This window comes from Lolium perenne, chromosome 4 (genome assembly GCF_019359855.2).
Source record: "Lolium perenne isolate Kyuss_39 chromosome 4, Kyuss_2.0, whole genome shotgun sequence".
Lineage (NCBI taxonomy): Eukaryota > Viridiplantae > Streptophyta > Magnoliopsida > Poales > Poaceae > Lolium > Lolium perenne.
Genome location: NC_067247.2, coordinates 277,162,513 through 277,234,601, shown reverse-complemented (window position 1 = coordinate 277,234,601; position 72,089 = coordinate 277,162,513). Strand labels below are relative to the sequence as shown.

Here is a 72,089-nt window from a genome sequence, read left to right as displayed (position 1 = left end):
AGAAAGTTATACATGTGCCCCGCCCAAAAAAAAAGTGTATACATGCAAGGAACTGCTATACATTTGTGGGAGATCCGAATGATTTGAGGAAACCTACCAATTTAAGCAACTGTCTTTGCGCTGCAATTTGTTGCCGCTGACCGTGTCGTGGGTTGACGTGCAACTGTGTGAGCCATCAGGGACTGGAAAGGGCCGGCCGGTACCTTCGAGCAATGTCAGTTTGTTTTCGAACCACGCCCAGCCATGTCATCTTGGGGTCTTTCTGCCGAATCCGTCGATCAGTTCACGTACCAAGAGAGGATGAATGATGTTTGGCTGGTGCACGTCGCCTGACAGTGGCACAACGGTAGTCTTTCGGCAAAGATGGCGCGACCGCGCTAGGGAAGCCATGTCATTTTGGTGTCTTCCTTTCTGTTGCATCCATCTATATTGGTTCAGATGTTAAGATAGCAGGAAAGGCGTTGGGCTGGCACATCGCCGTTAATTGGCGACGGCATGCTGGTAAAGATGGTGCGGCATGAGGCAAGTCTCGAACCACGATGCAAGGTGTACATATGAAAGACTTACTGAAAGCACCGATGCATATATGCTGGCGGCAGCGTTTCTTGAGACACACCGGAAGATCAGAATACGGCCGCAGCGGCATAGTGCGTGAATACACTTTTGAACACGGCGGCGGCGGCGTCTCCTGAGACACCGGGGGATCGGAATACCGTCGCAACATACCTGAATACCGTCTTGAAGACGGTGGTAGTAGGCTGCTATCAGACTGAAGAGAAAAAGCTGAATACTTTTTAACTAATAATCTAGAACCAAATTAATCCCAGAAATCTCTAAGAAAGTAGACAGAACGGTTTAAAAAAACCTCATGCATACCTTGGCTTTGGGCTGTTCGTGCGGGCTGGATGCATGAGCCAAATCAAACTACAGGGATCGATCCGTGTTGCTGGCTGCACGGCAGCATGTTATCTATATGAGGCAAAGATTGAAACCTGAAGACGGTAGATGCTTAAGTAGATTCCACGGACTGAGCGCATCACGACAAATATGACACCATAAGATTGGAATACGTACTGTGCCGGCGGCGCTCTGCCATCAAGAACCATAGAATACAAAGCCATGGATTGAAATAGTGTGGTCTATTGTATGCATCTGCCCAGCGAGATCCAAACCTTAGGCCCTGATGTATAATCCATGTGCATGTACTTGGAGGAGATCGGAAAATACGTTGGGCGGCGGCGTGAGCATGAGCTAGGAGGCATGCACTTGGAGGAGATCGGCTGGTTCGGAGACGAAAAGGAATATACGGCGGGCGGCGGCGTGAGCATGCGCTAGGAGAGTCATAGGTTAGGTTTTGTTTTTTGATGGAGTACGTAGCCTATCAAAGAAGTGCAGAAAAAAAACATGAATGGCATTGGTGGGTAATTTTGTGTAAATATTTTTGTAAAAAAAAATTCTAAGATCTATTGGTTGACAGTGGCTGATTACTTATTTTAACGGTCAGATGTTTCTGATTTTTGTGGGATTTTCTAGAGTATTTCCTTTTTTCTGGTGAGCCCGTAATTTACTTTTAATATATAATAGATTGCCCGACTGTAATTTGTTCACCCAACATGCTATTTATCTTATGGGAGAGACACCTCTAGTGAACTGTGGACCCCGGTCCTATTCTTTACATCGCATACAATCTACTGCAATACTTGTTCTTTACTGTTTTCTGCAAACAATCATCTTCCACACAATACGGTTAATCCTTTGTTACAGCAAGCTGGTGAGATTGACAACCTCACTGTTTCATTGGGGCAAAGTACTTTGGTTGTGTTGTGCAGGTTCCACGTTGGCGCCGGAATCCCTGGTGTTGCGCCGCACTACATCCCGCCGCCATCAACCTTCAACGTGCTTCTTGGCTCCTCCTGGTTCGATAAACCTTGGTTTCTTTCTGAGTGAAAACTTGCTACTGTCTGCATCACACCTTCCTCTTGGGGTTCCCAACGGACGTGTGTCAACTGCATGCATCAAGCTAATTTTCTGGCGCCGTTGCCGGGGAGATCAAGACACGCTGCAAGGGGAGTCTCCACAATCCAATCTCTTTACTTTGTTTTTGTCTTGCTTTATTTTATTTACTTTCTTGTTTGCTGCATTATATCAAAACACAAAAAAATTAGTTGCTAGCTTTACTTTATTTACTGTCTTGCTCTCTATATCAAAAACACAAAAAAATTAGTTACTTGCATTTACTTTATTTTACCTTTTGTTTATTTCATCATGTTTCCCCCTAATTACACTCTAAAAGACATACCGGTAGGACGTGGGTCTATCATTGGAAGAGATAATATAGAAGATTTTTTCACTCATATTAGTAAAAATGAAGATTTTGAAGATAGACACTTGGTAGAACTTGCTCCTACTTATGAAATTGCTGCCGCTTCTTTAGTTCGCATGTTGGAAACTAAATTTGTTAATCTCAATCCTATAATCCAACACATGTTTCTCACACTTGGTGATATGGAAGAAGGGGAAAAGAAAGATTTTGTTTTAGAAACCCTTCTCAAAGAATTTGGTGGTGTAGCAAGAGAGGCTAGAAAGGTCTTTATTAAATACAATATGCTTGGTTCTTATACCAATTTTGTTAGTATCCTTGAAAAGATGGACATGGAGAGAGTAAGGTACACTAATAATGTTAATGATGGTGTGGAGATTAAGACAACAATACCTTGTAAGCTCCTAGGAATGAGCGATGCTCTAGAAACTAATCATGGTTGGCTTGTCCCTGAAAATTTGTTTGACGAGGATATCAAACCTAAGAATAATGAAAAGGGAGCCTCTGAAACTCACATAGATAAGATAAAATGCATAGTTGAGAAAACTCCCAACACCTATGTTGATGCTTCATCTCTTGATAACACTTGATTCACACTTTCTGCGCCTAGCTGAAAGGCGTTAAAGAAAAGCGCTTATGGGAGACAACCCATGTTTTTATTACAGTACTTTGTTTTATATTTGAGTCTTGGAAGTTGTTACTACTGTAACAACCTCTCCTTATCTTTATTTTATTGCATTGTTGTGCCAAGTAAAGTCTCTATGGTAAAGTTGATGCTAGATTTGGATTGCTGCACAGAAACAGCATTGCTGTCTGTCACGAATTCGCGCAGAAGTCTCTGTAAAAACAATCAAAAAAATCTGCAAATTTACGTGCGTGATCCTCAGATATGTACGCAACTTTCATTAGTTTTGAGTTTTTCTGTTTGAGCAAGTTAAGTGCCCCTTCCAGGTTCGTCTTTACGGATTGTTCTGTTTTTGACAGATTCTGCCTTTTATTTCGCATTGCCTCTTTTGCTATGTTGGATGAATTTCTTTGATCCATTAATGTCCAGTAGCTTTGTGCAATGTCCAGAAGTGTTAAGAATAATTGTGTCACCTCTGAACATGTGAATGTTTGATTGTTCACTAACCCTCTAATGAGTTTGCTTGAAGTTTGGTGTGAAGGAAGTTTTCAAGGGTCAAGAGAGGAGTATGATATACTATGATCAAGAGGAGTGAAAGCTCTAAGCTTGGGGATGCCCCGGTGGTTCACCCCTGCATATTTTAAGAAGACTCAAGCGTCTAAGCTTGGGCATCCCCTTCTTCATCGACAACATCATCAGGTTCCTCCCCTGAAACTATATTTTTATTCAGTCACATCTTATGTACTTTGCTTGGAGCGTCTGTTTGTTTTTGTTTTTGTTTTTGTTTGAATAAAATGGATCCTAGCATTCACTGTGTGGGAGAGAGACACGCTCTGCTGTTGCATATGGACAAATATGTCCTTAGGCTTTACTCATAGTATTCATGGCGAAGGGTGAATCTTCTTCGTTAAATTGTTATATGGTTGGAATCCGGAAATGCTACATGTAGTAATTCTAAAATGTCTTGAATAATTTGATACTTGGCAATTGTTGTGCTCATGTTTAAGCTCTTGCATCATATACTTTGCACCCATTAATGAAGAAATACATAGAGCTTGCTAAAATTTGGTTTGCATATTTGGTCTCTCTAAAGTCTAGATAATTTCTAGTATTGAGTTTTGAACAACAAGGAAGACGGTGTAGAGTCTTATAATGTTTACAATATGTCTTTTATGTGAGTTTTGCTGCACCGGTTCATCCTTGTGTTTGTTTCAAATAAACCTTGCTAGCCTAAACCTTGTATCGAGAGGGAATACTTCTCATGCATCCAAAATCCTTGAGCCAACCACTATGCCATTTGTGTCCACCATACCTACCTACTACATGGTATTTCTCCGCCATTCCAAAGTAAATTGCTTGAGTGCTACCTTTAAAATTCCATCATTCGCCTTTGCAATATATAGCTCATGGGACAAAATAGCCTTAAAAACTATTGTGGTATTGAATATGTACTTATGCACTTTATCTCTTATTAAGTTGTTTGTTGTGCGATAACCATGTTCCTGGGGACGCCATCAACTCTTTGTTGAATATCATGTGAGTTGCTATGCATGTTCGTCTTGTCTGAAGTAAGGGCGGTTTTCACAATCAAATGGTTTGAGTATGCATACTGTTAGAGAAGAACATTGGGCCGCTAACTAAAGCCATGAATCATGGTGGAAGTTTCAATTTGGACATAAAACCTCAATCTCTTATGAGAATATTAACTGTTGTTGAATGCTTAAGCATTAAAAGAGGAGTCCATTATCTGTTGTCTATGTTGTCCCGGTATGGGTGTCTAAGTTGAAGAATGATCAAAAGCGAGAAATCCAATGCGAACTTTCTCCTTAGACCCTTGTACAGGCGGCATAGAGGTACCCTTTTGTGACACTTGGTTGAAACATATGTTATGCAATGATGATCAGTGTTAACCCAAGCTAATTAGAACAAGGTGCAGGCACTATTAGTACACTATGCATGAGGCTTGCAACTTGTAAGATATAATTTACATGATACATATGCTTTATTACTACCGTTGACAAAATTGTTTAATGTTTTCAAACCCAAAGCTCTAGCACAAATATAGCAATCGATGCTTTCCTCTTTGAAGGACCTTTCTTTTACTTTTATGTTGAGTCAGTTCACCTATCTCTCTCCACCTCAAGAAGCAAACACTTGTGTGAACTGTGCATTGATTCCTACATACTTGCATATTGCACTTGTTATATTACTCTATGTTGACAATTATCCATGAGATATACATGTTACAAGTTGAAAGCAACCGCTGAAACTTAATCTTCCTTTGTGTTGCTTTAATACCTTTACTTTGATTTATTGCTTTATGAGTTAACTCTTATGCAAGACTTATTGATGCTTGTCTTGAAGTACTATTCATGAAAAGTCTTTGCTTTATGATTCATTTGTTTACTCATGTCATTACCATTGTTTTGATTGCTGCATTCATTACATATGCTTACAATAGTATGATCAAGGTTATGATGGCATGTCACTTAAGAAATTATTATTGTTATCGTTTACCTACTCGAGGGCGAGTAGGAACTAAGCTTGGGGATGCTTGATACGTCTCAAACGTATCTATAATTTCTTATGTTCCATGCCACATTATTGATGATATCTACATGTTTTATACACATTATATGTCGTATTTATGCATTTTCTGGCACTAACCTATTAACAAGATGCCGAAGAGCCAGTTGCTGTTTTCTGCTGTTTTTGGTTTCAGAAATCCTAGTAAGGAAATATTCTTGGAATTGGACGAAATCAACGCCCAGGGTCCTATTTTTGCACGAAGCTTCCAGAAGACCGGAGGGGAGACGAAGTGGGGCCACGGGGCGCCGCCACACTAGGGCGGCGCGGCCTAGAGGGGGCCCGCGCGGCCCTAGCGTGTGGGGCCCCCGTGACTCTCCCGACTCCGCCCTTCCGCCTACTTAAAGCCTTCGTCGCGAAACCCTCTGTACCGAGAGCCACGATACGGAAAACCTTACTGAGGCGCCGCCGCCGCCAATCCCATCTCGGGGGATTCAGGAGATCGCCTCCGGCACCCCGCCGGAGAGGGGAATCATCTCCCGGAGGACTCTTCATCGCCATGATCGCCTCCGGAGTGATGAGTGAGTAGTTCACCCCTGGACTATGGGTCCATAGCAGTAGCTAGATGGTCGTCTTCTCCTTATGTGCTTCATTGTTGGATCTTGTGAGCTGCCTAACATGATCAAGATCATCTATCTGTAATTCTATATGTTGTGTTTGTCGGGATCCGATGGATAGAGAATACTATGTTATGGTGATTATCAATCTATTACCTATGTGTTGTTTATGATCTTGCATGCTCTCCGTTATTAGTAGAGGCTCTGGCCAAGTTTTTGCTCTTAACTCCAAGAGGGAGTATTTATGCTCGATAGTGGGTTCATGCCTCCATTAAATGCAGGACAGTGTGAGAAAGTTCTAAGGTTGTGGATGTGCTGTTGCCACTAGGGATAAAACATTGATGCTATGTCCAAGGATGTAGTTTTTGATTACATTACGCACCATACTTAATGCAATTGTCTGTTGTTTGCAACTTAATACCGGAAGGGGTTCGGATGATAACCTGAAGGTGGACTTTTTAGGCATAGATGCATGCTGGATAGCGGTCTATGTACTTTGTTGTAATGCCCAATTAAATCTCACAATACTTATCATATCATGTATGTGCATTGTCATGTCCTCTTTATTTGTCAATTGCCCGACTGTAATTTGTTCACCCAACATGATATTTATCTTATGGGAGAGACACCTCTAGTGAACTGTGGACCCCGGTCCTATTCTTTACATCGCATACAGTCTACTGCAATACTTGTTCTTTACTGTTTTCTGCAAACAATCATCTTCCACACAATACGGTTAATTCTTTGTTACAGCAAGCCGGTGAGATTGACAACCTCACTGTTTCGTTGGGGCAAAGTACTTTTGTTGTGTTGTGCAGGTTCCACGTTGGCGCCGGAATCCCTGGTGTTGCGCCGCACTACATCCCGCCGCCATCAACCTTCAACGTGCTTCTTGGCTCCTCCTGGTTCGATAAACCTTGGTTTCTTTCTGAGGGAAAACTTGCTACTGTCTGCATCACACCTTCCTCTTGGGGTTCCCAACGGACGTGTGTCAACTGCACGCATCACCTGGCGGCGAAGACCAATGTCAGATCGAGCTCCTGGCCGAGGCGCGTCCTCCTAGTGATCCTGGTCGGGATGTGCCACGCGGAGGCGGCCAAGCGGAGCTGGAGGAGAGTGGCGCTGCTGCTGCAGGAGTCGAAAGTGCGGATGGTTGGTTGCCAGCATGGGGTTGAGTTGAGCTAGGTTGAAATCGAGGGCTCGTGGGCTGCCGCTAGTTCCAACATTTTTGAGCGGGCTCTAACGGCATAACATTACAATAAATAGCGAGCTTAGCACCGCTAATAGCGAGATTAGCCCCATAGCGAGCAAATTATGCATAGCGAAGCGTTCACCTTCGTAATACGCTATAACGCCGCTAAAACATCAAAAGAGCGTGCTATTTTTTCCATAGTTGTAGCCCGGTTTCCCCTCTAATCAAGTGAGTCCCTCATTTCCGGCTGGTTTACGATTTTCTTAAAGGAAGTTTTGCTTTTTCTAAGGAAGTGTCACTTGTTTTTGTAGAAGGAAATGCCGATTGTGTTTTCATATCATGGATTGGTGTGAGCATCGTTCATTCAGTAAAACCTTTGTTTTACCCAAATTCTATTCCTCGCCTGGGCACGCTCTAGTCTTAGGCGGTGCTCCCATCTCTCCTACGTCAGATCCCGATCTAGCGGTCTCGAGAAAGCGTACCAATCCAACCTGCACGTGGCTCTCCTCATCCACGCAACCCTTATCCCCGCGACCTTGCCCCACCCACACACACCTCCACGAATTGCCAGAGACCCCGACCGCCCTCGCCGTCACTCCCTTCCCGGCGACCTCATCTTCGTCCAGCCCCTGCGCCACCCCGCCGGAAATGCCTGCTCGCGGCGGTCTTGCTCTCCGCCTTCTTCCGCAAACTCTCCACTTTCCTTCCCCAACCTCCCGCGAGTTTTGTCCCTGAATCGCGCAATGGCGCCATGGCCGCCCATATGTCGTTGACCTCCGCCCCAGCGAGCTGCCTATAGCTGTTGCGGAAGAGTAGGAAAACAACGGCGGGGAGGAGGAAGAGTTCAAGCTCGATCTCGAACTCCGCGTCGAGATCTGACATCCCGGCATCCCGCCGTGCTCAACCCCGTCTGCCCCTGCCACTGGAGCGCCATCCTGTTCTTCCACATCTCGGCAGCAAGCTGGAGCTCCTCGATATGGGGGAGGATGCGGCGCTGCTTGGAGGATTCGCCTTGGATCTTCATGCATGCAAGGGCCGCAACGCCGCGCCACCCTTTATTTTTCCCAGCGCGCGCCATGGCGGCCATTGCCCCCGCCTTGCGCCTCCTGATCGAGAACAACAGCGCTACAGCCATTCCCGTGCACGCAAGCAGGCCAGCAGGCTACCTTTTCCTCTCCATGTGGGCAGACACAACTGTTTCTTTCTATTTTAAGGTGGGGCACCGCCTAAGAGCATGTCTAACAGGTCCCGTATTTTTTCGCCCCTTAAAACGCGAGTAGAGGGCCCTGTATTCACTTTTCGCCGGCCAAAAATTCAGACGAGCTAGCAGAACCCGTATCCCTAAACTGTAAAAAGGCATATTCCTAGAATATGCCAAATCAACTTTTTTTTCTTTTTTTTCCTCTTCTTCCTCCTCCAGCCACTGCCCCTGCCCCTACCCCTGCCCGCCGCCCCCGCCCGCCCCGGCCCCCTGCACCAGGCCCTGCCCCACTCCGGCCGGCCGCCGCCCCTGCACGCTGCCCCACCGGCGAGGTCGGCTATTGAATCCCGCTTTATTATACACAAATCTGGGCTAGAGGGAGATGATTCCAATACGCCACGCCAGTTCGAAATCAACAATCATGTATGATGTATCTGCTCAATTTAACGGCTGGCCCATTTGGCAGCTGGGGACAAGGCAGGCAACAGCTGAGCAAAGTTCCTCAAGCGAGTGATTGGCGCGTACGCACATAGGTCAGGGGAAAGCTTCACGCCGGCTACTCGCTGCGGGCGTGGCTGCTCTCCGGCCGGCCGACGCGCAAGCACGAGCGAAGGCCCAGCTCGCCCAGACGAATGCGGACACGGAGAGGCCCAGCTCGCCCAGACGGCAAGCGCGGCTGCTCTCCGGCCGGCCGACGCGCGAGCACGCGCACGAGGCCGAGCTCGCCAACGCGGACGCGCTGCGGGAGTGGCTGCTCTCCGGCCGGCCGACGCGCGAGCACGAGCGAACGCCCAGCTCCCCCATACGAACGCCCGGAGAGGGCCAAGGCGGCGGCGCGCGCTGGTTGGGCGGGAGCTTCATCCGGCGAGTCTGGTACGAGTTGTGTTTTTCTGAAAGTTCAGCGCGCCACGAGTGAGGGGTTGGCCCTCTATCCCCGCTTCCGCCCCATACAAGTAGGGGGCGAAGACCCGCCCCGTAATCGAAAACAGCAAAAATTGGACCGCGGGCCGTTTTTACGGGGTCTGCTAGTGCGCCTATACATCTGACAAGTGTATTAGGTGTGTTGGGGACACAAGAGACTTCTTGTATCTTAATTGCAGGGTTGCTTGAGAGGGATATCTTTGTCCTCTACCTCCCTGAGTTCGATAAACCTTGGGTGATTCACTTAAGGGAAACTTGCTGCTGTTCTACAAACCTCTGCTTTTGGAGGCCCAACACTGTCTAGTTCGGCGAAGAGATATTAAAACGCAGATGATATAGATGGTGGTAGATGGTAATTGCGATATGAAGTAAATATTGCAGCAAGTAAACATGCAGTAGAACAGTAAGTAAGCGGTGTTTGCAGTATTGGAAACAAGGCCTAGGGATCCTACTTTCACTAGTGGACACTCTCAACATTGATCACATAATAAATAACTTCTCCTCACTTGTGCTACATATACTCTTGTTTGATAACAAACACCATTCATTGTGTAGGGCTACAAGAGCTCCCTCAAGCCGGAGTTAACAAGCGCCACAACATTCGGTGTTCATATTTAAGTAACCTTTAGAGCATAATAGATCATTGCAATTTAGACCAAGAACTAACATAGCATACACACCGTCACCAATAGCTATGAAAGGGGGAATAGATCACATCAATACTATCATAGTAATAGTTAACTCCATAATCTACAAGAGATTACAATCATAACCTACGCCAAGAACTACATGATGCACACACCGTCACCTTTACATCATGAAGGAGGAATAGACTACTTTAATAACATCACTAGAGTAGCACATAGATTAATAGTGATACAAAGCTCATCATATGGATCTCAATTATGCAAGGCAATTCATGAGATCATTGTATTGGGGTACATGAGAGAGAGATTAACCACATAGCTACCGGTAGATCCCTCAGCCTCGAGGGAGAACTACTCCCTCCTCATCATGGGAGACAGCAGCGGCGATGAAGATGGCGGTGGTGTCGATGGAGATGCCTTCCGGGGGCACTTCCCCGTCCCGGCGGCGTGCCGGAACAGAGACTTCTGTCCCCCGAATCTTGGCTTCGTGATGGCGGCGGCTCTGGAACTTTTCTCGTATCGTGGCTTATTTCTTTAGGGTTTTCGCGACGGAGGCTTTATATAGGCGGAAGGGCAGCCTCGGAGGAGTCCTGGTGGAGCCACACCATAGGGGGGCGCCCCCCCCCCTTGGCCGCGCCGCCTTGTGAGGTGGGGCCCCCTGGCTCCCCTCTGGCCCCTCTTCGGTGCTCTGGAAGCTTCCGGGAAAAATAAGATACTGGGCGCTGATTTCGTCCAATTCCGAGAATATTTCCTTTGTAGAATTTCTGAAACCAAAAACAGCACAAAACAGGAACTGGCACTTTGGCATCTCGTTAATAGGTTAGTTCCGAAAAATGCATCAAAACGATATAAAGTGTGAACAAAACATGTAGGTATTGTCATAAAACTAGCATGGAACATAAGAAATTATAGATACGTTGGAGAAGTATCAAGCATCCCCAAGGTTAGTTCCTGCTCGCCCTCGAGTAGGTAAACGATAAAAAGAATAATTTCTAAAGTGACATGCTACTTACATAATCTTGATCATACTATTGTAAAGCATATGAGATGAATGCAGTGACTCAAGGCAATGATCTATAGTTTGCTAACAAATAGATAACATATAGCAAAACTTTTCATGAATAGTACTTTCAAGACAAGCATCAAAAAGTCTTGCATAAGAGTTAACTCATAAAGCAATAGATTCAAAGTAGAAGGCATTGAAGCAACACAAAGGATGATTAAGTTTCAGCAGTTGCTTTCAACTTGTAACATGTATATCTCATGGATAGTTGTCAACATAAAGCAATATAACAAGTGCAATAAGTAAACATGTAAGAATCAATGCACACAGTTGACACAAGTGTTTGCTTCTAAGATAGAAAGAAGTAGGTAAACTGACTCAACATAAAGTAAAAGAAAGGCCCTTCGCAGAGGGAAGCATGGATTACTATTTTTGTGCTAGAGCTTTTATTTTGAAAACATAGAAACAATTTTGTCAACGGTAGTAATAATTCATATGCGTTATGTATAAGACATCCTATAAGTTTCAAGCCTCATGCATAGAATACCAATAGTGCTCGCACCTTGTCCTAATTAGCTTGGATTTACATGGATTATCATTGCATAACATATGTTTCAACCAAGTGTCACAAAGGGGTACCTCTATGCCGTCTGTACAAAGGTCTAAGGAGAAAGTTCGCATTGGATTTCTCGCTTTTGATTATTCTCAACTTAGACATCCATACCGGGACAACATAGACAACAGATAATGGACTCCTCTTTAATGCATAAGCATTTCAACAACAGATAATATTCTCATAAGAGATTGAGGATTAGTGTCCAAACTGAAACTTCCACCATGATTCATGGTTTTAGTTAGCGGCCCAATGTTCTTCTCTAACAATATGCATACTCAAACCATTTGATCATGAAAATCGCCCTTACTTCAGACAAGACGAACATGCATAGCAACTCACATGATATTCAACAAAGGTGTAAAAGTTGATGGCGTCCCCAGAAACATGGTTACCGCTCAACAAGCAACTTATAAGAAATAAGATACATAGCAACATATTCAATACCACAATAGTTTTTAAGCTATTTTCCCATGAGCTATATATTGCAAAGACAAAGAATGAAATTTTAAAGGTAGCACTCAAGTAATTTACTTTGGAATGGCAGAGAAATACCACATAGTAGGTAGGTATAGTGGACACAAATGGCATAGTTTTTGGCTCAAGGATTTGGATGCACGAGAAGTAATCCCTCTCAATACAAGGCTTTGGCTAGCAAGGTTGTTTGAAGCAAACACAAGTATGAACCGGTACAACAAAACTTACATAAGAACATATTGCAAGCATTATAAGACTCTACATTGTCTTCCTTGTTGTTCAAACACCTTAACCAGAAAATATCTAGACTTAGAGAGACCAATCATGCAAACCAAATTTTAACAAGCTCTATGTAGTTCTTCATTAATAGGTGCAAAGTACATGATGCAAGAGCTTAAACATGATCTATTTGAGCACAACAATTGCCAAGTATCAAATTATTCAACACCATATACCAATTACCACATGAAGCATTTTCTGTTTCCAACCATATAACAATTAACGAAGCGGGTTTCAACTCCGCCATGAACATTAAAAGTAAAAGCGAGGAACACTAGTGTTCATATGAAAAAGCGGAGCGTGTCTCTCTCCCACACAAGCATGAATTTATTTCGAGAATGAAAATAACAAAACTAAAATAAAAGCACACAGAGGCTCCAAGTAAAGTACATAAGATGTGACTGAATAAAAATATAGTTTCACTAGAGGTGACCTGATAAGTTGTCGATGAAGAAGGGGATGCCTTGGGCATCCCCAAGCTTAGATGCTTGAGTCTTCTTGAAATATGCAGGGATGAACCAAGGGGGCATCCCCAAGCTTAGACTTTTCACTCTTCTTGATCATAGTATATCATCCTCCTCTCTTGACCCTTGAAAACTTCCTCCACACCAAACTCAAAACAAACTCATTAGAGGGTTAGTGCATAATTGAAAATTCATATATTCAGAGGTGACATAATCATTCTTAACACTTCTGGACATTGCACAAAGCTACTGAAAGTTAATGGAACAAAGAAATCCATCAAACATAGCAAAAGAGGCAATGCGAAATAAAAGGCAGAATCTGTCAAAACAGAACAGTCCGTAAAGACGAATTTTTCTGGGGCACTTAACTTTCTCAGATGAAAAAGCTCAAATTGAATGAAAGTTGCGTACATATCTGAGGATCACGTACGTAAATTGGCAGAATTTTATGAGTTATATACAGACGGGGTTACTCAATTTCGTGACAGTAAGAAATCTGTTTCTGCGCAGTAATCCAAATCTAGTATCAACATTACTATCAAAGACTTTACTTGGCACAACAATGCAATAAAATAAAGATAAGGAGAGGTTTCTACAGTAGTAACAACTTCCAAGACACAACAAAACAGTAGCAAAATAAAAACATGGGTTATCTCCCAAGAAGTGCTTTCTTTATAGCCATTAAGATAGGCTCAGTGATTTTAATGATGCTCGCGCAAGAAATAAGAGTTGAAGCAAAAGAGAGCATCAAGAAGCAAATTCAAAATGCATTTAAGCCTAACCCACTTCCTATGAAAAGGAATCTTGTACACAAATAAATTCATGAGGAGCAAAGTGACAAGCATAGGAAGATTAAACACGAGTAACTTCAAGATTCTCAACACAAAGAGGGGAAACTTAATATTATTAAGATGCATATAACCATGTTTCCCTCTCTCATAATAACTTTCAGTGGCATCATGAACAAACTCAACAATATAAGTATCACATAAAGCATTCTTATTCACATGCATAAAAGTATCATTACTCTCCACATAAGCATAATCAATTTTATTAGTAATAGTGGGAGTAAAACTACCATAACCATCATTGTAATCATCATAAATTGTAGGCATGGTATAATCATAATAACCTTTATCCTCCATAGTAGGTGGCACCAAAATACCACTATCATTATAATCATCATAAATAGGAGGTAAAGTATCATCAAAGAAAATTTTCTCCTCAAAACTTGGGGGACTAAAAATATCATGCTCATCAAAACCAGCTTCCCCAAGCTTAGAATTTTCCATAGCATTAGCAACAATTGTGTTCAAAGCATTCATACTAATAACATTCCCATTAGCATGCATATAAAGTTCCATGGGTTTTTTAATTCTCTCTTCAAACACATCATGTCCTAATTCAAGATAAAGTTCATAAAGATCTCTTATTTTGTTGTTGTTTTCCATTAAGCCTAACTAGTGAAAACAAGAAACAAAAAGATATAATTGCAGGATCTAAAGGAAATATCTTCGAGCACTCACACACCGGCAACAGTGCTAGGAAATAGCTTAATAGTCGGAGGATGTGAATACCTTTTACCTTACCTCCCCGGCAACGGCGCCAGAAAATAGCTTGATGTCTACGCACGCTTCTATTCCTGTAGACAGTGTTGGGCCTCCAAGAGCAGAGGTTTGTAGAACAGCAGCAAGTTTCCCTTAAGTGAATCACCCAAGGTTCATCGAACTCAGGGAGGTAGAGGACAAAGATATCCCTCTCAAGCAACCCTGCAATTAAGATACAAGAAGTCTCTTGTGTTCCCAACACACCTAATACACTTGTCAGATGTATAGGCGCACTAGTTCGGCGAAGAGATATTAAAACGCAGATGATATAGATGGTGGTAGATGGTAATTGCGATATGAAGTAAATATTGCAGCAAGTAAACATGCAGTAGAACAGTAAGTAAGCGGTGTTTGCAGTATTGGAAACAAGGCCTAGGGATCCTACTTTCACTAGTGGACACTCTCAACATTGATCACATAATAGATAACTTCTCCTCACTTGTGCTACATATACTCTTGTTTGATAACAAACACCATTCATTGTGTAGGGCTACAAGAGCTCCCTCAAGCCGGAGTTAACAAGCGCCACAACATTCGGTGTTCATATTTAAGTAACCTTTAGAGCATAATAGATCATTGCAATTTAGACCGAGAACTAACATAGCATACACACCGTCACCAATAGCTATGAAAGGGGGAATAGATCACATCAATACTATCATAGTAATAGTTAACTCCATAATCTACAAGAGATTACAATCATAACCTACGCCAAGAACTACATGATGCACACACCGTCACCTTTACATCATGAAGGAGGAATAGACTACTTTAATAACATCACTAGAGTAGCACATAGATTAATAGTGATACAAAGCTCATCATATGGATCTCAATTATGCAAGGCAATTCATGAGATCATTGTATTGGGGTACATGAGAGAGAGATTAACCACATAGCTACCGGTAGAGCCCTCGGCCTCGAGGGAGAACTACTCCCTCCTCATCATGGGATACAGCAGCGGCGATGAAGATGGCGGTGGTGTCGATGGAGATGCCTTCCGGGGGCACTTCCCCGTCCCGGCGGCGTGCCGGAACAGAGACTTCTGTCCCCCGAATCTTGGCTTCGCGATGGCGGCGGCTCTGGAACTTTTCTCGTATCGTGGCTTATTTCTTTAGGGTTTTCTCGACGGAGGCTTTATATAGGCGGAAGGGCAGCCTCGGAGGAGTCCTGGTGGAGCCACACCATAGGGCCCCCCCCCCCTTGGCCGCGCCGCCTTGTGGGTTGGGGCCCCCCTGGCTCCCCTCTGGCCCCTCTTCGGTGCTCTGGAAGCTTCCAGGAAAAATAAGATACTGGGCGTTGATTTCGTCCAATTCCGAGAATATTTCCTTTGTAGGATTTCTGAAACCAAAAACAACACAAAACAGGAACTGGTACTTCGGCATCTCGTTAATAGGTTAGTTCCGGAAAATGCATCAAAACGATATAAAGTGTGAACAAAACATGTAGGTATTGTCATAAAACTAGCATGGAACATAAGAAATTATAGATACGTTGGAGACGTATCAGGTTGCGTCCACTTATGCCGACAACAACCACAAAAGGACACCCACCACACGAACACAACCAAAGTTGACCCGCTCAACCAAACTAGTCAAACTCGCCCCACTTGCAATGGCGTTGGAGTGTGTGGACTTGCCCGTTTGCGGGATCAATCTGAGCCAAGCACGGCATATCCCTATATTATTCATATGTTTGGGGAGCGCGGATTCAGGCAATCGTGACCTCGTCACCGCGCTACTGGCCCCTGTCGGCTCCGCCACCACGGTCGCGGCCTCGTCCTCCGCCTTGACCTCTTTGCTGGAAAGTCATGTCGACCATGTCGTATCCGCCACTCTTTTGGTCATCTGGGGCTTCTTCCGTTTGTTATTGTCGTTATTGTTTTTCTTTTGCTTGTGCAGGGGTATAGCTATTGCCGGCAAGTCTCCGCCTGTGTCATCATCCGCTGCTGAGTGGATACTGGCGATGGAGATCATCTCATTGAGGTTTAGCCTTCGCGCTTGTGTTCGCACGTTAGCTTGTGCCGAAGCAAGCTTCCCCTCTGCAATCCTCCTATGAAGGCTAGCATAGCCGTTGTTTCGTTAACGTTCTCACATGAGTTTCGTCAACGGTATCATCTGCCATCGGTGATCTCAAATAATCTCCACCAAACACCGCTATGACGGCTCGGCAAAACCTGTAGATAGTCTTGGAGCATGTCGATTCCTCCAAGCGTAGGTAGTCATCAGCTGCTTCAATCTGGGGGAGCTCTGTATACAAGACAACACAATGCAGCAGTGCACTTATGGATTGAGAAGAAGCCCCACAAACCGGTGCAATCTTTCTTGCACATGAAGTATTCGATGTACTCTCTGATGCCGAAGATAATCATCATGAAAATATTCTTGTTCATCTAAAAGCAGCGCCGAAAATCCTTCCGCAAGTGAGTCGCATCATTGGCGAAGTAGTCAGAGTCAAGAAGCAAGACGCCGGCTTGACGATGACGCTCCTTGTTCCTCGTCTTGCCAACCCTTGAAACGCCACGCCGAGGCACAGCCAAGGCTAGAATGGGTTGGCAGAGGCAGAGGAGGCTCGCCATCATCAGTTGTTGCTGGTGCCGCCAGACGGCAGCAGTGTTCTCCTCCTCCATAAACAACTGCGCCAGCATCTCGTCATCGCTTTCCATCGCGACAATCCATCGAACACCTTGCGGGCGGGACGGATGGATGACCGTGGCGACATCCTCCTACAGCCAGCGAGTCGCCCAGGCACCGGTGGTGTCGATGGCCGGTGTCTTCTAAACAGGCGGGGTGAAGGCGAGCACGGGGGAGGCGACGGTGGCGATGGCGATCCGGAAGGGTTTGGAGGCAGATCGGGCAGGGCTGGAATGTGGGTGAAACACGCGCGTGTGGCTGGCAGAAGGGCCCCGCGGGCATTTTCCTACGTGGACATCTGCCAGCACCCCCCCCCCCCCCCGATTCACACCCCGCGCGAAGGAGGCAACACGGGGTTGCTGGCGATTCTATTCAGCTAGGAACCACGCCGACGCTTTATTGGGCGCGCCGATGTGAGCCCAATTTTAACACCAACCCCCATATGACTATCAGGAGCGCTATTGGGCTTGCTGGTGGAGATGCTCTGAGTGTCTTGAGGCTTTGCCGCGTAGAGCATTTTTTTAACTAAAAATATTGCTCTAAACGGGATTAAAAATTCTCTAGACCGTCAGAATGTTTTTTTGACGGAAAGGTAGCACGGTTGCTTTCATTACGTGAAGATAAGGGAAGTACAATGGAAGTAGAACTTCCAGAAGTACAGGAAAAAGAAAAGGAAAACCCTAACTAGGCTAAAAGGAGAGAGAAAGGAGAAAGAAAGGGTGTGAGCTTTGCTCGACACTCGGCCAAACAACAGACGCCTCAAACTGGCTCCAGAGGTCTGTGTACCAAAACCTGCATGGTGCGTCTTCCAGCTTGTACCCAGTCTCTACCTTCGGCGATGAGTTTATGAAATACGGCGTCCGGCGTGAGCTGGCAGTGTCTGAAAATACGGTCGTTGCGCTCGATCCATATGCTCCACCACACCAGCGGTATGATGGCTCTCCATATCTTGACCCTAGTTTTGTCGACCCATTGCATAGAGGAGCAAATCCAGTCCTGCAGGTGAGTGTCGGTTGGCGGCATGAGGCTGAGCGGTAGCGCCGCTGCCCCCAAGACTTTGGCCCAGATATCTTGCGCAAAGGGGAAACCCGTCAGTAGATGGGAGGCTGTTTCCGGGCTCGAGCGGCATAGTGGACAGAGAGGATCATGCGGGCATCCCCGCTTGGCCAATACATCGGCCGTGAGGCACTTCCCTTGTACCGCAAGCCAGACGAAGAATCTGCACTTTGGTGGGATGTCTGCCCTCCAGATAATTGGCGCGAAAGCAGGTCTGATGGTGCCGATAGGCTGAATTGCGTATGTTGAGCTCGCGGAATAGCCACCGTCCGCCGTCCATCTCTAGGTTAAACTATCAGGGGTCCCTGGCGTGAGTGTGACACCTCGCAGCAAATTCCACAGGTCAGTGAATTGGCGAATCGCCGCCGCTGAAAGAGTAGCCTTGAAGTGCTTGATCCATTTATTGTTCTCCATCGCTCGCTTGATGGAAATTCGCCGCAGCGTGTACTGATTGAACAGGTCAGGGAATAGGGCGCATAGCTTGCCTTCCACACGCCAGCGATCTTTCCAGAACTGGGTGTTCTCGCCGTCTCCAATGAGGATAATAGTAGAGGCGTCAAAGATGGCCCTGACTTTGATGTCAATGGGAAATGTAAGCCCGACCCAGGGTTTTTTTGGGCACATCCAACTTTGCGAAAGCCAGCGGCACCGTAAGGCGATGCTCCGACCGGCAAGGTCTGGTATGCCCAGTCCGCCGTAGATCTTTGGCTTGCATGCCTGTTTCCAGTTGACCAGGCACCTTGCCCCCGGCGCCGACTCCTTGTTCGCCCAAAGGAAGCCTCTAGCCGCTTTGTTGATCCGCTTGATGAACCATGTCGGTGGGTGCACAGTTAGAATCTGGAAAATTGGCATGGCATAGACGACCGATAGCAACAAGGTAAGTCTGCCCGCCGTGGAGCTGATCGTTTTCCAGGCCATCTTGTTTAAGATCTTGTCAATGGCTGGCTGGAGATGTGCGCGAGTCAATCTTTTGAAAGATAAGGGAAGCCCGAGGTATGTGCATGGCAGCTCGGCTATTTGGCAATTGGTTTTCACCACCAGGGGCTGCAGAGGGGTATCTTGGCATCGAATTGAGGAGATGGTGCTTTTGGCGAAGTTGGTTTTTAAGCCGCTGGCCTCCCCAAAAGCGTCCAGTATACGGCGTGTCGCGGCTACTTCGTCTTGGGAGGGATTTATGAACATGATCACGTCATCTACATATAGGGAGGCTCGGAAGCGAGGAAGATGTGGTCCGATTGGCCTCGGGACCCCTTCTCTGTCTGCGGCATCGAGCAACGCCGGTAGCACGTCCATGACGAGGACAAACAACAGAGGGGAAGGGGATCCCCTGCCGCAGCCCACGTCTATGCCAAATCTTGTCGGTGAGCTCGCCATTGACGACGACGTGTGTGGAGGCCGTGGCCAGGATGGCTGAGATCCAATTTCTCCACTTCTGTCCGAACCCCTTGGCCTCCAAAACATCTAACAGGAAATCCCACGAGACGGTGTCGAAAGCCTTTTCGATATTGAACTTAAGCAGGAGAGCCGGTGTTTTCCTCACAACTCGGCGGTCTGCAGGTGTACGAAAGCCTGGACAGCTGCAAGCATCTTCGGTTTGACTGTGTTCCAGCAGTTTTGGAAGAATCGTCCAGTAAAACCATCTAGGCCGGGGGCCTTGTCCCCGTTGATTTCATGTATGGCCACTTTGACTTCATGTATGGCCACTTTGACTTCGGTTTCTGTGAAATCAGCTTCAAGATCATGTTGATCGGAAGGGATGATGCCGAGCTCATGTAGCCGCAGGGAGTGATGTCTTTGTCGGTGTGTGCCAATGAGATCCATGAAGAAATTGTGTATGAGTTCAAGCTTGCCTTCCTGGCTCGTAAGGATCTGCTCATCTTGCATAAGGGAAAGGATCATCTTTTTTCTCCTTCTTGCAGAGGCTTTTGAGTGGAAGAAACTTGTGTTCGCATCGCCGTCCTTGAGCCAGGCCAGTCGTGCTCTCTGCCGCCAATGGGAGTGCTGTAGAGCAGCGATACCGAGCAAATTTAGCTTGAGCATGTTTCTGAATTGCCTTTCCTGTGCTGTCAACAATCTGATGTCCATTGCTCTGTCCAAACATCCAATGAGTTCACTAGTCACCGCTCCTCTTATCTTGAGGTCACCTATTGTTTTGCTGCTCCATTTGGTCAGGTCTCGAGTGAGCCTTGTGAGCTTGCAGTGCAGGATAAGGAAAGGGTCATGACACAGCGTCGGCCGAGCCCAGGAGCCTGCCACGGTGTCCTGGAAGTCCTCGAAACCCGGCCAATAGTTTTCGAACCGAAAGTGTCGTGGAGGGTTGCACATGGCGTCCGTCAAAAGCAGCAACGTACAATGATCGGATAGGTCTGAAGATAGGGCTTGTAGGGTGCAGTTTGGGTGCTCATTGCTCCATCTTTCATTCATCAGTAACCTGTCAAGCTTTACCTTGTTTGCATCGGCTTGCTCATTGGACCAAGTATATCGATGACCATGGAAATATAGATCTTCCAGCTCGACTTCTAAACGCAGCCATGGTTCTTCTGTTGTAGTTGTTTGTGCTCTTATCTAACGCTTGTAGGATCAGGTTGAAATCCCCCAACACCAATGAGGGGTTGTCCGTCGGGCAATGAGGTTTTAGATCCTCAAGGAACTGCAATTTCTCAGGGACCATTTGAGGCCCATATACCACAGCCAGGTTGAATCGCACCTCTGAGGTTCTCCAACAGCAGCTTGCAGCTAGGAAGGTTGGAGAGATCGTCGGCTGCCCTACATCAATTGCCTCAGGGTTCCAAGCAAGGAGTATACCACCTCTTGTACCGACCACCGGCAAGTACCAAAACACCGTGAACGATGGCCCACAACATTCTCTAACAAGAGCTTGATCAACAATAGCAACTTTTGATTCTTGAAAGCAAACTACAACAGGGCGATACAATTGAACTACTCCTCGGATGACAGTGGGTCGTGCCGGACTATTTAGGCCACGAACGTTCCTGACTAAGATGTTGTAGCTAATCATGGAAACTGGGTCGACATATCCGAGGAAGTAGGCCTAAGCCACACGTCCGGAGTGGCGGCTCTTCTAGGCGTGCCCCGCCTTGGCCAGGGTCGATAGTGCCTCAATCTTGTCATTGTTGAGAGGGGTGTCAAACACGGTTGCATACTCCTCCAGAGCTTCCTCCTCTACTTCGTCTCCGGGCTCAGCGATCGCAAGTCCCTTCTTGCTGATGATGAGACGGCGAGCGAGCCTCATGGTGTTGCTCCCGCTGCCCGTCATCGACTTCTTGGCGCACTTGGACTGGACGCGGTGGCTGCGTCGGGTGGCTGTAGCAGGGAGCGGCACCTTCTTGGCCGTCGTGGCGGTGCCGGGGCTGGAGCAGCTAGCAGAGGCGGCGAAATTGGCCCGCAAACTCGGCCCAGGAGCGAGTCGAGGGGTGTGGTCGCAGCATCGGCCGCCACAGGCCCAACTAGGTTGGGCCCTTTTCTTTCTCCATTGGCCGTCGTGGGGAGCACGACTGCAATAGTGGGTGTGGTCCCTGCTATCGCAGCAATAGGATCCGCGTGTCCCACCATCAGCAGGTCAGCATTGTGCAGGAAGGCATGAGCAGGGAGCAGACCGTCGTCCTCTTCCGCTGCCACCTGCAGCGCCTGCAGCATCTGCGACCCTGGGCCCCGTGGATCCGGAACGGCAAGGGTGGACAGGCCCTTGACCGTGGTGCCCGCGTCTCAGGAGGGCAGCACCTTCCCATTCGGGAAGCCATCGTGGGAGGGAGCAACTCCGTTGACCCGGCCGCTATTGGCCGGGGGTGCGGTCCCCTTGACAGCGTTGTCTGTCCTCGTGATGTCGTCGTTGTCATTGCACGTAGCCTTGTCGACGGAGGTGGCCCCGGGTCCGGAGATGGGCCCCATGGTCACCGAAGCGGTCGTCTCGCCACCCGCGTCGCCGCCAGTGGTGCCCCCTTGTCGGAGAGGCCGGCCGGAAGTAGGCCACGCCTACAGCCGCCCGAGCCTCACCGGCCCGAGGGACGGTGCTGGCCTGCCGCCACTCTAGAGGACGCCGCCTCGAGAGTGCGGTGCCACGCATCATCGGGGATTCCATGCATCCAGGAGTGGATGGACTCCTCTGTCCTGGTAACATCATCGTCGTCGTCGTAGAAGTCATCGCCGTCCCTGCTCGTCCACCTCCTGCGCAACTCCGGGGCCGGCCTGATGAATAGAGAGGAGTCGAGGTGGACCAAGGCGGTGGTGCTGAGCACCCTTGGCGGCACCGTCGTCACGTACTCCTGGTGGCAGCTTGTGTAGGGCGTACCCGCGCCGGGGACTGGCGGGTCCGGCGAGGAGAACCCCGGTGGCAGCAGCACATGGGCCAGCGGGTCGATGCATAGGCGCGGCTCGTGGATGTCGATCGTCACCTCTGTTGGCACGTCCTCAAGCATGTCCACCCACGCGTCCATGACGTAGTAGGACAAGTCCGCCTTGGCCAGCGTCTCCTACGCAATGGTGTGGATGAGGCAGGAGGACAGGGCGCGCTGCACCATGGTGAGGGACCATGCCTGCGGGGTGAGGCGCTCGATGAAGAGATGAACACTGAACCAGTACTTACCGAAACTGGCGAAGGTGAGGCGGTTCCATCTATGGATGAGGACCGGTGTGCCGTTGCAGTGGAACACGGGTTGGGCGGCGACGAGCTGGAACCACTGCGGCTCGGAGAAGCGCGCGAAGTATGTGCCGGGATGCATCAGCGAGACCTGGAAGGAGCCCAGCAGCAGCTCGGGGAAGTCCTGCAGCAGGACGTCGCTGAGTGCCCCCAGCATGAGTCGAGGGCAGGAGCCAGAGACCGTGAACACCAGGGCCGACTCGCGCAGCCTCGCTTCCTCCTCAGTCATCTCCTGCGAGTGGTCGAGCACCACCTTGGTGCGCAGCGGTTGCCTGATGAAGCTGTTGTAGGCCTCCATGGATGGTGATGGGGATGGTGACGCGGAAACCGTCGGAGAAGAGGCCACCGGCTAGAGGCGGGTGTGGACTGGCTGGCGCCGCGAGTTGTGGTGGTCCGGTGGGAAGATCAGCCTGCTGTGGACTGGCGGCTTGGGAGTGTTGTGGCGCGCGTCCGGCAGGGGCGGCAAGGGAACCCGGGGAAGGTCGCTAGTTGGGCAGCCCTTGGCGAGGTGGCCGGCGTCGAGGTAGTGGATGCACCTAGCTTGGTTCTTGCAGTGGCGGACGTGGTTTTTGTGGTCGAAGCAGTGAAAGCGGCGGTCACGAAGCTCCTCTTTAAAGGCGGCGACGGTGAAGGAGCGATGGGTGGGTGGTTGGCTCGCAGTTACTCCGGCTTCCGAAGGAGGCAAGGATGAATGGCGCCCTCCACGCCTGGAACGGACTTCTTGCCATTCCGATGAAACCTGCGGCGCAGGGAGGCGTGTCTCCTCCGGCACGACAATGATGCTACGGACGGAGGGCGCAGGCCTAGGTGTTGTAGGAGCATGGGGAGGCGAGGCCGGCGCAGAGATAGCAGGAGGTCTTGATGGTGAAGGCGACGCCGGTCTAGGCTAGCGAGCAGTGATGGAGGCATAGGTATGGGAGGTGGGTGAAGCACTGAGATCGGAAGACGCAACCGAAACTCAGGAAAAGCAAAGACGCTCCTCCCGGAGAGGCGATGGCCCAACATGCGGAGAGTGGCAAGAGGGGCTGCGGGACGCGGAACGCCGAGCGACCGTCATGGCCCGGAAGCGAGGAGGTCCCGAGCAAGAGCGTTGCGGCGGCGCCGTGGCCGAGATGGCCACCGGCGGCGGGAGGGAGGGTGGGAGCCCTAGCTAGCTAGTTTATAGCTTTATTGAATCATGTTTATATTTCATGTTAACTTATTTGATCATGTTGACCATGTAGAATGGAGCTAGAGGCAGATCATATTTGAATCCTACTGCTAAGTGCCGCTGGTTTTGATCCACATATAGCCCCTTCACTCTATATATGAAAAGCTAGGGAAGATTGACCGTCAGAATGTGGTTACAGACATAACTAAGGCGTCCATGGCAAAATATAACTCGATCTTGAAGGACATTACGGCACGGTCTATGACTCCCAGAAGTGTTCTATAGTGCATGAAGGTAGAATTTCAAATTTTGAAGCCCACAAGTTAGCTAGGCAGTCTTTATCGCATGAAGTTGGACGCCATCCCTTATCGATCACTGTGACCTGTAAACATTGTCTTGAATCGATAAAATGCTTACCAGGTTGTACTCAACAAATAAAAATAAAAAAAGCACGTTGCCAATATTTCTGGTAGGAAACACAAACCGATACCGATCCCGAGTACGTCGAATTATTTTCCCCGTAACTTCCAAAAACAACTTTAACAACGATTGATGCTTTTTGGGCGGGAAGAATCACAGTTCACCCTTCACAACAGATGGTGAACCGGGCCGATTTCGATCCCGAGTCGAATTCTACTTCCGTTACCTTCCGAAAATAACCTACAATATCCATACACGCCTGGGCGCGCGGCAAGAATCACAATTCAGACGAGATCAGTAGTCGGACTCGGTGGATGGCCATCCATATATACATCCTCCAGCGCAGGGGGCTCTCCTATGCATTAGTCTTGGATTTCCCTCGCTTGATCTAGCAATATAGCAAAGGCTCGATCGATCGGAACAGCACGCAGAGCGATGGAAAAGCGTCTCCCCGGCGGCGGCCCGGCGGTTCGTCTCTCCAACCGTCTTCAGCTCGCCGCCTTCTTCCCGCCGTCCGGCCAACGTGGCCGGCGCGGCTCGGCACTTCCGCCTACGTTGATGGTGGATGTCAGGGTGATCATCCGCCGACACTTTCCCATCGGCCGAGGCAGGATCGTACAGAAGGTGGCCAAGGACATCATGGTTAGGAGGCAGCAGGCGCGGAAGCTTCGCCTCCCGGAGTGCGTGGAACGGGCTCTCGCCGAGGACGTGCTCCCCCTCGTGGAGCACCCGTTCGACCACGGCGCGGTGGTGGCGGCAAGGGAGAAGATGTGCGAATACGTGGCGGGGGCTTGCGCCGACCCACGCCTCGCCAAGGGAGGCGCGCAGGTGCTCGTGTTGCTGGATACGTTCGCGTGTCCAGTGTTCCTACGCCCTCCGCCCCACAAGCCAATGATGATGATCAGCACCAGTCCAACTAAGCACGCCAGTGTCTCGATGAGGACTAACCCATGCACGAAGACCGAGCCTGCGATCTGCGCCGCAGTGCCCGCGGAGAAGGTGCGACCGCCTATCGGCGTCATCGGAGACGGACGGCCGAAGCAGGTTGACGAGAGGTCCAAGGCTGGTGAGGTTGAGGAGAGGTGGATGGGTTGGGTGCCGTGGTAGAACAGGATCTTTAGCGTTCTACGGATCGATCCATGCATGACATTGACATAAGGTTTCCGTATTCTTCCGAGTATAGGATTCAACGGTGAAACAAAGTTAGTAGTACCTTTTGTTCTTGAATCTTAACATTTCGGTATGAATTCAGAGTTGTATCGAGTGCAGCGAACATTTCTGTGCTCATTAGTTTAGTTCGTTTTTCGTCCAGAGAGGAATTCCTTCTCGATACTACTATGATGGATTTCTTCACTGAATTTTTGAGAGTTGAAAATCGGGGCGGTATTCTTCTTCAAACTGAAAAAAAAGAGTGCCAGTTCTGTTGTAGAAGAATTAACTACGACCTAAGAATTTTCGACAGTAATAATATGGACAGTCCGATCATATCCATCTTTCGGAACCATTTATGCAAACTAGATATAGCTGTAACTTGCTGCTTTCTTATTTCTATCGAGCAGTAAGTTTTTGTCTTGCTTGTGCTTACTGTCAGTGGATGCCAATGCAGAGCAACAAGCAAAACGATCGAAAATTATAATAACACTTGCATCATTCCAGAATACATACTCCAAGTCAAAGAGTTAATTAGCACATCACATTCTTAATAAGGACTTTACTGTCCTGCAAAAAACACCAAGAAAACAAATGCTTTACTGAATGAATGACGGCCACACCACCCCTGAGATGGAAACGCAATCAGCAATTCAGCATTATTGTCTAAGAAAAAAAAACCACGCTTTCAAGAAAAGAAAAGAAACACTTCCATTAAAAAACCTCAACCAGCGGGAACTGAGGGATCCATGTGTTTATCAACCAAGAGGCAGCGGAAAAGCCACAAAACCCATCTAGGGTTCTGTCCTTCTCGTCGGTGATACCGCTGGTCCGCTCCGCTTTCGATGGCCTTGGGACCTTGGAGGTGTGGCGGACCACGGTCCCTCGCCGGTGGGTAGTTTATGTTCTTAATTTTTTTTTTTCTTTTTTTTAGGGTGGTGAGGCGGCGGCTACATCCTGAAGTCAGAATAAGGTCCTCCCCGCTCTATCCTCGCTCCAGTAGTACATCTAACGCTGACGGAGGGCGCGTAGAGTTGTGTGCCCGTCGGATCTCCTGTGATCCGGTCGGTTTTCGTGTTCGGTGATGTAGTTTCATGTCAGTCTCTTCCGATCTACGGTTGTCATCATTGGCGATGGCTGCTGCTCTGGTGTGGTGGTCCTTTGGGACCTTAGCACGACGACTTCTCGTCTGTCTACTACAACAAGCTCTACTACGACAACCTTTGCCTGACTCCGGCGACGGAGGGGCGAGGACAGCGGCGCGCCTTCGGCTCGTGCTAGTGCATGTAGTCATCGCTAGGTGGTCCGAGTACCAATTTGTAATTTTCTTTACTTTTTGGGCTATTTGTACTACTGTTGATAATAACTAATAGATCGATGGATTTCTTGCAAAAAAAACTTTAGGAAATTTATGTTGAGAAATTTTGAAATTTTTAGTCCCACGGATGAGATGTATCGGGAGTTGTCGGATCTTCAAACGTACGGTGGTTGGCGGTTGGCCTTTTTAAAATAAAAATAACTGCGGCGTGGCGAATTGCCAGTCTCTGGATCGCTTGTAATTCGGCCGCACGTGGACCAAACACGCACATTGGCACGCTATATTGGCGGGCACTTTCGCGCGAAACCATGAAATTGCAAAGCCTTAACATAAGAAAAAATAAATAAAGGTGTGAAACGAATCATGGTACATTGCTGCTTTTTTATAATCTCATTGTACCTTGCTTTCGTGAAAAGAAAAAAAAACTTCCATTAAAAACCGCAAGCAGCCGTAAAAGAGGGATCCACGTGTTTATCAAGCAGCTAAGCACTATAACTTAAGAAAAATTATGTTGAGCAAATTTGAATTTTTTAATCCCACGGATCGAATGTATCGGGAGCCGTCTGATCTTTAAGCATACGGTGGTTGGCATTTTAAGAAAAAACTCCAGCGTGGCAAATTGCTAGGGACACGCCCTTTTTTCCCTGGCAACTGGCGGGCACTTCCACGAGAAACCAAGAAATTGCAGAGCCTTAACAGATATACCGAAAAATAAATATAAGTGTGAAAGCTGCTTTTTTATAATCTCGAAAAGGTCAGGGCGCAGTAAACAAGGAGAAGTTCTCGGTTGCAAAGCAGGGTGGAGGTGGTCTCATACGTTGGCTTCGACACCGGATCAAGCTCTATCATCTTCGAATCATGCCTGCCTCAAAGGTAAAGCTGCGGATGTTCGTGTTAGCTTAGCCTGTGATGAGGTTAGATGGGGCTTTTCCCCTAACGGGATTTTTACTTCTAAATTCTTGTATCAACACCTGGATAAGAACCTATCAGGCTCACATAAAAAAATGGATTTGTAAATCAAAACTTCCTCTTAAAGTAAAGATATTTTGATCAAAGTTTCATATGTTGCTTATATCCGCTATTTGTTGGGGTATCTGGAATGTGAGAAACATAATTACTTTTGATCACCTGGTTGTCCGTTCCTCCTTGGTAACCATTGCTTCGATTTGCGCTTTCCTTAAATTTTGGAAAGGTTTGTACGGTACTGAGAACGGCGACAGGATCAGGCTCAGCGCTGAACAACTTCTTCATCGGGCGTCTGTGCTGAATGCTAGAGTGGCAGGTTCTTCCTCAGGGCCGAATCAGGCGGTGGCTAGCCTGCTGGCGATCATAGATTTTTTTTTTTTAAAGGTGAAACAGTGGGAAAATCACACTGCAATTTTTATATAATAATAATAATAAGGTACAGAGTATAGATACAGCAAGAGAAAAAAAAAGAGACAACCAAAGGAAAGCCTCAGCTCTCCTAGAACTAAACAACTACTAAACAGCAGCGAAAGATGGATGATCGCTGCATCTAAGACTTCTTCCGTTCTCTGGTTGCTCAGGATGGATAATTGTGGTTGGTGTGTTTTGGGATTTTAGTTGTGGCACTGGTGGTTGTGACTGTTGCCTCTAGATCGTTCTATGTAGTATAGGGGTAGGATTTTTTGCCCCGTGGTACGGTTGACGATGCCGTGGTCATGCAGCGGGTTTTCCTACCCAAAAAAGTAGACCATTTCTTCTGCTTTGCTCTCTTTCCTAGTTTCCTTAATTGATGTTGTTCAAAAGACGTTGTACTTCCGTTAAGCAATTAATGGAAAGGGGCATTCCCAAGTTGGAAAAAAACATTGTTGCTGGACTTGCTGGTGTGGTTGTGAAAACATCACGAGATTGGGGTGTGTGTGTGACGGCCCATACAGTGAGTTCAATGTTTTTGAATAGTTTCAGTCACCGAGTCATATCAATGTAGTGCAACCTAGCCTATTTTAGGAAGATGCCTAGGGAGGTTCGGTGGATGGATCGAGTAACACGAGACTATTATGAGCCACCTCTAAATTTTTTTCTTCCTCGACATCGACCGAGTCATGTGAGACTTGCCAGATTCTATCCTAGACTTCCAAGTGAATCTTGGGGGTGTAGTGTCCTCCCTTAGCTTCATTTTAATTGAGAGTGAATGGAGTATATGTGTTAGGATATTCTAAACTTAATCATATTTGTGGCCAAAACGACACCGGAGCTATAGTAGGAATAACGTTACCTATAAAGTTTGTACTCAGGTTTACGCCCGCTGATGGATGTTGGCCGTAGACCCTCCAATTTCAAAAAGGAAAAGTGTTGCTCGTTATATTTTATATTTCGTTGACATAAGAGAGGCGACCTCGATCAGCTTGGTGGAGATGATCTACAAGGCCTTAAACACATCCTACCACCAAAAATCCCATTATATATAGAGGGACAAAGCCCACTTGAAATAGGGAAAAGGGGCTATTTCAAGAACTCCGGAGGCTCCGGTTCCTAGCCATGTCTAGCCGGTGCTAGTTTGTGCTGCTCAGCTCACGGTTACTAGCTCTGTCTGGTCGGATGCATCGGTTCCTAGCCCTGTTCAGTCGATTTTGGTCGGTGCTGCTCAGCTCGCGACTCGTGCCCATCGTCAACCCAGAGTTCCACCTGCTAGAGCTAACCGAGGATGAGGCCATCGAGTGGGCCATGGCCCAGAGCAAGCTCAATGAGCTCTAGCCATGGGAGCCGCCAATAGTCATTGACCTCGGCGACGACGAATAGGCGGCCATGGAGCAAACCCTAATTAGCTAAGGTATTATCTTGGTCAGAGTTTACTTTGCTTATTGCAAATAAAAGTTTTTTATGGAGCTTTTTTCCTTAGGGTCCATGGTCACTTTTTTTTAATAATAAAGCATTTGTGTCAGGCCGCCAGGCAGCCCACGTCCCAAACTGACAAGCACTCTTTTTTATCCTCGTTCCGATCTAAATAGATCGAAATGGTTAGAGCATCTCCACTCGCCCTCCCAATAGCCCCAATACGAAAATAGGGGCGCCGGCGCCAAATTACTCCCCCAGCCGTGCACCTCATAATTGTTTTCGCGTCAGCGCGGCGCGTATTTTCATCCGGCGCCCCCAGGCCGAACCCAATCCGGTATGTGGCCATCTAGGGCGCCGGATGGCGCTAAAAGCAAGCGTGGGCCAGCTCTGTCAGCGAGTCAGTGTTAGTTTCCCCTAAAATCATTAACTTTCCCGCCATCCTTGGCGTCATACCACACCGTTCCCCTTCTCTCTTGGCCAGTTCCCGCCATGGAGAGGCAGGACATCAAGCTCGATCATGGAGAGGCAAGACATCAAGCTCGGCCTGATCAAGGCCAACATCATCGCCAAGAAGAGGAAGGAGGATCTGGCGATCCTGCTCGTCGACACCAGCGGCATGGAGGACGACGTCAAGGCGTGATGCCCACCATGTTCCCCGATTCCCCGGTTGAGGAAATTGCTTGATTCCCGCGTTGCCAGCCGGCATGCGTGCCCTTTGGTTCGTTAGACATTTCTATGTCGCGATTTGTGACGATGTGTTCGTCGAGACTTACCATTTTGCGACGATGAGTTTCGTCGAGACAATGATCCTATGGGCGCGAAATCTGATCGGCCTATGTTTTTAAGTTTCGAATTTGGGGGCAGGCGGGGGTGCGGCTGGACGTCGGTGCCCCCCTATTTAGGGGTTACGCGCTGGCACCCTCCCATACGGTGAGACGTCGAACGTCGTATGGGGACGAGTGGAGATACTCTTACTTTGGACAGCTGGAGATGCCCATCTACGCCCACAGTAAAAAAAAAAATGAAGGCGGGATTCTATTTTAGATCCCTTACACATGGCCTTTGCGAATCAGTATATTTCCAAGGTCGTCGAGGAAAGCGGCAAAAGGGCAGCGAGAGCAAAAGGGTGGAAGTGTGTGCGTCCTTGCGTGGATCTGGAAAGAAAGAAAGAAGAAGCCGTTCCCCGTCGACTCCCCCCAGATCCGACCCCCTCGATCGCCTAGCCCCACGCACCCGAGGCACCACACCGCGGCCGCCCACGTATCCCCACTCCCTCAGATCCGAGCGCCATGGCCGCCCACCCCCACCACGCCGCCCCGCATTGCCACGCCCACCGCTAGCGCCGCCATGGCCGCCTCCGCCTCCTACCGGAGCCCGCTCCTCTGCTTCTTCTCCCTCGCCGCCGCGCTCTTCTTCGCCTCCTGGTACCTTCTCCTCGACTCCGCCGCCGCGCCCTCCACCCACCGCCACCCGCCGCTCCGCTCCCCCACCCCCGCCACCAAATGCGACCCAGCCAAGGCCCTCCTCCGGGTCTACATGTACGACCTGCCCCCCGAGTTCCACTTCGGCCTGCTCAACCCCACCACCACCACCGCCACCACCACCACCACCACCGCCCCATGGCCCTCCCTCCTCACGCCCCACGGCGTGCCCAACTACCCCGGCGGGCTCAACCTGCAGCACAGCATCGAGTACTGGCTCACGCTCGACCTGCTCGCCTCCGAGCAGGGCGCGCCCACGCCGTGCACCGCCGCGCGGGTGCGCGACCCCGCCAAAGCCGACGTCGTCCTCGTGCCCTTCTTCGCCTCCCTCAGCTTCAACCGCCACGCCAGCGAGGACCGCGCGCTGCAGCGGCGGCTCCTCGACTTCCTCGCCGCGCGCCCCGAGTGGCGCAGGTCCGGCGGCAGGGACCACGTCGTGCTCGCGCACCACCCCAACGGGATGCTCCACGCGCGCTACAGGCTCTGGCCCTGCGTATTCGTGCTCTGCGACTTCGGGAGGTACCCGCACAGCGTCGCCAACGTCCACAAGGACGTCGTCGCGCCGTACCTGCACATGGTCGACAACTTCTTCAATGACACCGCCGGATACAACGACCGACCGACGCTGCTCTACTTTCAAGGCGCCATCTACAGGAAGGATGTGAGTACCCCCTACCCTCTCATTGGAGTAACTCGCTTGCTGTAGCCGATGCAGAAATACTATCAAAGTCGTGGTGGGATTACTCAACTTCTAATTAAATAACGTGACCATAGTTAAATAATTCATTTGCATGTCTTCTTCCCCTATATAGATTTGAGAATGTTTGACGTCTACTTCACTACTCATTTAACAACTCAGTCCTATGCTTGCACGATCTTCCTCTGGACACCATCCGTGGCACTTGCTTTGAACTGCATTGGAATGTCGTTGTTGCATAATCAATGCCATTGGCTTTTCCTCGTTCCCTAATCCAGCTCACTTTGGTCAATTGCTTTGTTCGTTCAATTTGGTAGGTAATCATTTCTTCCATTAGTGTTATCTGTGTATTTATAAGCCCAGTTATGAGTACTTAAGTAGTTCTTCAATCCATAAGGTTAACAATCATATTCGTATCTGTAATCATGTCGCCCTCACACATTTGGGGTGGCAGCAGGCAGTGTACAGTAGTTCTACAATCCATAAGGTTAACAATCATATTCGTATCTGTAATCATGTCGCCCTCACACATTAATGTGGTCGCTTAGTAAGCAATAGTATCTAGTAATTATTGACCGTCTGAAAATTGAGGTCCTCAGAATGGATGAATTATGTCAAATATGGATGGTTTACATGGTTGATAATCTTCTGACTATTCAATGTTGCAGGGTGGTTTCATCCGGCAGGAACTGTATTACCTTCTCAAAGATGAGAAAGACGTGCATTTCTCATTTGGGAGTGTGGCCGGAAATGGGATCGAGCAATCGACACGGGGGATGCGGGCGTCCAAATTCTGCCTCAACATTGCAGGGGACACACCGTCCTCAAACCGCCTGTTCGATTCCATAGTCAGCCACTGTGTGCCCATCATCATCAGTGATGAGATTGAGCTACCGTTTGAAGATGTCATTGACTACTCCAAGTTCTGCATCATAGTGCGCGGCGCAGATGCAGTCAAGAAGGACTTTCTGATAAACCTGATTAAAGGAATAAGTCAAGAGGAGTGGACAAGCATGTGGAACAAACTCAAGGAGGTCGAACGGCACTTTGAATACCAGTACCCATCTCAGCCTGACGATGCTGTCCAGATGATCTGGAAGACCATAGCTCGAAAGGTTCCCTCAATTCGGTTGAAGATTAACAGATTACGAAGATTTTCTCGATTTGATGCTAACAAAACAAATGAATCACCAGCAAGATCTTCATGGCTACAAAACCAAGCTCGTTGATTTTAGAGCAACAAACTTTTCCCAGCAGGTAGTTCTGATAATGAAGGCTGAGACTGAACCACAAGCCGGGAGCAACAGCTACAAGGGATAAATGGAGTAAAGTACAGCTGATACGGTTTATGACCATCACAATATTATAGATCCGAGGGCCTTCATTTTGTTCTCCGCTTTTCTGCGGAAATGTGATCAACTGTCTAGATTAGGGTTAGGAACAATAACATTTTGTATCAGATTAGGAGCAGTGGCGTGATTACTGATCACTTCCACTGAAGTCTTATACTTACTTTACAGGTAACTCAGCATTCTGAGAGCAAAATTTTGTGGTTCCTTGCTAGATTCTACCAATGTGGTCCATGGGGAGCAGTCATTGCTAGATTCTACAAAGGCAAATACCGTCCTCCCACTCAAGGGAGCAGTCATTGCTGCAGATGTAAGGGTAAGTGGCTAGGTGCAGTCAAGTTGAGTTGCCTCTTGTCTTTAGGGGAGCAGCAAGCAGGAGTACTACTGACTGGCCTTTCAGCTGACACTGACGGGCGTGTGTTTAGAATTAGGACAATTTGGTCGATATCAAGATGCCTTGAATGAGGTTGTTGATATCAAGATGCCTCTAATGCTGGCAGGAAGAAGTATTTAGAAGTGATATCGAGATGCCTCTGCGTCTCTAACTCAGGGTTGACCTTTTTTTTAACAAGATAGTGGATCATATATTAACGGAACACGTGGCATGTACAATTTTCATATAGGCCGTTTACATCTCTTGTCTAAAAAACCTAGAATTTGAAGATAATGCCTGCACATTTGCAAGAAACACCCTAGCAACAAATCTGAAAAAGCAATCGAGTCCCTAGGTTTCTCTGCCACAAGATGTCGGTGTCCTCAAGGTGTTGCTGCCGAGGAGCAGGGCGAGAGCGCTCGAGCGCCGCTTTTCGGCAAAACACCATCGTTGCTAGTCACCTTGAAGCCCTCGGGGATGAACCACTTGGCGGCATCGAGGCGTCGAGCTCCAGACGGAGCGAGGCCTTCGAGTTGGAGGTTGCAGATTTTTGGCCACCATGACGGCCAAGGATAGCCGAAGCAAAGTTGCCTCCAGTTGGATGCGCTTGTCGAAGAAGATCCACCGTCGGGGAAGGAGCCACTTGAAGAAGGACGGAGCTGCACCACTTTGTTTCCCCTCACCGCCACGACAAGACAGAAACAGAAGTAAGGTGGAGCTTCCCATCCCCAAATCACCCCCTCTAGAAACTTCGGCTTTATTTAAGGAAGCAATGCTCGCCATTGTCGCTTCCAACTCCGACCACTGAAGACGAAGAACGAAGAAGACGAACCCTAGAACACACCCAATCTGGCTGAACAGATCGAGCAAACCGCTCCATTCTAATGGCATAGCGCCATACTCTACATGGGTAGACAACCTAATCCTACAGCTATACAGTAGAGAGGGCTGGCCTCTCCTCCCCCATCCACTCCAGCCGGTGGCACCGCCAGAGGAAAGGGGGAGGAGAGCCGGGAAGAAAAAGGGGTCTCTCAACGAGGGCGGTGGGGAGAGAGAGAGGGGGAGGGGGAAAGTAACTCAGGGTTGACCTTGTGACTTCATATAAGAATGAGCAAATGAAACCTTTGTCACTGTCAGTGTCACCCTTGTATCTGTTAAGCGGAGCTTCCCTCACCTTGATATGACCTTGTAGTTCTTTATTTCCAAACTAGAATAACACATTGACACACAAGCCAGAGAGCGCACAAAAAGTTGCATGAGATACAGGCAAAATGCATGAAGCAGCAGCAGCATACACCTTTTCGTACCAGTTGACCTTGTGGTTCTTATTTCCAAACTAGAATAACACATTGACACAAAAGCCAGAGAGCTCACGCAAAGTTGCATGAGATACAGGCAAAATGAATGAAGCAGCAGCAGCATACATCTTAAGCAAAAAAGCAAAGTTTTTTCCGTACGAGTATGAAAGATACAACTAATATGGAACGGAGAGAGTATAATAGTCGGCAATGATCAGCAGAAGCAATGTGAATGACAAGTTACGGGCAAGATTCCACACATGCAAATAGTAAATGACAGGCGAAGTCAATGATGGTTCTGCGAGTAACCTTGTATTCAAATGCTAACAAAAACAAGGTCATAATCCCGAAAAGATGCTTGTCTAATTAGAAATAGCAGCATCACCCTCTGTGGTTCAGTTTATTGCATGGAAGGACCAGAAGCGCTTCTATGCTTGTCTGCAGATCGCAAAAGTCAGACCCGGACACCGTATTCAGATATTTGGTTCACCCTTTCTTCCAGGACATATCTCTGCTTTTTCAAATCAGACGCCATGGAAGCCACCTGGAAGTTGGAAAAACACATTCTAAGTTGAAAGACTTTTGATAATAGACGGAGACAAAGTTTTAACACATAGAGCTATTTCACTAACCTCTGCTCGCAATTCAAGAGACTGTCTGGTAGGAATGGTTCTTAGTCGATCCATCAAACCTAGGGCCACAAGAAAAAATATTGAAAGAATTATATAACTAAGCGATCAAAGGATGTATGTGGCCTGTGGCCCCCTATCTGCAGAGACCATGCTTCAAATTATACATAAAAAAACACCAGCCTTTGAAAAAGTATTCGATACCTGCAGCTGTGGATTCTGCTTTGTAAATGGAACCTATAACGGATTGGATTTGCTTACCAGTAGATCTGCAAAGTTCATGAGCATAAAACTTACATAAGGATTATTCTTGAGAATGGTGTTTTTAATGAAATGGCAGTAGATCATTAGAAACGACTGCATGCATACTACCTCAAATCAGTTCGTCCACGCTGCAGATCACTTTCACCAATCACTACTTTGTCGAGGGTGTACTTGGAATTCTTTCTCAAGTTCTGAATAGATGTTTTATATTCGATCATACTTTCTTCAACATCATTCAGTAAATCCTGTAAAAAAATGGGAGAACATGATACATACATTTATGAAGGAAAAGAATGTTTGTCTGCCATGGTTTTCATGCTTATGACCAAGTTGGACAAGGTAGGCTATAGAAGAATCGGAACTCAGTCATAACTAAAACCACAAAGCATTTACCAGCATGAGTACTTGAAGCAATCATAGTTACATGATTCTATCTTCGTTAAATATATGGATATTCAGAAGTTCTGAACATACAAAATCTAATATGTTCCAGATGTTTGATAAATTTTTCATTAGCATAACCAAAGTTGCAAGCACTATACCTTCTCAGTTTTAAAACGACCAATGGTATTGCGGTATAAGAATCTCCGAGGGCCTGATAAGACAACATATATTAGCATTTAGGCACAAAAAAAAGCGTTATTTCATCAAAATGAACAAATAAAATCAGCCAATATAGGGAGAGGGCATTCGCAAAAAAAAAAAAAAGGAGAGGGAGAGGGCCACTTTTGAGCTATTCCATGTATGTATTGGTTGCCATGTGCATAACATGAATATGTGATCGCACAATCCTAATTAACTTAACACACCATCCACACAATTAAGCCCAGGCACTATCCCACTTGCTATTCTACATAACATTCACATACCCTTTCTCCGCTTTGTTTTTTCCTGGTATTGCTTGATAACTGGCAAGGGTACCGTACTTTATGCGGCGATACAGATAAGGTGATGTGACATTTTACAAAAAATGGTTCATATGCGGATATGTGTAACTCTTTGTTTCAATTGAATAATAAATTATGTAGCATAGTTCAAACATTTTTACTGCCCGTTTGCTCAGGGTTAGAGGGTTAGATCTGCATTAGCAGGAGCGGAGCCAGGATTTCTCTATTGGGGGGTGTTTGGGAGGGGGGGGGGGGAGGGTATAGTACCAACATTATGCATCATGAGGGACACTGGGTGAGTCCTGGCAGAGGTGTCTACTGTATAGGAGTCACTGCCGTCGAGACATAGGGGCAACAGAATCGGGACAAAGGAGGTCATGCGGCATGGGGAGAATTGAGATACACCTTACTCGACTGGGCTGTGTCCACCTGTATCCAATTTTTCTTTCTTTAATGTAAATTCTTCCATACTTACCGGATACATATCAGGTATGTCTCCGGCACATATCGTATCAAATACATACCCAATACAAATACCCAAGGCTTTGCAAGCATCAACATGTCATAGACATAGACTACTTCAATGGATCATTGCCAAATACAGTAGTATCTCACATGCAACTTATGCACAAAGCTTTGTCAAAAGTTGCCTTTAAAAGTAAAATGCCCATTAGTAACCGATGCTAACAAGATAAATGACATGTTTAAAATGGATCTCCAGCTGTCTATTAATTTATTTAGTAATTTCTCATGAAAGTTTCGCCCAGAGTAAGTTCACTTTCTCTCCTGAGTACCACTTTCCAGGTTTGTATCTCAATAACGAATTAGTAAACCAAGAAAGGAAAAAAAAATCACTGCTAGGAGATAAAACCTCAATTTGGGATGAATACTGTATTAGCTCCAATAAATAAGATAATATATTGAAATAATGGAGCTTTTTCCTACTTAAGTGCTACAACAGACTCTGAAACCTCCACTATATTCAAGAGGGCATCAAGACAAAGAATTTGTGCAATTGCAACTGAAATGAATCTTCTATAATACTAATTATTAGTCCAGACTACTAATACAAGGAGACATATGAGTGACAAAGCATCAAATTCACAGGTTTTCCATCATTCGTCTAAAAGTAAACACATCAGACGATTTTCCTTGTTAGCTCGTGATTAGTATGTCCATGCGGCATCTAGCTTTTGTTGCTTTCTCAGGGTTAAAATCAGTTCGTACATTTGTAAACAGGTAAGTATAGGAACAATCTGGCATCCTGTGGATGGACCATAGTTCTCTGGTTTCAGGATTTATAAAACCAAAGTGTTTCTCTTCAGTTTCTAATTCCAATCAATGAGGGCCCATGTTTTTGTCCACGTAAATATCAATGGCATAGCCTAGTCGCATCTTAATGTAACATTTCAAAAGTACCTTTATAATGTACAGCATGGTTTAATCAGATAAATATATCTGAAACATGTCTTCAATGCACATACAACATTAATATCCTTGGACCATTACTTGTCCACAACATGGCCCACAGAAGTACAAGAAACAAGTAGCAGTATGCTTTCAGAACACCAGAGATATACCTTTCAAAAAGATGAACCCTGCGACAGTGGCACATCCAACTGCCTCCGCTTGATGGTCGCTTGCAAGAACCAGCGCATCCGAAATGGTAACTGCAATGAAAATGAAACCAAGCATTGATTGCGGAACCATCCTAGTGAGACAAATGCACCCAACGAAGGAACATGAAAAGATAGCTCTTGCCTTTAGCGCTCTCCACAAACACGTCCTCGTAGGCTTTGCATTGTGACCACAGCCCTGGAGCAAAGCTCTACATATGCAAGCATAAAGCAGGTCAGAGTGAATCAAAATAAGAAAAATATCAACTCCGTTAAGCCAACAAAAATGTGTAGCCGGTGCAAGTGCAGCTTTAAAAGCATCGTGTGCAGAGCAAATGGCAGTAAAATCTAGGATCGTTCAGAGAAATTTTGAGCATGCATCAGTGCACAGGTTTTCTTTCCCCAAAAATGGAATAGGAATACCTAGTAATTTTTGCAATCGAATCCCAACAGACGAAAAGTACTAATTCAAGATAACCATGTTACATACGGATTCGATTGTGTTACACGCCTGATTCCTTACGGCCATGTAACACATCTATGGTAAACAAGGGCGCTCAGAAACATGATTCAATCCAAGATTTGTCGATGACATTGCAACTTTCTATTTAAGATTACGGGGGGTAGGGGGCGAGACCTGGAGCTTGCGGAGAGGCCAAGGGGAGGCGGATGCGGCTTCCGCGCCTTGCGCCGGCGTGCGGCCGCTGTCCGGTGACGCCATCGTCTGGGCTCCGGCTGTTTCTCCGGCGACCTATGGGTGCGGTGGCGGATCTCTCGGGCCCTCTCTCCCCTCTTCGCCTCCTATGACTGATCTGTTCCAGAATGGCCTTCTTTTCCCCTCACTGGATCGTGCTATTTTGGGCCCGTTCTACCGTAGGCCGAAGGGAGGTTGAGATGTAGTAGCACTGAAAGCCCATTCCACGAAAATCTTCGGACTTCCTCAAGTGATAATAAAAAAGAAACCTTTCATTTTCACCAATCATCTAAAGTCAATGGCTAGGTTAAAAAAAAAAACAGAACGGTTAGTAAAAAAAACAGAATGGTTTATCTCCAAAAAATCTAGAGTTAATGGGTATATTCCAATAAAATCTAGAGTCAATAGTAAATTGTTTTAGAATTTAAAATCAGTTCAAAGGAGAGGAGGTAAGAGAGACTGACTATTGATATCATCAGCAAAACGAACTTCAGTTCAAAGCTTCCGTTGAAGTTATGTGTTCTTAATGCATGAGCCTATGTTGAATTTTTCTTTTTCTGAATAAATGAACTTTGTCTACTAGTTTTTTTTATATCCTCTTGTGTAGGTAACTTTTGTTGAAATAATGGGTCATTTTATTTTCTTTGGGCAATATAGTATTTCAAATTTTGACTAAATATCAAAGCCCACATATGTGGCAGCCTATGTGAGTTTAAGCCAATGTTATTGGCAGCTCAGGGGAGTGACAAAAGGTGGACACCCTTAAAAAAAGGTGGGAGTGCAAAGTTTAGTTCGATATGAAAAGTTAGGAGGAAGTTAGATCACCTAACAAGGTGGGTTGTTCCATCCTTTGCAAATAAGCAAAAAGAGAAGTGGTACATGCGTGCTCCTCCTCCTCCTCCTCCTTGCTCGTCTCGACTCGTCACAACATGCGATTGCTCCTCCTTGCAAATATCAATGTCGCGCTCGTGTTGAGTGGATTGAGCCTCGACCCAAATCGTGGGCTACTGTAACCGACTCGAAACGTGCAACGTGGGTGTGGCCCACATTTCCTAGGGTTTCGTGAGCCTGTATAATCTCTTGCTCGGATTGCGCAGAAACACATCTTACACACGAGTAAGGGTTTTTGCCACTACTGCATGCGCCGCCACCATAGCCTACTCCATCCCACCCGCCGGCGTGCACCGACGAACAGGCGAGCAGGTATCCGGAACCATTCGTGTTTGCAATCTTGTACGGGAGTGCGTGAATTAGGTTTTTGGGAAACGCTCTACACGAATGCTCAAGGTCTTCATCACGGGTTGTCTACCGGACATGTCAGTCGGTGTCGCGTACCGCTGTCTCCATCACCTTCTGCTTCGACCTGTCTTCAGCAACGTTGTCGTCAACAATGTTATCTGCATCGATGACTACTACACCTACACCCGATCGGTACGTGTTATGTGATCCAGTGCTTGTTTTAGTCATGGATGTTGCACTATTTGCAGTAATATTCTTCATGTTGATTAGTGCATTGATGTCTACGCCCCCTCCTTTTCCTGTAGACAGTGTTGGGCCTCCAAGAGCAGAGGTTTGTAGAACAGCAGCAAGTTTCCCTTAAGTGGATCACCCAAGGTTTATCGAACTCAGGGAGGAAGAGGTCAAAGATATCCCTCTCATGCAACCCTGCAACCACAAAGCAAGAAGTCTCTTGTGTCCCCAACACACCTAATATGTGCACTAGTTCGGCGAAGAGATAGTGAAATACAGGTGGTATAAATAAGTATGAGCAGTAGCAACGGCACCAGAAAAGTGCTTTGCCCAGGACAGTAAACAAGCAGTAGTAACGCAGTAGAACAGTAAACAAGCAGCGATAGCAGTATTTAGGAACAAGGCCTAGGGATCATACTTTCACTAGTGGACACTCTCAACATTGATCACATAACAGAATAGATAAATGCATACTCTACACTCTCTTGTTGGATGACGAACACCATTGCGTAGGATTACACGAACCCTCAATGCCGGAGTTAACAAGCTCCACAATTCAATGTTCATATTTAAATAACCTTAGAGTGCATGAAAGATCAACACGACTAAACCAAGTACTAACATAGCATGCACACTGTCACCTTCACGCTATGAAAGGAGGCATAGATCACATCAATACCATCATAGCAATAGTTAACTTCATAATCTACAAGAGATCACAATCATAGCCTACACCAAGTACTAACACGGATGCACACACTGTCACCATTACACCGTGCAGGAGGAATAAAACTACTTTAATAACATCACTAGAGTAGCACATAGATGAATTGTGATACAAAACACATTGCAATCATAAAGAGATATAAATAAGCACTTCACTATGCCATTCATAACAGTGAATAAGTATTCTGTGAAATATAGCCTAAGAGACCCACACGGTGCACACACTGTCACCTTTACACACGTGGGACAAGGAGTCTCCGGAGATCACATAAGTAAAATTCACTTGACTAGCATAACGACATCTAGATTACAAGCATCATCATATGAATCTCAATCATGTAAGGCAGCTCATGAGATTATTGTATTGAAGTACATAGGAGAGAGATGAACCACATAGCTACCGGTACAGCCCCGAGCCTCGATGGAGAACTACTCCCTCCTCATGGGAGACAGCAGCGTTGATGAAGATGGCGGTGGTGTCGATGGAGAAGCCTTCCGGGGGCACTTCCCCGTCCCGGCGGCGTGCCGGAACAAAGACTCCTGTCCCCCAGATCTTGGCTTCGCGATGGCGGCGGCTCTGGATGGTTTCTCGTACCGTGGCTTTTCCGTATCGAGGTTTTAGGTCGAGGGGGCTTAAATAGGCGAAGAGGCGGCGTCAGAAGATCGAAGGGGCGACGACACTATAGGGGGGCGCGGGCCCCCCTTGGCCGCGCCGGCCTAGGGTTTGGTGGGCCTGTGCCCCCTCTCTGGCGGTTCTCGTGTGTTCTGGATGCTTCCGGGCAAAATAGGAACCTGGGCGTTGATTTCGTCCAATTCCGAGAATATTTCTTTACTAGGATTTCTGAAACCAAAAACAGCAGAAAACAGAATCGGCACTTCGGCATCTTGTTAATAGGTTAGTTCCAGAAAATGCACGAATATGACATAAAGTGTGCATAAAACATGTAGATATCATCAATAATGTGGCATGGAACATAAGAAATTATCGATACGTCGGAGAAGTATCAGCATCCCCAAGCTTAGTTTCTGCTCGTCCCGAGCAGGTAAACGATAACAAAGATAATTTCTGGAGTGACATGCCATCATAACCTTGATCATACTATTGTAAACACATGTAATGAATGCAGCGATCAAAACAATGTAAATGACATGAGTAAACAAATGAATCATATAGCAGAGACTTTTCATGAATAGTACTTCAAGACAAGCATCAATAAGTCTTGCATAAGAGTTAACTCATAAAGCAATAATTCAAAGTAGAGGCATTGAAGCAACACAAAGGAAGATGAAGTTTCAGCGGTTGCTTTCAACTTATAACATGTATATCTCATGGATAGTTGTCAATGCAAAGTAATATAACAAGTGCAATATGCAAGTATGTAGGAATCAATGCACAGTTCACACAAGTGTTTGCTTCTTGAGGTGGAGAGAAATAGGTGAACTGACTCAACAATAAAAGTAAAAGAAAGGTCCTTCAAAGAGGAAAGCATCGATTGCTATATTTGTGCTAGAGCTTTGATTTTGAAAACAAGAAACAATTTTGTCAACGGTAGTAATAAAGCATATGTATCATGTAAATTATATCCTACAAGTTGCAAGCCTCATGCATAGTATACTAATAGTGCCCGCACCTTGTCCTAATTAGCTTGGATTACCGGGATTATCGCAATGCACATGTTTTAACCAAGTGTCACAAAGGGGTACCTCTATGCCGCCTGTACAAAGGTCTAAGGAGAAAGCTCGCATTCGATTTCTCGCTATTGATTATTCTCAACTTAGACATCCATACCGGGACAACATAGACAACAGATAATGGACTCCTCTTTTATGCATAAGCATGTAGCAACAATTAATTTTCTCATATGAGATTGAGGATGTATGTCCAAAACTGAAACTTCCACCATGATTCATGGCTTTAGTTAGCGGCCCAATGTTCTTCTCTAACAAAATGCACGCTCTAACCATTAAAGGTGGTAAATCTCCCTTACTTCAGACAAGATGGACATGCATAGCAACTCACATGATATTCAACAAAGGGTAATTGATGGCGTCCCCAGGAACATGGTTATCGCACAACAAGCAACTTATAAGAAATAAAATGCATAAGTACATATTCAATACCACAATAGTTTTTAGGCTATTTGTCCCATGAGCTATATATTGTAAAGGTGGAGGAATGGAAATTTAAAGGTAGCACTCAAGCAATTTACTTTGGAATGGCGGAGAAATACCATGTAGTAGGTAGGTATGGTGGACATGGTTGGCTCAAGTATTTGGATGCATGAGAAGTATTCCCTCTCGATACAAGGTTTAGGCTAGCAAGGCTATTTGAAACAAACACAAAGATGAACCGGTGCAGCAAAACTCACATAAAAGACATATTGAAAACATTATAAGACTCTACACCGTCTTCCTTGTTGTTCAAACTCAATACTAGAAATTATCTAGACCTTAGAGAGACCAAATATGCAAACCAAATTTTAGCATGCTCTATGTATTTCTTCATTAATAGGTGCAAAGTATATGATGCAAGAGCTTAAACATGAGCACAACAATTGCCAAGTATCACATTATCCAAGACATTATAGCAATTACTACATGTAGCATTTCCCGTTTCCAACCATATAACAATTAACGAAGCAGTTTCAACCTTCGCCATGAATATTAAAAGCTAAGAACACATGTGTTCATATGAACCAGCGGAGCGTGTCTCTCTCCCACACAATGAATGCTAGGATCCATTTTATTCAAACAAAACAAAAACAAAAACAAACCGACGCTCCAAGCAAAGCACATAAGATGTGACGGAATAAAAATATAGTTTCAGGGGAGGAACCTGATAATGTTGTCGATGAAGAAGGGGATGCCTTGGGCATCCCCAAGCTTAGATGCTTGAGTCTTCTTGAAATATGCAGGGATGAACCACCGGGGCATCCCCAAGCTTAGACTTTTCACTCTTCTTGATCATAGTATATCATCCTCCTCTCTTGACCCTTGAAAACTTCCTCCACACCAAACTTAGAACAACTCATTAGAGGGTTAGTGCACAATCAAAATATACATGTTCAGAGGTGACACAATCATTCTTAACACTTCTGGACATTGCCCAAAGCTACTGGAGTTTAATGGAACAAAGAAATCCATCCCACATAGCAAAAGAAGCAATGCGAAATAAAAGGCAGAATCTGTCAAAACAGAACAGTCCGTAAAGACGAATTTTATTGAGGCACCAGACTTGCTCAAATGAAAATGCTCAAATTTAATGAAAGTTGCGTACATATCTGAGGATCACTCACGTAAATTGGCATAATTTTCTGAGTTACCTACAGAGAATTTTGCCCAGATTCGTGACAGCAAAGAAATCTGTTTCTGTGCAGTAATCCAAATCTAGTATGAACTTTTCTATCAACGACTTTACTTGGCACAACAAAACACTAAACTAAGATAAGGAGAGGTTGCTACAGTAGTAAACAACTTCCAAGACACAAAATAAAAACAAAATACTGTAGCAAAATAACACATGGGTTATCTCCTAAGAAGTTCTTTCTTTATAGCCATTAAGATGGGCTCAGCAGTTTTAATGATGCACTCGCAAGAAATAGTATTTGAAGCAAAAGAGAGCATCAAGAGGCAAATACAAAACACATTTAAGTCTAACATGCTTCCTATGAAAAGGAATCTTGTAAATAAACAAGTTCAAGAAGCATAATGCAACAAGCATAGAAAGATAAAACAAGTGTAGCTTCAAAAATTTCAGCACATAGAGAGGTGTTTTAGTAACATGAAAATTTCTACAACCATATTTTCCTCTCTCATAATAACTTTCAGTAGTGTCATGAGCAAACTCAACAATATAACTATCACATAAAGCATTCTTATCATGAGTCTCATACATAAAATTATTACTCTCCACATGAGCATAGTCAATTTTATTAGTTGTAGTGGGAGCAAATTCAACAAAGTAGCTATCATTATTATTCTCATCATCAAATATAGGAGGCATATTGTAATCATAATCAAATTTATCCTCCATAACAGGTGGTAACAAAAGACTACTATCATTATAATCATCATAAATGGGAGGCAAAGTATCATCAAAGTAAATTTCCTCCTCAATGCTTGGGGGACTAAAAAGATCATGCTCATCAAAACCAGCTTCCCCAAGCTTAGAATTTTCCATAGCATTAGCAACAATAGTGTTCAAAGCATTCATATTAATAACATTCCCATTAGCATGCATATAAAGTTCCATGGGTTTTTTAATTCTCTCTTCAAACACATCATGTCCTAATTCAAGATAAAGTTCATAAAGATCTCTCATATTTTTGTTGTTTTCAATTATGCCTAACTAGTGTAAACAAGAAACAAAAAGTTGCAATTGCAGGATCTAAAGGAAATAGCTTCGAGTACTTACAATGGCGGAAAATAGCTTAGTAGCCGAGATCCGGAGTGTGAGTACCTTTTACCTTTCCTCCCCGGCAACGGCGCCAGAAAATAGCTTGATGTCTACGCCCCCTCCTTTTCCTGTAGACAGTGTTGGGCCTCCAAGAGCAGAGGTTTGTAGAACAGCAGCAAGTTTCCCTTAAGTGGATCACCCAAGGTTTATCGAACTCAGGGAGGAAGAGGTCAAAGATATCCCTCTCATGCAACCCTGCAACCACAAAGCAAGAAGTCTCTTGTGTCCCCAACACACCTAATATGTGCACTAGTTCGGCGAAGAGATAGTGAAATACAGGTGGTATAAATAAGTATGAGCAGTAGCAATGGCACCAGAAAAGTGCTTTGCCCAGGACAGTAAACAAGCAGTAGTAACGCAGCAGTAGTAACGCAGTAGAACAGTAAACAAGCAGCGATAGCAGTATTTAGGAACAAGGCCTAGGGATCATACTTTCACTAGTGGACACTCTCAACATTGATCACATAACAGAATAGATAAATGCATACTCTACACTCTCTTGTTGGATGACGAACACCATTGCGTAGGATTACACGAACCCTCAATGCCGGAGTTAACAAGCTCCACAATTCAATGTTCATATTTAAATAACCTTAGAGTGCATGAAAGATCAACACGACTAAACCAAGTACTAACATAGCATGCACACTATCACCTTCACGCTATGAAAGGAGGCATAGATCACATCAATACCATCATAGCAATAGTTAACTTCATAATCTACAAGAGATCACAATCATAGCCTACGCCAAGTACTAACACGGATGCACACACTGTCACCATTACACCGTGCAGGAGGAATAAAACTACTTTAATAACATCACTAGAGTAGCACATAGATGAATTGTGATACAAAACACATTGCAATCATAAAGAGATATAAATAAGCACTTCACTATGCCATTCATAACAGTGAATAAGTATTCTGTGAAATATAGCCTAAGAGACCCACACGGTGCACACACTGTCACCTTTTAACACACGTGGGACAAGGAGTCTCCGGAGATCACATAAGTAAAATTCACTTGACTAGCATAACGACATCTAGATTACAAGCATCATCATATGAATCTCAATCATGTAAGGCAGCTCATGAGATTATTGTATTGAAGTACATAGGAGAGAGATGAACCACATAGCTACCGGTATAGCCCCGAGCCTCGATGGAGAACTACTCCCTCCTCATGGGAGACAGCAGCGTTGATGAAGATGGCGGTGGTGTCGATGGAGAAGCCTTCCGGGGGCACTTCCCCGTCCCGGCGGCGTGCCGGAACAGAGACTCCTGTCCCCCAGATCTTGGCTTCGCGATGGCGGCGGCTCTGGATGGTTTCTCGTACCGTGGCTTTTCCGTATCGAGGTTTTAGGTCGAGGGGGCTTAAATAGGCGAAGAGGCGGCGTCAGAAGATCGAAGGGGCGACGACACTATAGGGGGGCGCGGGCCCCCCCTTGGCCGCGCCGGCCTAGGGTTTGGTGGGCCTGTGCCCCCTCTCTGGCGGTTCTCGTGTGTTCTGGATGCTTCCGGGCAAAATAGGAACCTGGGCGTTGATTTCGTCCAATTCCGAGAATATTTCTTTACTAGGATTTCTGAAACCAAAAACAGCAGAAAGAAGCGGCACTTCGGCATCTTGTTAATAGGTTAGTTCCAGAAAATGCACGAATATGACATAAAGTGTGCATAAAACATGTAGATATCATCAATAATGTGGCATGGAACATAAGAAATTATCGATACGTCAGAGACGTATCATGCATCTAGTATGTTTGAGTTTCACATGATAATATTTGATGTCATCATGTTTAATATTCTGGAATTAATCATCAAAATATTTCCTAATGATCCAACATTTTAAAAACCTAATTGTAGGAAATTTACTTAGTTAATTATGGCTAGTTTTGATGATGTGTTGTGACCGGATAAGCTTACCGGTGTGCACTTTAAGAGATGGAAAGTGAAGGCCATGCTTAGGCTTACTGGTGTGAAAGTATTCACGATTAGGAATGGTGAACCCGAAGGATCTATTTCTAACGAAGATCAGAAAAAGTTCGAGGAAGACAATACTCTCTTCGTTGGATATGTTCTAATTGTTTTTGTTGATTGTCTGTGTGATGTGTGCATCCACGTAATAGACATAAAAGAGCTATGTGATGCACTGAATGCGAAATTTTGTGCAACCGATCCAGGCAGTGAATTGTAAATCACACAGAGCTTCCATGACTTTAGGATGGTGAACAACCGTTCTGTAGTTGAACAATCTCATGAGATACAATTCATTCCAAAATAGATCGAACTCCTTACGTGTCTCACCTAAAAAGTTTGTGGCAAGATGCATTATTGCAAAGGTGCCCCTTCAACTTTGCCACAACTCTCCAACACAAGAAATAGGAGATATCGGTAAAAAAAACCTGGTAGTGTATCTTAATGTTGAGGATAAAGCTCGGGCTAAGGACATTACTGAGAAAGGAGAGAGTCAATCTATCACCAACATGGTGCAGAAGAAACCATGTGGCAAGAACAAAGGGAACAACAAGCCCTCTTTCAGCAAGCATGCAAAGACTACTAACTTCAAGGAAGAATATAAAAGGTTGATTTAAACTGATTCACTTGTAGAGAGGTTGGCCATTTTTCTAAGGACTGGCCAGAGCAGGAAGACCGCAAAGGGAAAATAGCAAAGAATGTCAACGTCTGGGGTAAGGTAATCTCTTTATGATTATTTTAGTATTAGTATTCCAATCTCCATGTTGGCGGATTGATACGGGTGCTAATGTTTATGTGTGTGATGACATCTCTATGTTCACTTCTTATTAGGTCGCTCGGGATTCTTCCGTCTTGATGGGGAATGAGTCACATGCTTCTGTTCATGGTGTTGGCACAGTACATCTGAAGTTCACTTCAGGGGAAGATCGTGCAGCTGAGGAACATCCATCATGTCCCTACTATAAGCGAGAATCTCGTTAGTGGCTCCCTTATATGAAGAGATAGGTTTAAGGTTGTGCTAGAGTCTAATAAAGTGGATGCTTCCAAGTTTAAACAATTTATTGTTAAGGGCTATGAGTGCGGAGGCTTGTTCCGCTTTTCGCTTTCAGATTTCATCAATAAGTTTGTGAACCATATTTGTTGTGATGTTAGGGATGATACCTGTGTTTGGCACTCTCGTCTATGTCACATTAGCTTTGGTTTGATGTCTCCGCTATGCAATATGAGTTTAGTTCCGAATTTCAATATTGCCAAAGGTTCTAAGTGACATAGTTATGTGCAAGCAAAGCAACCTCGGAAGCTTCATAAGCCGGTCGAGGAAAGAAACTTGGCACCTCTAGAACTCATACATTATGATCAATGCGATATGAATGGTGTGTTAAAATAAGATGGGAACAAATATTTCATGATATTGATTGATGATGTGATTAGATACTTCTATGTTTATTTTTTGCAAACTAAAGATGAAGCTTTAGACTACTTAAAATATTTATAAGGCCGAAGTTGAAAATCAAGTGGAGAAAAACATCAAGCATCTTAGATCGAATCATGGTGGTTAATTCTTTCCTAAAATCTTTGACGAATTCTGTGAACAAAATGGTAGCATTCATGGGATGATGCATCTCTACTCGCCCCAATAGAGGAAAAACTGCACGGTGACTGACTACGTGAATTCCATGTTAGCCACCATGGGTTTACCAAAGGCATGGTGGGAGAGGCTTTGTTTACTGCATGTCATGTCCTGAATAGAGTTCCTAACAACAAAAAAGAGAAAAACCCTTACGAGGAGTGGGTTGGAAGAAATGATCACTTTCTTATTTGCGCGCATGGGGATGCTTGAAGAAAGCCAATATTCCAGTTCCAAACAACCGCAAACTCGGACCCAAGACCGTGGATCGTATATTTCTAGGTTTGAGCGTAGGCTACATATATTTTAGCAGTTGAATATGAGGTACCTGATATGCATGTTGATACTGTAATGGAATCTCGCAACACAACATTTTTTAGAATATGTTGATACGCTGCAAACGTATCTATAATTTTTGATGCTCCATGCTTGTTTTACCTCAATTTATATATGTTTTGCTCACTCTTCGTTGCACTTTTATACATTTTCCGGCACTAAACTATTAACAAGATATCACAGTACAAGTTTCCTGTTTTCTGTTGTTTTGTATTTTAGGAAAGTTGTACAGGAAATATTCTCGGAATTAGACGAAACAAAATCCGAAGTCAATATTTTACCGTAACGAAGACAAAATCCAGAGGGGGGTCAAAGAGGCACCACAGGGCGGTCAGACCACCCCATGGCGCGGCCAAGGGTGGGCCCATGCCAAGGGGTGGTGTGGGCCCCCACGCGGGAAAAACCTAAACACCCGAGCCTCCATCCATGAAAAGTTCTATCGTGGCGCCATCGCAGGCCCTAGCCCGGGAGGGTTCTGAAGCTCTTTCCGGCACTTTGCCGGAGGGGGAGATCATCACCAGAGGCCTCTACATAACCATGCCCGCCTCTGAAGTGATGTTGAGTAGTTTGTCCCTGGACTATGGGTCCATAGCAGTAGCTAGATGCTTGTCTTCTCCAATTTTGTGAGCTGCCTATCATGATCAAGATCATCTTTATGTAATGCTACATACTGTGTTTGCTGGGATCCGATGAATATTGAATACTATGTTGAGACCGATTATATATACTTGTCATATGTTATTTGTGATCTTGCATGCTCTCCGTTTCTACTAGATACTCTGGCCAAGTAAATGCTTATGACTCCAAGAGGGAGTATTTATGTTCGATAGTAGGTTCATGCATGCCTCTAGTTTTCTGGAAGAGTGACAATAACTTCTAAGATTGTAGATGTGTTGTTGCTACTAGGGAGAAAACAACAATGTTTTATCCAAGGGTAATTCTATTGTCTACTTTATAAACATTGCTAAATGCGAGAATCTGTTGATTGCAACTTAATACCGGAAGGGGTTCAGATGATAACCGGAAGGTGTATTATTAGTCATAGACGCGGTTGGATTACAGTCTATGTATTATGTTGGAATGCCCAAACGAATCTAATAGTAATCATCTTGTCATGTATGGTCTTTATTCTGTCAATTGCACAGCTGTAATTTGTTCACCCAGCATGTTATTTATCTTTATGGAGAGACACCTCTAGTGAACTGTGGACCCCGGTTCTTTATTTTACACTGATAAATTCATCTATTGCAATCATGTTTTGTTTACTTTCTGCAAGCACTGTTCTCTTTAATTCCACTACAAATATCTCTTTTCACTCGATACATTTAATCCTTTGTGTTTAGCAAAACCGGTGAGATTGACAACCTCGCTGTAAGTTGGGGCAAAGTATTTTGGTTGTGTTGTGTGCAGGTTTCACGTTGTTGCTGACGTCGGTAGTGCGCCCTCCCACAAGTCAGCTAGCAACACCTTCAGAAGTCACGCCTTTCTCCTACTGGTCGATTAAACCTTGGTTTCTTACTAAGGGAAAACTTGCTATTGTGCTCATCATACCTTCCACTTTGGGTTCCCCAACGGTGTGAAATCTACGCTACGTCAAGCACCATCATATGTTTCCCATGAAAAATATGCATAGCACTGCTAAAATTTCTACTGAGACAATTCCTGAATCTAGTGCATCTAATGAATATTTTGAACAACTACATGAGGATGTTATTGAGAAGGATGACAATGAATATCCTACATGGAGCAAGAGACACAGGGTTGCAAAAATCCTTTCGTGATGATTTCAGTGTGTACCTCATGGATCATACTCCCATGTCCATTCCATAGGCATACCCACCTCAAGATGCAGATGATTGGAAACAAATTTTCCATAATGAGATGGACTCAATTATTTCTAATGGAATACGGGAGCTATCAGAACACCTACACCCGATCGGCATGATCCAATCCTCGTTTTAGTCATTTATGATGCATTGTTTGCAGTGATGTTCTTCATGTTTATTAGCATATCTAGTATGTTTGGTTTTCACATGACAATAGTTGTTGTCGTCATGCTTAGTATTCTGGAATTAATCATGGAAATATTTCCTAACTATCCAACAACTTTCACATTTCAAATGGTCTCGAAGACAACACCTTCTATAAACTTGTGACAAAACTTAAACAAACCACATGTAATAACATCTCCAGCATGCCATCAAACAATTTTAAAACATAATGTCCATGTACAAGGGGCTTCTCCTAGCTCTTTCTTTGTAGGACAAGGGCGGGAGGAAATTTTCACCTCCCCGCCACCACACCCTCTCACGTACGACTCGTGTCTCCATATCGCTAGTGACCAATGACTAGCGTCTTGCTCCTCCTCCTTGCGTCTCGTAGGCCCACCAACTCTTGGGCCTTTGTCATGTCCCCTTCTTTGTCCATCATCTCACATGCATAACCATTGTTGATGCCTCCTCTCTTCTGCGTGACTGATACGTTGCAAACATATCTATAAATTTTGATGCTCCATGCTTGTTTTACACCAATTTCTATATGTTTTGTTTACACTTCGTGGCACTTTTATGCAATTTCTAGAACTAACCTATTAACAAGATACCACAGTGCCACTTCCCTGTTTTCTGCTGTTTTTGTACTTCAGAAAGGTTGTACAAGAAATATTCTCGGAATTGGACAAAACAAAATCCGAAGTTCCTATTTTACTGTAACGAAGCCGGAGTTCAGAGGGCAGACGAAGAAGTGTCAGGAGGCAGCCACGCCATGCCTAGGCATGGGCCACCCCCTGGCCACGCCTAGGGGTGGTGTGGGCCCCTCGGGCGCCCACCGACCTTGCCCTTCGGCCTATAAATACATCTGATCAGGAAAAACCTAAACACCCGAGCCTCCATCCACGAAAAGTTCCGTCACGATCAGTGGCGGAGCCAGGATTGAAGCAAGCCCCGGGCCAAAAACTAAGCGCAAAAGTAACTAGTAAAAAAAGTCTTGTAATACCACATAAAAATTGGTACGGTAGCAAGAATGAATATATATTTTTAGATCCATTGTTAGTTCTCCAAGAACATGCATAAGAAATAACTAAAAAACTTAAAATAGTTTAATGGGATACAAAATATGGTACCAGATCACTAGTTCTGTGCGTCCGTGCCTCCCATGGCTTCATCAACAACCTCATCAACACTAGAAGAGGAACCAATACCTTCAAGAAGGCAAGAATATTTCTTATGGAAAAGCGCAAACATGAAGTGCAATAGAAAATCATTCATACAAATATGAAAACTTACCGAAACGACGAGGTAAAATTCCTCTCCGTGAGCTATATCCTTGAAAACGATATAAGATATCATCATCATTGATAGAGTGAAATACATCTCGTTCAATATGGCATACCATGTTATAATTCATCCAATCATCACCCATTTTATTCCTCAACTCGGTCTTGATAATGTTTGTAGCCGAGAAAGCTCTCTCTACTGATGTCATTGCAACAGGCAAAATCAATGCCAACTCAATAAGACGATACACCAAAGGAAAAGTAGTATGTCTATCAGTCTGAACCATCTTCACAGAAAGATTACCAAGGTCATGACAACTTAAAAATCCGGATCACCTCTCACATCAGCAATGAATGTCTCAAGTTGGTTTCTAAGAACAAAAGAGATCTCATATATGGAGAAGTCATCAGCATACATCGCAACAAGTTCAACAAGTTTGTCTTCATAAAAGTTAGCAAATGAGTTCTTTGGATCAAGACAAGCAATGCACCTCAACAACTGAGTTGATTTTTCAGCAAAGCGGTTATTCAACTCAACAATAATTTGGTCATGCACAACATTGAATATTTCATATCTAAAGCGGTGATAGTAAGTTACCATTGTACTTCCACGACCCCTGGAGCGACCTCGAGCGGGTATTGTATCATCCATGTTTGGTACTACAATTTTATATTTGACACAAAAGTCATTTGTCTCATTGAAGAGTTCATCCCAACCATTTTCTCGGATATCTTGAAGATTTTCCAATGTTACGCCAATCAAACTCACAGCACGAACAATGTTTTGATCTTTCTTTTGCAAACAGTGTGACAAATCATTAGTCTTGCCCAATAATCTGATCATAAGATGCAATAAGAGAACAAACTCAAAGCTTTCCATCTGAGTAATCAAGCCACCAGCTGTGGTTCTCTGTGTAAGATTTTCTGCATCATCATGAACATTCTCTAATACATGAAGAACATATTCCGACATTGAAATGAATCTACACAAAGTTTTATGGTGTGTGCCCCACCGTGTATCCCCAGGTTTTACAAGATTGGTTGCTTGGTTTTTTCCTCTTCCTGAAAATATTTCTTCGGACTCTAATTTTCTCACCATTGTGTCATGTTGATGTTGGGCTACATCATCATGTCTTTTACAAGAAGCATTAACATTATTGGCAAGCAAAGTGGTGTTGTTAAAAAAATCCAATTTGGAGGAACAACACTTGGCCACTGCAACAACCACTAACTGCAACTGATGGGCAAAGCAATGAATGTAAAATACATATGGATTTTCATCCAGTATTAACCTTTGCAAGCCACGAAATTGCCCTCTCATGTTAGAAGCTCCATCATAACCTTGCCCTCTCAATTTGGACATAGACAAGTCGTGATCAAGAAACATACCATCCAAAGCTGCTGATACGTCTCAAACGTATCTATAATTTCTTATGTTCCATGCTAGTTTTATGACAATACTCACATGTTATATATACACTTTATATCATTTTTATGCATTTTCCGGCACTAACCTATTAACAAGATGCCGAAGCGCTAGTTCCTGTTTTCTGCTGTTTTTTGGTTTCAGAAATCCTACACACTCGGAATTGGACGAAACAAAAGCCCACGGTCTTATTCTCCACGGAGTCTTCCAGAACACCGAAGAGGAGACGAAGAGGGGCCACGAGGCGGCCACACCATAGGGGGGCGCGGCCCCACCCCTGGCCGCGCCGCCATATGCGGTGGGCCCCTCGGGCGTCCCCCGACTCTGCCCCTTCGCCTATATAATCCTTCCGTCGCGAAAACCCTAGTACCAAGAGCCACGATACGAGAAAAGTTACTGAGACGCCGCCGCCGTCAACCCCATCTCGGGGGGTTCTGAAGATCACCTCCGGCACCCTACCGGAGAGGGGAATCATCACCAGAGGGCTCTACATCACCATGCCCGCCTCCGGACTGATGCGTGAGTAGTTCATCCTTGGACTATGGGTCCATAGCAGTAGCTAGATGGTTGTCTTCTCCTCTTGTGATATCATGTTTAGATCTTGTGAGCTGCCTATCATGATCAAGATCATCTATTTGTAATGCTACATGTTGTGTTTGTTGGGATCCGATGAATATGGAATACTATGTCAAGTTGATTATCGATCTATCATATATGTGTTGTTTATGATCTTGCATGCTCTCCGTTGCTAGTAGAGGCTCTGGCCAAGTTGATACTTGTAACTCCAAGAGGGAGTATTTATGCTCGATAGTGGGTTCATGTCTCCATTGAATCTGGGGGAGTGACAGCAACCCTAAGGTTGTGGATGTGATGTTGCCACTAGGGATAAAACATCAATGCTTTGTCTAAGGATATTTGTATTGTTTACATTACACACAGTACTTATGTTGTTTGCAACTTAATACTGGAAGGGGTGCGGATGCTAACCCGAAGGTGGACTTTTTAGGCATAGATGCATGCTGGATAGCGGTCTATGTTCTTTGTCATAATGCCCTAAGTAAATCTCATAGTAGTCATCATGATATGTATGTGCATTGTTATGCCCTCTCTATTTATCAATTGCCCAACTGTAATTTGTTCACCCAACATGTTATTTATCTTATTGGAGAGACACCACTAGTGAACTGTGGACCCCGATCCATTCTTTTACATCTGAAATACAACCTACTACAATCATTGTTCTCTGTTGTTCTTTGCAAGCAAACATCATTCTCCACACCATACGTTTAATCCTTTGTTTACAGCAAGCCGGTGAGATTGACAACCTCACTGTTAAGTTAGGGCAAAGTATCTTGATTGTGTTGTGCAGGTTCCACGTTGGTGCCGGAATCCCTGGTGTTGCGCCGCACTACACTCCTTCACCAACAACCTTCACGTGGCCTTCATCTCCTACTGGTTTGAAAACCTTGGTTTCTTACTGAGGGAAAACTCGCTGCTGTACGCATCACACCTTCCTCTTGGGGTTCCCAACGGACGTGTGCTTCACGCGTCATCAAGCTATTTTTCTGGCGCTGTTGTCGGGGAGATCAAGACACGCTGCAAAGGGAGTCTCTCACACCCAATCTCTTTACTTTGTTTATTGTCTTGCTTTATTTTATTTTCTGTCTTGTTTGCTTTCTTTATATCAAAAACACACAAAAATTAGTTACTTGTTTTACTTTATTTAATTCGGTTTGCTTTACTTATTTTTATTATTGTTAAAATGAATACTCCTGAGAACACTAAGTTGTGTGATTTCACTAGCACCAATAATAATGATTTCATATGCACACCTATTGCTCCACCTATTTGCTACAGAATTTTATGAAATTAAACCTGCTTTACTAAATCTTGTTATGAGAGAGCAATTTTCTGGTGTTAATACTGATGATGCTGCTGCTGCCCATCTTAATAATTTTGTTGAACTTTGTGAAATGCAAAAGTATAAGGATGTAGATGGGGACATTATAAAACTGAAATTGTTTCCTTTCTCCTTAAGAGGAAGAGCTAAAGATTGGTTGCTATCTTTGCCTAAGAATAGTATTGATTCATGGACTAAATGTAAAGATGCTTTCATTGGAAGATATTATCCTCCTGTTAAAATTATATCTTTGAGAAGTAGCATTATGAATTTTAAGCAATTGGATAATGAACATGTTGCCCAAGCATGGGAAAGAAGGAAATCTTTGGTAAAGAATTGCCCTACCCATGGACTAACTACTTGGATGATCATCTAAACCTTTTATGCAGTATTAAATTTTTCTTCAAGGAACCTATTGGATTCAGCTCCTGGAGGTACTTTTATGTCCATCACTTTGGGTGCTGCAACAAAGCTTCTTGATGATATGATGATCAACTACTCTGAATGGCACACTAAAAGGACTCCTCAAGGTAAGAAGGTAAATTCTGTTGAAGAAACCTCCTCCTTGAGTGATAAGATTGATGTTATTATGTCTATGCTTGTTAATGGTAGATCTCATGTTGATCCTAATAATGTTCCTTTAGCTTCATTGGTTGCTCAAGAAGAGCATGTTGATGTGAACTTCATTAAAAATAGTAATTTCAACAACAATGCTTATAGGAATAATTTTGGTAACAACAACTATAGGCCATATCCTTCTAATAATGGTAATGGTTATGGTAATTCTTACAACAATAGTAGGAGTGTATCCTCTGGTCTTGAAGTCATGCTTAAAGAATTTATTAGTACACAAACTGCTTTCAACAAATCTGTTGAGGAAAAGCTTGGTAAAATTAATGTTCTTGCTTCTAAGGTTGATAGTCTTGCTGCTGATGTTGATCTTTTAAAACTGAAAGTTATGCCTAATGAAACTAAATATATGAAGTCATTTGCTACAACAAACGCTATCCAAGTTCGAATTAATGACAATATTAGAATGATGGCTGAATTGCATGCTGGGTGAGAAAGAGAAGAAAAACTTGCTAAAAAGAATAATGTAGCTAAAGTTTGGACTATTACTACCACTAGTAATGTTGATGCTTCACATGTTGCTAAACCTCCTACTATCAATGGTAAAATAATTGGTGTTGGCAATGTTTCTATTTCTAATACAAAGCATGCAAAATTGCTTGAAACTGCTGAAACTGTTTGTGATAAAAGTGCTGAAATTTTTCAGAGTATTGGGGACAATGATCCCATTGCTTTAGATCATAATGGTTTTGATTTTGATAATTGTCATATCTCTGAAGTTATTAAGTTCTAGCAAAAACTTGCTAGAAGTCCTAATGCTAGTGCTATAAACTTGGCCTTTACAAAACATATTGCAAATGCTCTCATTGAATCTAGAGAAGAGGAATTACAACTTGAAGCTTCTATTCCTAGGAAGTTAGAAGATGGTTGGGAGCCCATCATTAAAATGAAGGTCAATGATTTTGATTGTAATGCTTTATGTGATCTTGGTGCAAGTATTTCTGTTATGCCTAAGAAACTCTATGATATGCTTGACTTGCCACCTTTGAAATATTGTTATTTGGTTGTTAATCTTGCTGATAATTCTATAAAGAAACCTTTGGGGAGGATTGACAATGTTCATATTACGGTTAACAATAACCTTGTCCCCGTTGATTTTGTTGTCTTGGATATTGAATGCAATGCATCTTGTCCTATTATTTTGGGAAGACCCTTTCTTCGAACTGTTGGTGCTATTATTGATATGAAAGAAGGAAATATTAAATATCAATTCCCTTTTAAGAAAGTTATGGAACACTTCCCTGGAAAGAGAATGAAGTTGCCTTTTGATTCTATTATTAGAACAAATTATGATGGTGATGCTTCTTCTCTTGATGTTACTTGATTTACACTTTCTGCGCCTAGCTGAAAGACATTAAAGACATTAAAGAAAAGCGCTTATGGGAGACAACCCATTATTTTATTTTCTGCAATTTTTGTTTTATATTTGAGTCAAGGTGCTTGTTACTACTGTAGCAATACCTTTGTATCTTTACTTTATTGCATTGTTGTGCCAAGTAAACTCTTTGATAGAGAGTTGATACTAGATTTGGATTTCTGCGCAGAAACAGATTTTTAGCTGTCACGAATTTGAGTTGTTCTCTCTGTAGGATAATCTAAAAATTCTGTAAAAATTCATGAGTAATCCTCAGATATTTACGCAACTTTCATTCAATTTGATCTTCTTTATCGGAGCATGTTAAGTGCCTCGAAAAAATTCGGCTTTACGGACTGTTCTGTTTTGACAGATTCTGCTTTTTATTTCACATTGCCTCCTTTACTGTGTTTGAGTGGATTTCTTTGCTCCATTAAATTTCAGTAGCCTTGGGTAATGTCCAGAAGTGTTGGGAATGATTGTGTCTTCGCTGAACATGTGAATTTTTGATTATGCACTAACCCTCTAATGAGATTGTTTTGAGTTTGGTGTGAAGGAAGTTTTCAAGGATCAAGAGAGGAGGATGATATAATATGATCAAGAAGAGTGAAAAGTCTAAGCTTGGGGATGCCCCCGTGGTTCATCCCTGCATATTTCAAGAAGACTCAAGCATCTAAGCTTGGGGATGCCCAAGGCATCCCCTTCTTCATCAACCACTTATCAGGTCACCTCTAGTGAAACTATATTTTTGTTCCGTCACATCTTATGTGCTTTACTTGGAGCGTCTGTGTGCTTTTATTTTTGTTTATGTTTGAATAAATTCGGATCCTAGCATTCCTTTGGTGGGAGAGAGACACGCTCCGCTTTTTCATATTGAACACTGGTGTTCTTAGTTTTACTTTTAATGTTCATGGCGAAAGTTGAAAGCCGCTTCATTTATTGCTATTTGGTTGGAAACAGAAAATGCTTCATGTGGTAATTGGTATGTTATCTTGAATAATTTTATACTTGGCAATTGTTTTGAGCTCTCAAGTAGATCATGTTTAAGCTCTTGCATCATGTGGTTTAAACCTATTAGTGCAGAACTACCGTAGAGCTTGTTGAAATTTGGTTTGCATGATTGGTCTCTCTAAAGTCTAGATATTTTCTGGTAAAAGTGTTTGAGAAACAAGGAAGACAGTGTAGAGTCTTATAATGCTTGAAATATGTTCTTATGTAAGTTTTGCTGTACCGGTTCATACTTGTGTTTGCTTCAAACAACCTTGCTAGCCAAAGCCTTGTACTGAGAGGGAATGCTTCTCGTGCATCCAAAACCTTGAGCCAAAACCTATGCCATTTGTGTCCACCATAACTACCAACTATGTGGTATTTTTCTGCCATTCCAAAGTAAATTGCTTGCGTGCTACCTTTAAAAAAATGCATTCCTTGTCTTCGCAATACATAGCTCATGGGAAAGTATAATAAAAACTATTGTAGTAATGAATATGTCGCTTATGTATCTTAGTTCTTATAAGTTGCTTGTTGAGCGGTAACCATGTTTCTGGGGACGCCATCAACCTGTCACACCTTTGTTGAATATCATGTGAGTTGCTATGCATGTTTGTCTTGTCTGAAGTAAGGGAGATTTTCCATGAGTTAAATGGTTTGAGTATGCATATTGTTAGAGAAGAACTTTGGGCCGCCAACCAAAGCCATGTATCATGGTGGAAGTTTCAGCTTGGACATTAATCCTCAAATCTCTTATGAGAATATTATCTGTTGTTGAATGCTTAAAGCATAAAATAGGAGTCCATTATCTGTTTTCTATGTTGTCCCGATATGGATGTCCTCAAGTTGAGATCTATCAAAATTGAGAGATCAAATGCGATCTATCTCCTTGGACCTTTGTACAGGTGGCATAGAGGTACCCCTTTGTGACACTTGGTTGAAACATATGTAATGCAATGATAATCCATGGAAATCTGAGCTAATTAGGACAAGGAGCGGGCACTATTAGTATTCAATGCATGAGGCTTGCAACTTATAGGAGGTTTTATGCATAACACATATGAATTATTACTACCGTTGACAAAATTGTTTCCATGTTTTCAAAATAAAAAGCTCTAGCACATGAGTAATCCCTGCTTCCCTCTGCGAAGGGCCTTTATTTTACTTTATGATTGAGTCAGTTTACCTACTTCTTTCTATCTTAGAAGCAAACACTTGTGTCAACTATGTGCATTGATTCTTACATATTTGCTTATTTGCACTCATCATATTACTTTGTGTTGACAATTATCCATGAGATATGCATGTTGAAAGTTGAAAGCAACTGCTGAAACTTAAATCTTCCTTTGTGTTGCTTCAAAACCTTCTAATAAGAATCTATTGCTTTATGAGTTAACTCTTATGCAAGACTTGTTGATGCTCGTCTTGAAAGTACTATTCATGAAAAGTCTTTGCTATATGATTCAGTTGTTTAGTCATTATCTATTTGTTAAGAAACTATAGACCATTGATTTGAATCACTTTATTCATCTCATATGCTTTACAATAGTATTGATCAAGATTATGATGGTAGCATGTCACTTCCGAAATTATCCTTTTTATCGTTTACCTACTCGAGGGCGAGTAGGAACTAAGCTTGGGGATGCTTGATACGTCTCAAACGTATCTATAATTTCTTATGTTCCATGCTAGTTTTATGACAATACTCACATGTTTTATATACACTTTATATCATTTTTATGCATTTTCCGGCACTAACCTATTAACAAGATGCCGAAGCGCCAGTTCCTGTTTTCTGCTGTTTTTGGTTTCAGAAATCCTACACAGGAAATATTCTCGGAATTGGACAAAACAAAAGCCCACGGTCTTATTTTCCACGGAGTCTTCCAGAACACCGAAGAGGAGACGAAGAGGGGCCACGAGGCGGCCACACCATAGGGGGGCACGGCCCCACCCCTGGCCGCGCCGCCATATGGGGTGGGCCTCTCGAGCGTCCCCCGACTCTGCCCCTTCGCCTATATAATACTTCCGTCGCGAAAACCCTAGTGTCGAGAGCCACGATACGAGAAAAGTTACTGAGACGCCGCCGCCGTCAACCCCATCTCGGGGGTTCTGAAGATCACCTCCGGCACCCTACCGGAGAGGGGAATCATCACCGGAGGGCTCTACATCACCATGCCCGCCTCCGGACTGATGCGTGAGTAGTTCATCCTTGGACTATGGGTCCATAGCAGTAGCTAGATGGTTGTCTTCTCCTCTTGTGATATCATGTTTAGATCTTGTGAGCTGCCTATCATGATCAAGATCATCTATTTGTAATGCTACATGTTGTGTTTGTTGGGATCCGATGAATATGGAATACTATGTCAAGTTGATTATCGATCTATCATATATGTGTTGTTTATGATCTTGCATGCTCTCCGTTGCTAGTAGAGGCTCTGGCCAAGTTGATACTTGTAACTCCAAGAGGGAGTATTTATGCTCGATAGTGGGTTCATGTCTCCATTGAATCTGGGGGAGTGACAGCAACCCCTAAGGTTGTGGATGTGCTGTTGCCACTAGGGATAAAACATCAATGCTTTGTCTAAGGATATTTGTATTGTTTACATTACGCACAGTACTTAATGCAATTGTCTGTGTTTGCAACTTAATACTGGAAGGGGTGCGGATGCTAACCCGAAGGTGGACTTTTTAGGCATAGATGCATGCTGGATAGCGGTCTATGTTCTTTGTCGTAATGCCATAAGTAAATCTCATAGTAGTCATCATAATATGTATGTGCATTGTTATGCCCTCTCTATTTGTCAATTGCCCAACTGTAATTTGTTCACCCAACATGTTATTTATCTTATTGGAGAGACACCACTAGTGAACTGTGGACCCCGATCCATTCTTTTACATCTGAAATACAACCTACTGCAATCATTGTTCTCTGTTGTTCTTTGCAAGCAAACATCATTCTCCACACCATACGTTTAATCCTTTGTTTACAGCAAGCCGGTGAGATTGACAACCTCACTGTTAAGTTGGGGCAAAGTATCTTGATTGTGTTGTGCAGGTTCCACGTTGGCGCCGGAATCCCTGGTGTTGCGCCGCACTACACTCCTTCACCAACAACCTTCACGTGGCCTTCATCTCCTACTGGTTCGATAACCTTGGTTTCTTACTGAGGGAAAACTCGCTGATGTACGCATCACACCTTCCTCTTGGGGTTCCCAACGGACGTGTGCTTCACGCGTCATCAGCTGCCTTTAGTGAAGCTGCTCTCGTGTCAGGAACATGATTAATCCCAATAAATCTCTCAATCACATACCCTTTTTTGTCAACATACCTACATAAGACAAATAATCATTAGTAAACAAATAACTAACTAACATGTAAATAAAAAACAACAAACAAGCTACAAACCTCAAAACCATAGCCATTTGCTCCTTTATAGATGCATCTCTAGATTCATCAACAAGTAAACGAAATTTCCGGTCACCAATATCGGCAATAATGGATCGGGTGGTCTCTTCCGCGCAAGCCTTGCACAAGTCCAACTGTATCTGATGAGAAGTCATCAAATGGTTCCCACCGGCACTTTCAAGCAAAGTCCTAGCATTTGGATCTTTTTTCTTATACCATTTCATCATTTCCAAAAAGTTCCCCTGATTCTTTGAGCTTGGAGACTCATCATGACCACGAAAAGCAAGTGCTTGCAACATAAGAAATCTGATAACACCTAAAATAATGATAAGACTAGCTTTGTATTGTTGTTGTTCCTTGATGGTACCACGCTCAATCACATGTGTCACTGATTGCCTTTGATTCTTGAAAGCCACATAACATTGTCTAGATTTATTATGAGCACTATCAAGTCCACCAACGTGTGCATTAAGAACACTAGGTCCATCTTTCCAATTTTTGAAGCCCACCTTAGTGAATGATTCAATGCCAAAGTTGTGTGCTTTACTTTGGTTAAAATGAAAGCAATATAAACAAAATGTAGCATCTTTATCAACACTATACTCTAACCAATCGCCATGATTCTTGAACCAACTACCATGAAAGCTTCTAAGCCTACCGGCTTTTCCAAATGGTGTCCTCTTATATTTGTGACCAATAGGTTGGCATGGACCTAAATTAACATACTCCCTTCTAGCAACATCTTGTATGTTAGGATCTAAATCCTCAATAGGTGTTCTAAGACCGGTATCTGAAATAATAACATTCATACCGACTCTGAGACGAGTATTTGCATTGGCAACACGATATGCAAGGTCATCACTTCCTTGAGATGCAATGGATGGTACACTTTGGGGAGTCGGTTCAGTTTCAGTAGCATTTTCGCTTTGAGGAGTTTCTTCAGATTGAGGGTTCGTTGATGCATTCGCTTTTGAGATCGATGGAAAAAATCTCTTCATCTTCTGTTCCTAAACATGAAACCAATTACAAACAATTGTTAAACCATACTTATTCATTATTTATTCTAACTTCCTAAATCCTAATTCTTATCTATTTGTAAAACAAAAATTACCTACTTGGCTACTTCAAAGGGCTGCCGAGAGATGAGAGATCAATCACAAGCAGCCAAGCAGGGACCGATCAGGTCCTCAGGAGTTGAGGCAATGAGGCAGGCAGAGGCTGCCCGTGGCCGAGCAGCACTGCCGCAGTGACGGAGGCCGGCGAGCCGACGATGTACGCGCATGGCCGCACGCAGGCAGGGGCGGGCGGCGGCGGGTGTGCAGCGCAACGCTGTTTTGACGAACCGACGATCGATCACGATCGCGTGGGCTATCGGCGTACGGGCGTAGTATCCTACGCGAGCTGCGCTGCGTCGTGCAGCGAATTAGGGAAACGAGGCTTTCTCCTTCAGCCTAGTTGGGCCAACGCCCTGGGCCAACTCTTTTTTTTCCGTTATGGTAAGGAGACAATTTCCTGCGACCCGGGCCATGGCCCTTGTTGCCCTGGGCCTGGCTCCGCCCCTGTTCGCGATCGCCATCATCGACCCTAGCACCCTGCCGGAGAGGGAGATCATCACCGGAGGCCTCTACATCGGCATTCCCGTCTCCTAAGTTATACGTGAGTAGTTCATCTCTGGACTACGGGTCCATAGCAGTAGCTAGATGGTTGTCTTCTCCAATTTATGCTTCATGTTTAGATCTTGTGAGCTGCCTATCGTGATCAAGATCATCTTTATGTAATGCTACATCTTGTGTTTGGTGGGATCCGATGAATATTGAATACTATGGTTATATATTGGTCATATGTTATTTGTGATCTTGCATGCTCTGTAACATCCCAAGTTTCAATAAAAGGAAACAAGAGCGAGAATTCAAGAATCCAAAAATCAGAGCCAACAAAAACTTTTTCTCATCATATAGGACTATGCATATAGCTCACCTTATTAAATTATTTGAGTGTGCTTTTGCCATGATGCTTGCTTATGTGTTTACTCTCACTCTAAAACCCTAGCAATGATCACTTGATCATCCAAAGTCAAATAAAAATAAAATAGAAAAGAAATTCTAAAAATCAATTTCACACCCACATATGGCCTATGCCATTTTTGCAAATCTTTAATCTAGACCATTTTGGTTTGCACCATTGGTTGTAAATGGATACTAAACACTTATTAACACTTTTGGAAACATTCAAACTCAATTCAAATTTCAGCTCAAATTTGAATCAAATTTGAGCTCACATGTGATTATGGTCACTTGTGCAAATTTCAGCAAGATACCCACTTTGAGCCCCTGGTTTTCAATTTTCTTTTTCTACACTTGGCCAACTCTTTGTACCTCTTCCAAGATCTCATCAAGGACTACAAGTTTGCTCAAGACACCCACCTCAAACTCTGTCTCAAATTCAAATGGCAAGCAAGCAAAGTTGGAACAAAGTTGCATATGCAAGATCATATGCAAAATGAAATTTTGCAAACCAACTCCAAATTGAACCAAACCACCACCATTCTACTCCAATTAAAATATGATTACAACCCACCAAAAAGATTTGCAAAATTCGAAATTATTTTTCTTGCGGGCATTACAACAAACACCTTGCAGGCAGAGTAAAGATTGTTGCCCATACTGATTTTTCACCTTGGACTTGGTCCAACTCTGGCCAACCCTGCAGCACTGGAGCTTCCTCTCACCTCCCTGCACCCTCTCATCAACTTGCCAAGCACTGGAGCATGCCCACTTGACAAAAACATGCCATGCCGTGGCATGGCATGCCTCTCTCATGCTCTCTCTCACTCTGGTCAATTCCAGCATGCACCACCTTGTCAATCCCCTCCCTCACACTCACCTGATGCTGCCCAGTCCAAGCCACGACCCTCTCTCGCACAGCAACGGCCAGAACACGAGCGCCCAGGGATGCCCAGAACTCGCCCATGCCGCGCCAGAGCGCGCATGGCGTTCACCCTGGACGCGCCAGAGCGCGCTGACGCCCACGTCCCTGCGCCACCTCGACCCCTCCTCTCAGCGCCAGTCGACGCAGGACAAGTCCCTGAACCGCCTGGACAAGCTCATTGGCCCGCGGGAACGCCAGGCGCGACGACCATGATGACGACCATCCGCCATGGCCTGAGCACTCCCATCAAGCGCACCATCACCACAGAGACCCTGCCGCGCCACGATCAAGCGCGTCAGCTTCACCATTGCATCAGCAACCAGACTAGCCCATCCCTTGCCTCTTCGCTGCACTGGAACGATGACGACGCCGGTGACCCTAGCTGAGCGCCGCGGCCACCTCCCGCTCCTATAAAAGGAGGACCTCTCCCACCAAATTGAGCACACCATTCTCTTCCTCTCATCCTCACAGCACTCCTCGCCACCTCAATTTCACCGATTAGCCGCCGGAGACCACCAATCGCAAGCTCGCCGCCGCCGCCAGTACACGGAGCAAGCTGGAGCAGGAGGCCACCCCAGGACACGCCGCTGCTCCCAGGCGCCTCCTCGTCCTCGACAACGACACGGCGCACCACTCCGACGCTCGTCGGAGCTTCGACGACCGCTCCGACCCCCTACCGCCGCCGCCAGTGAGTCCCCTTCTCGCCGTCGACGACGACGCCCCTCCACTGTGCGATCCTCTTCTAATCGCACAGCCCTCCTTTCGCGTACCGCTTCGCGCGTTGGAACCCACTGACAGGTGGTTCCCACCTTGTCAGCTGGCCCACTGTGTTGCTGGGCCGGCCCAACTCCCTTCCTCTCTGTCTAGCCCGTTAAGATCTCCCGCTAGCCCACGGTTTGAATTCAAATTTGAAAAATAGAGAAATACCCCAATCTGATGCAAACTTTGAAATTTAATAGGGAGAAATCTACTAGGCCAAATTCTGCAAATTTTATATATTTGGAAACCTTGTGAAATTATCTACACAATGCCACTAGTTTGAACCCTAGATCTGTTGTAGAATTAAAGTGACAAAATAAACAAGGCAGGGACTTTTCTGCCTTAGAATAATTCTTAAAAATCAACCATAAATGCTTTTCAGTTAATTCCAACTCCTATAATTCACATTTCACTTATACTAATTGTTTATCCAAAAATATGCCATGCTTACTTTGAATGATCATGGCCTAGTTGAATTAAATGACTTTATGGCTATTTCTAGTCAAAGATATTGTCCAAAACTATTAAGAAATCTTATGGGAGTATTTCTCTCATTTAAATCTTGTCACCACCAATTCCAAATGAAGTAGAGACTCTGGTCATTTAGGTCTCATAGGAATTGTTGGTGATATTAAATCTTTGTTATGCTAGAATTAAATGGTATGAGGTGCTCACCTCATTTAAATCTTTTTTCTCAAAATGGTAAGTGTGAAGAGGTTGACTTGGGTCAACCTAGGTCACATATTATGCATAAGAGAAATTAAATCCTAATAAGATATTGAGAGGAAATTATTTTTCTTAAATGATAAGAAGAACACATCCACCAACCCAATAATAATGTGTGATGCTAGTTTAAAGTGTGTAGCTCATGAGTGTGCCTAGTTTAGTAAATTAGTTTGGTATGATGATTGTGTACCCCGTATTCGTATTTTAGACGCTAGTACCGAGGAGTACCAGGAGGAGGAGGAGGTCTACTTCCAAGGAGAAGAAGACCACTTTGACCAATTCCCCAACCAAGGCAAGATAATACTCTTGCAAAGTGCAAAGCTCACCATGAGCAAGGCATTACCCCATTTACTTAATGTTTATGATCCCACTTCCCAGATTTACTTTACAAGTTCTAATTACTTTGGTTTTATCAAAGTACTTTTTGATTTATGATTCACTTGGATAGTATTGGATTAGTACAAGAGTATCAAAGTTAGCCTAGAAGCAAAGCAAAGTACTTAGCACCCCTCATACTTAGATGCTAGTTCTAAATTAAAAATGACTACTCTGGATGGGAATATGTGTTTATGAAATGATGATGATGAAAACCTTGGAATGATGAGTCATTCCATTGAAAGATTTTGAAGGTGAATATGACATGAATTTGACTTGGTGAAATGACTAAAACTGATGATTGAGTTGGATGCGATACCATTCCAATTTTTGAGTACCCCCACAATACCTGATTATGGGTAAGGCTTAGCTGGAAATTTATGTGTCTTAGTATGGGTTCCCTCTGAACACACGTCATAGGGGTTACGCTTGAGGCTGCCTCCGTTGTCGAGAAATGATGTGAATTGAGGTGAATTGTACGGCCAAGCCCTGTGCAGTTCCCGGGTTAACAGTTGGTTTCACCGGGAGGCCAAGCTCATGGGGAGAGGTGCCTATACTAGGGTGTGTAAGTGAAAGGTTAACGGTTGATGATCCGCGTACTGAGTTATGATTATTCGGGGTTTTATCCCTGACGGATGTAATCAAATGTTGTGGCACAAGTGTGCAACCTCTGCAGAGTGTAGAACTATTCGAATAGCCGCGTCCGCGGATATGGACAATTGGAAAGGCCATATTGTTTCCGTCATCAGAATTTATATCTATGTGACTGGTGATTTTGAACTTGAACTTGAACGGTGACTTTAAATTTTGAATCACAACAGAGTTGTGGGAATGACACTAATGTTCCCACTTGAGTTAGTTAGCACAGGAGGAGTGGTTTACAAAAATGTTTATCAACTAAAACTGGCTTTATGCAAATAAACTTAGAGCTTAGAACACTCTCAATAGTAATGTTAGCACTTACATTAGTATTAGATTGCGAGTACTTAAAGTACTCACGGCTTTGTCCCTGGCTATTCAAATGGCCAGAATATGAAGCCGAGCAGCAGTACGAGGATGACGATCAGCAGGACGTCTACCACAACTAGGAGCTTCTAACGTCAAGCGTTGGCCTGTGGACTAGAGAGTCCTTGTATCTTACGCTTCCGCTATGTACTTATGTTTGTTCGTTGATCATTAGATCAACTATTCGTGTAATATGGATCATGTGATTCCAATTTGTAAGACATTATGGTTTGTAATGAATGATGACTGTGATACTTAACTATTATGCCTCGCAACAACAATTTCCTGGGATTGCGATGTATGACATAATAGGCATCCGGACTTAAAAATCCGGGTGTTGACAAGTTGGTATCAGAGCCATTGTTTGACCTTAGGAGACCCTAGTTAGAACTGGACGTTCTGAAAGATTAGTTTCAAAAATGAATGAAGTATTTCTGAAAAACTTAGTCTTTGTCTTTGATACGTCTCCGACGTATCGATAATTTCTTATGTTCCATGCCACATTATTGATGTTATCTACATGTTTTATGCACACTTTATGTCATATTCGTGCATTTTCTGGAACTAACCTATTAACAAGATGCCGAAGTGCCGATTCTTGTTTTCATTGTTTTGGTTTCAGAAATTCTAGTAAGGAAATATTCTCGGAATTGGACGAAATCAAAGCCCAGGGGCCTATTTTTCCACGAAGCTTCCAGAAGTCCGAAGACGAGACGAAGAGGGGCCACGGGGTGGCCAAACCCTAGGGCGGCGCGGCCCCACCCCTGGCCGCGCCGGCCTATGGTGTGGGCCCCCCGTGCCGCCTCTTGACTTGCCCTTCCGCCTACTTAAAGCCTCCGTGACGAAACCCCCAGTACCGAGAGCCACGATACGGAAAACCTTCCAGAGACGCCGCCAACGCCGATCCCATCTCGGGGGATCCAGGAGATCGCCTCCGGCACCCTGCCGGAGAGGGGAATCATCTCCCGGAGGACTCTACGCCGCCATGGTCGCCTCCGGTGTGATGTGTGAGTAGTCTACCCCTGGACTATGGGTCCATAGCAGTAGCTAGATGGTTGTCTTCTCCCCATTGTGCTATCATTGTCGGATCTTGTGAGCTGCCTAACATGATCAAGATCATCTATCTGTAATTCTATATGTTGCGTTTGTTGGGATCCGATGAATAGAGAATACTTGTTATGTTGATTATCAAAGTTATATCTACGTGTTATTTATGATCTTGCATGCTTTCCGTTACTAGTAGATGCTCTGGCCAAGTAGATGCTTGTAACTCCAAGAGGGAGTACTTATGCTCGATAGTGGGTTCATGCCGCATTGACACAGGACGATGTGAGTAAGTTCTTATGTTTTGTTGTGCTGTTGACACTAGGGATTAAACATTGATGCTATGTCTAAGGATGTAATTGTTGATTACATTACGCACCATACTTAATGCAATTGTTGTTGCTTTGCAACTTAATCTTTGGAGGGGTTCGGATGATAACCTGAAGGTGGACTTTTTAGGCATAGATGCAGTTGGATGGCGGTCTATGTACTTTGTCGTAATGCCCAATTAAATCTCACTATACTCATCATGATATGTATGTGCATGGTCATGCCCTCTTTATTTGTCAATTGCCCAACTGTAATTTGTTCACCCAACATGCTGTTCGTCTTATGGGAGAGACACCTCTAGTGAACTGTGGACCCCGGTCCAATTCTCTTTACTGAAATACAATCTACTGCAATACTTGTTCTACTGTTTTCTGCAAACAATCATTTTCCACACAATACGGTTAATCCTTTGTTACAGCAAGCCGGTGAGATTGACAACCTCACTGTTTCGTTGGGGCAAAGTACTTTGGTTGTGTTGTGCAGGTTCCACGTTGGCGCCGGAATCCCTGGTGTTGCGCCGCACTACATCCCGCCGCCATCAACCTTCAACGTGCTTCTTGGCTCCTCCTGGTTCGATAAACCTTGGTTTCTTTCTGAGGGAAAACTTGCTGCTGTGCGCATCATACCTTCCTCTTGGGGTTCCCAACGAACGTGTGAGTTACACGCCATCAAGCATATTTTCTGGCGCCGTTGCCGGGGAGATCAAGACACGCTGCAAGGGGAGTCTCCACTTCCCAATCTCTTTACTTTGTTTTTGTCTTGCTTTATTTTATTTACTACTTTGTTTGCTGCATTATATCAAAATACAAAAAAATTAGTTGCTAGTTTTACTTTATTTGCTATCTTGTTTGCTATATCAAAAACACAAAAAAATTAGTTACTTGTTTTACTTTATTTAATATCATGCATGTTTTTATTTCACTAGTTAAGCATAATGGAAAACAACAAAAATATGAGAGATCTTTATGAACTTTATCTTGAATTAGGACATGATGTGTTTCAAGAGAGAATTAAAAAACCCATGGAACTTTATATGCATGCTAATGGGAATGTTATTACTATGAATGCTTTGAACACCATTGTTGCTAATGCTATGGAAAATTCTAAGCTTGGGGAAGCTGGCTTTGATGAGCATGATCTTTTTAGTCCCCCAAGCATTGAGGAGAAAATTTTCTTTTATGATTACAATATGCCTCCTATATATGATGATAGCCACTTTGTTGAATTTGCTCCCACTACAACTAATAAAATTGATTATGCTTATGTGGAGAGTAATAATTTTATGCATGAGACTCATGATAAGAATGCTTTATGTGATAGTTATATTGTTGAGTTTGCTCATGATGCTACTGAAAGTTATTATGAGAGAGGAAAATATGGTTGTAGAAATTTTCATGTTACTAAAACACCTCTCTATGTGCTGAAATTTTTGAAGCTACGCTTGTTTCATCTTTCTACGCTTGTTGCATTATGCTTCTTGAACTTGTTTATTTACAAGATTCCTCTTCATAGGAAGCATGTTAGACTTAAATGTGTTTTGAATTTGTCTCTTGAAGCTCTCTTTTGCTTCAAATACTATTTCTTGCGAGTGCATCATCAAAACTGCTGAGCCCATCTTAATGGCTATAAAGAAAGAACTTCTTGGGAGATAACCCATGTGTTTGTTTTGCTACAGTACCTCTATTTTATATTAGAGTCTTGGAAGTTGTTTACTACTGTAGAAACCTCTCCTTATCTTAGTTTTGAGTTTTGTTGTGCCAAGTAAAGTCTTTGATAGAAAAGTAAGTACTAGATTTGGATTACTGCACAGTTCCAGATTTCTTTGCTGTCACGAATCTGGGTCTACCTCCCTGTAGGTAGCTCAGAAAATTAAGCCAATTTACGTGCATGATCCTCAGATATGTACGCAACTTTCATTCAATTTGAGCATTTTCATTTGAGCAAGTCTGGTGCCATTTTAAAATTCGTCAATACGAACTGTTCTGTTTTGACAGATTCTGCCTTTTATTTCGCATTGCCTCTTTTGCTGTGTTGGATGAATTTCTTTGATCCACTAATGTCCAGTAGCATTATGCAATGTCCAGAAGTGTTAAGAATGATTGTGTCACCTCTGAATATGTTAATTTATATTGTGCACTAACCCTCTAATGAGTTGTTTCGAGTTTGGTGTGGAGGAAGTTTTCAAGGATCAAGAGAGGAGTATGATGCAACATGATCAAGGAGAGTGAAAGCTCTAAGCTTGGGGATGCCCCGGTGGTTCACCCCTGCATATATTAAGAAGACTCAAGTGTCTAAGCTTGGGGATGCCCAAGGCATCCCCTTCTTCATCGACAACATTATCAGGTTCCTCCCCTGAAACTATATTTTTATTCCATCACATCTTATGTGCTT

At 44.4% G+C, this 72,089-nt stretch overlaps 3 protein-coding genes and 1 pseudogene across 3 annotated transcripts; 1 reads left to right on the top strand and 3 right to left on the bottom strand.

Moving 5' to 3' along the window:
* Positions 1 to 19,717: 19,717 nt before the first annotated feature.
* On the bottom strand, positions 19,718 to 20,506 carry LOC139830164 (uncharacterized). Its single transcript, XM_071818165.1, has one exon. It carries the CDS (start codon positions 20,504 to 20,506, stop codon positions 19,718 to 19,720), a length of 789 nt encoding a protein of 262 aa, XP_071674266.1.
* Positions 20,507 to 30,895: 10,389 nt separating this feature from the next.
* LOC127295486 (probable arabinosyltransferase ARAD1) lies at positions 30,896 to 33,415 on the top strand. Its single transcript, XM_051325444.2, has 2 exons — positions 30,896 to 31,816; positions 32,521 to 33,415. Exons 1-2 carry the CDS (start codon positions 31,022 to 31,024, stop codon positions 33,079 to 33,081), a joined length of 1,356 nt encoding a protein of 451 aa, XP_051181404.1. The 5' UTR covers positions 30,896 to 31,021; the 3' UTR covers positions 33,082 to 33,415.
* Positions 33,416 to 35,001: 1,586 nt separating this feature from the next.
* LOC127295485 (RGS1-HXK1-interacting protein 1) lies at positions 35,002 to 39,095 on the bottom strand. Its single transcript, XM_051325443.2, has 8 exons — positions 38,906 to 39,095; positions 38,414 to 38,480; positions 38,233 to 38,322; positions 36,308 to 36,360; positions 35,874 to 36,010; positions 35,706 to 35,770; positions 35,505 to 35,563; positions 35,002 to 35,416 (listed from the first exon to the last, which is right to left on the bottom strand). Exons 1-8 carry the CDS (start codon positions 38,987 to 38,989, stop codon positions 35,327 to 35,329), a joined length of 645 nt encoding a protein of 214 aa, XP_051181403.1. The 5' UTR covers positions 38,990 to 39,095; the 3' UTR covers positions 35,002 to 35,326.
* A 13,585-nt stretch (positions 39,096 to 52,680) lies between these two features.
* LOC139830163 (uncharacterized) lies at positions 52,681 to 65,501 on the bottom strand (annotated as a pseudogene).
* Positions 65,502 to 72,089: the final 6,588 nt, after the last annotated feature.

Coding starts and splice junctions, on each gene's coding strand:
- LOC139830164 (XM_071818165.1), bottom strand. CDS start 20,506: ATGTGCAACCCTCCACGACACTTTCGGTTCGAAAACTATTGGCCGGGT.
- LOC127295486 (XM_051325444.2), top strand. CDS start 31,022: ATGGCCGCCTCCGCCTCCTACCGGAGCCCGCTCCTCTGCTTCTTCTCC. Junction 31,817..32,520: donor GCGCCATCTACAGGAAGGAT/GTGAGTACCCCC, acceptor TCAATGTTGCAG/GGTGGTTTCATCCGGCAGGA.
- LOC127295485 (XM_051325443.2), bottom strand. CDS start 38,989: ATGGCGTCACCGGACAGCGGCCGCACGCCGGCGCAAGGCGCGGAAGCC. Junction 38,481..38,905: donor GGCCTCTCCGCAAGCTCCAG/GTCTCGCCCCCT, acceptor TTGCATATGTAG/AGCTTTGCTCCAGGGCTGTG. Junction 35,771..35,873: donor CGTGGACGAACTGATTTGAG/GTAGTATGCATG, acceptor TGAACTTTGCAG/ATCTACTGGTAAGCAAATCC.